This window comes from Macrotis lagotis, chromosome 8 (genome assembly GCF_037893015.1).
Source record: "Macrotis lagotis isolate mMagLag1 chromosome 8, bilby.v1.9.chrom.fasta, whole genome shotgun sequence".
NCBI classification, from domain to species: domain Eukaryota; kingdom Metazoa; phylum Chordata; class Mammalia; order Peramelemorphia; family Peramelidae; genus Macrotis; species Macrotis lagotis.
In genome coordinates, this window is record NC_133665.1 from 9672018 (window position 1) to 9732965 (window position 60948).

Sequence of the window (60948 nt, forward strand, 5' to 3'; positions counted from 1 at the left end):
GAAATTCTAATTTGGTATTTAATTGAGGATTTTTAATTTGTTCCTTCTCTAACTTTTTTAGTTGCATATTCAGTTCATTGATCTCTTTCTCTATTCTATTCATGTAAGCATTTAGAGATATAATAATATCCCCCCTGATAACTACTTTGACTTTATCCCATAAATATTGGTATGTTGTCTCATTATTGTCATTGTTTTGGATGAAATCATTAATTTTTTCTTATTCTTTAAAATTAGCTTATTTATTTTCCAATTTCCATAGCCCTTTATTGCGTCATGATCTGAAAATGATGTATTTAATATTTCTGTCTTTCTGTATTTGATTGTGAGGTTTTATGCCCTAATACATGGTCAAGTGTTGTGTTAGTGTCAAGTACTGCAGGTATCATTCAATTTTCTCCAGAGGTCTATCACATTTAATTTTGAAATATTCTATTCACCTTGTTAACTATCTTCTTGTTTATTTTATGTTGGATTTATCTAATTCTGAGTGAGAGAGTTCGAGGTCCCCTACCAAAATAGTTTTGCTATGTCTTCCTGTAACTCATTTAGGTTCTCCTCTAAGACTTTGGATGCTATACCACTTTGCTACTTACATGTTTAGTATTGAAATTACTTCATTTTCTATAGAACCTTTTAAGAGGTAGCTGTTTCCTTCCTCATCTCTTTTATTGAGATCTATTTTACAATTGATTTATCTGAGATAAGAATTGTTTCTTTCACTTCAACTGAAGCATAATATATTCTGTATCATCTTTTAACCTTTACTCTGTGGGTATCTCTCTGCTTCAAATGTATTTCTTTTTTTAATTAAAGATTTTATTTATTTTGAGTTTTACAATTTTCCCCCAATCTTACTTCCCTCCCCCACCCCCGCAGAAAGAAATTTGTCAGTCTTTACATTGTTTCCATGCTGTACATTGACCCAAATTGAGTGTGATGAGAGAGAAATCATATCCTTAAGGAAGAAACATAAAGTATAAGAGATAACAAGATCAGACAATAAGATATCAGGTTTTTTTCCTAAATTAAAGGGAATAGTCCTTGAACTTTGTTCAAACTCCACGGTTCTTTATCTGGATACAGATGGTATTGCAGACAACCCCAAATTGTCCCTGACTGTTGCACGATGGAATGAGCAAGGCCATCAAGGTTGATCATAACCCCCATGTTGCTGTTAGGGTGCACAGTGTTTTTCTGGTTCTGCTCATCTCACTCAGCATCAGTTCATGCAAATCCCTCCAGGCTTCCCTGAATTCCCATCCCTCCTGATTTCTAATAAAACAATAGTGTTCCATGACATACATATACTACAGTTTGCTAAACCATTACCCAATTGAAGGACATTTACTTGATTTCCAATTCTTTGCCATCACAAACAGGGATGCTATGAATATTTTTGTACAAGTGATGTTTTTACCCTTTTTCATCATCTCTTCAGGGTATAGACCCACTAATGGTATTTCTGGATCAAAGGGTACACATATTTTTGTTGCCCTTTGGGCGTAGATACAAATTTCTCTCCAGAAAGGTTGGATGAGTTCACAGCTCCTCCAACAGTGTAATAGTGTCCCAGATTTCCCACAACCCTTCCAACAATGATCATTATCCTTTATGGTCATATTGGCCAGTCTGAGAAGTGTGAGGTGGTACCTCAGAGAAGCTTTAATTTGCATTTCTCTAATAAGTAATGATTATAACTATGGATTGCTTTGTTCTCCTCATCTGTAAATTGCCTTTGCATATCCTTTGACCATTTGTCAAAAGGGAAATGGATTTTTTTATATGACTCAGTTCTCTGTATATTTTAGAAATAAGTCCTTTGTCAAAAACATTGGTTGTAAAGATTGTTTCCCAATTTACTACATTTCTTTTGATCTTGGTTACAGTAGTTTTATCTGTGAAAAAGCTTTTTAATTTATTTTTTTTAGGTTTTTGCTAGGCAAATGGGGTTAAGTGGCTTACCCAAGGCCACACAGCTAGGTAAATATTAAGTGTCTGAGACCCAATTTGAACCCAGGTATTCCTGACTCCAAGGCCAGTGCTTTATCCACTGTGCCACCTAGCTGCCCCCAAAAGCTTTTTAATTTAATGTAATCGAAACCATCTAGTTTGTTTTTAGTGATGTTCTCCATCTCTTCCTTAGTCACAAACTTCTCCCCTTTCCATAGATCTGACAGGTAAACTAGTCCTTGATCTTCTAATTTACTTATAGTATTGTTTTTTATGTCTAAATCCTGTATCCATCTGGATCTTATCTTGGAATAGGGTGTGGGGTGTTGGTCTAATCTAATTTTCTTCCATACTAACTTCAATTTTCCCAGCAGTTTTTATCAAAGAGAGAGTTTTTTTATCCCAATAGCTGGACTCTTTGGGTTTATCAAACAGCAAATTACTATAATCATTTCCTGCTATTGCACCTAGTCTATTCCACTGGTCCACCACTCTATTTCTTAGCTAATACTAGATAGTTTCAAATGTGTTTCTTGAAAGCAGAATATTATGGTGTTCTGGTTTTAAATCCACTCTGCTATCCACTTCCATTTTATGGGAGAGTTCATTCTATTCACATTCACAGTTATAATTACTAATTCTTTATTACCCCCCATGCTGTCTCCCTTCCATTTGTATTTTCCCCTCCTTTCATCTTATCCCTCCTCTCCATTGTTTTGCTTCTAAATACTGCCTCCCTCAATGAGTTTCCCTCTTCTATCTATGACCCCTCCCTTTTCTTTCCCCTTTCCCTTTTCCCCTTCTATCTTCCTTCCCTTCTATCAATCCCACCTTTCTTCCCCTCCCTTTCCCCTTCTAACACTTGAAAGTTAAGAAAAACTTCTATATTCAATTGAATATGTGTGTGTTAATCCCTCTTTAAGTAAAATCTGATGATAGTAAGATTCAGGAGGTTTTCACCTCCTCCCTTCTTTCCTTTTATTGCAATAGGTCCTTTGCATCTCTTCATATGAAGTAATTTTATCCATTCTACCTCCCCCCCTTACTTCTGTCTCTTTATGATCCCCCCTTTTTTAATGTCTTAATTTTTTAAATCAAAGCCATAGACATACCATGAATGTTCATACCTTCAGCTTGTGTATATTCTCTCTAATAGAGTTACAATTCTCAAGAGTTATAAGAATTTTCCTCCCAGGTAGGGATGTAACCAGTTTAATCTTATTGAATAGCAGTCTTTTTTTTTCCCCCCATTTACCTTTTCATGTATCTCTTGAATCTCTGGTTTAAAGATCATATTTTCTGTTCACCTCTGGTCTTTTCATCAAAATAGTTTAAAAGTCACTTATTTACTTATTTGGTTAAATGTTCATCTTTTCCCCTGAAAGAGAAGGCTCAGTTTTTCTGGATAGTTGATTCTTGGTTGTAGTTCAAGTTCCCTTGCTCTCCAGAATATAATATTCCAGGCCCTGTGATCCTTTAATGTTGATTCAGTCAAGTCCTGTCTAATCTTGTGGTTCCTTGGTATTTTAATTGCTTCTTTCTGGCCATTTGTAGGATCTTCTCCTTGCTATGATAATTTTGGAGTTTGGCCGAAATATCCCTTGATATCTTCATTTTGGGATCCTTTCAAGAGGTGGTAGATGAATTCTTTCATTGACTATTTTGCCCTCTGGTTCCAGCATATTGGGGCAGTTTTCTTTAACTATAGCTTGAAGAATGGAGCCCAGGTTCTTTTTTTGATCAAGGTTTTCAAGTAATGTTATGATTCTTAAATTGCCTTTCCTAGATCTATTTTATAGGTTAGTTGCTTTACCAATGAGGCATTTTACATTTTCTTCTATTTTTCCATTTTTTGTATTTTGTTTAACACATTCTTGGTGTCTCAAGAATTCACTAGCTTCCTGATACTAATAATACTCATATGAGCCTTCTTAGTTAGGAGGAGCATATATAGATAAGGCACAGGAGGGAGCTGAATTTGAAGGTATAATGTATTGTAAAAATGGAATCAATAGAAAAAGGAAATATACTGAGAGAAAGGGAAAGGAGAGGTAGCATAGACTAAGACATTTCCTATAAAAAAGTCAAGAAAAGCTTTTGCAATAGTATGGAAAGGGGGAAGGTAAGGAGGAATGAGGGAACCTTCATTCTCATAGAAATGTCTCAGAGAAGAAACAACATACATACTTAATAGAGTATGGAAATCTAGAAGAAAAAGGGGATGGGAGAAAGGGGAAAGGGGAAGGGGAGGAGGATCATGGGAGAGGTCAGATATAACACATTTTCTTTTTTATTTTTTGCAAGACTGGGATTGGGTGACCTGTCAAAGACCACAGAGATGGGTGGTTGCTGGGTCTCTGAGGTGGGATGTGGGCTTAGGACCTCCTGGCCCCAAAGTCAGTGCTCTGTCTGCTGCGCCACTTGGCTGCCCCATAGCACATATTTGAAGAGGGACAGAGTGAAAGGAGAGAGAAAATATAATAAATGGTAGTGGGGAGGAATGGATGGAGGGAATTACAATCAGCAAGAGTAACTGTGGAAACTTCTCTGATGGACTTATCATAAAGAATGCAATCCACCCCAGAGATAGAGCTGATGCTATTGGAACACAGGCCGAAGCACATTTTTTTTCTTTCTTTCATTCACTTTATTTCTCCTGAGGATTTTTATTTTTGTGGAGGGTGGGGAGATTAAGTTTACTCTTACAACAAGACTATTTTGGTAATGTGTAAATAAATAAAAATGTAAATTAAAAAAAATTAAAATTCACTAGTTTCTACTAATTCCAATCTATTTTTCAGGGAGATATTTTCTCCCTTTAGTTTTTTCATCTCCTTTTCCATTTGGTCAAATCTATTTTTAAAGGTGTTGTTATCTTTTTCCACTTGCCCAATTGTGTTTTTGAGGCAATTATTTCCTTTTTAGTATTTTTCCAATTGTATTTTTAAAGGATTTGTTTTCTTCTGTCATTTTTTTGTTGCAAGATGATAATTTTTTGCATGGCGTTAATTTTCTTTTGCATTTCTTTTCCCAATTTTTCCATTTGGTTTTTAAAGTCCTTTCTGATCTCTTCTAAGACATTTTTCTGGACTGGAGACCAATTCATATTTTCCTCTGAAGTTTCACACAGAGCTCTCTTCTGTCCTTGTCTGATCTAGTAAGCCTTACTTCCAAAGTACATTCAATAGACCCTGTTTTGTCCTGGCTTTTCTTCATTTGGGGATGTATCTATTTCTAGGGTCTTGTGTTGGGGGAGGGCTGGTTCACAGACCTTAGGTATCGTGAACCCTAGAGGTCTTGCCTAGTAGAATTAGGAACTCCAGGGGGGATTACTCATGGACTAACTAATAAAATAGCCAGTTTTCTCTGAATTATCTGAGTGGGGGATGTCAGTCACCCACTTCCTATGCCTGGGGCTGGATCTGAGCTGTCCTTTCACCAACCAGGCCCTGGACTAGGCTATCAGGGCTGGAATTGCCAGAGGGTCTCTCTGGATAGTCAGCCCTGGGGAAGTCTACAACCTACATTCAAATCTTTGGGAAAAGTGCAAACACCTGGGAGCTGTTTGTATTTGTACTGCAGAAAGGTCAGACCCTCCCACAGGAACTTGGAGGCTTACTGTTCCGGAAGTCCAGATCAGCTGCTCTGCTGATCCAATAGGTGTCCTGGGGGACCACAGTGGAGTTCTCCCAATGTGTCTACCACATGCATCTCAACGGCTTTCATTCCCACTTGCCAAAGTTCTCAGGTTAGTTCCCTTCCTCCTTCTACCAGCCTTGGGCTGGGTCTCTGCTCTCTGCCCTGGGCTCACCCCTGCTCCTCCATGTCAGACTTTGCTGGAAGATATTCCCCTTTGTTCTCTTGTGGGTTCTGTCATCCAAAATCTGTTGTAAGACCCTGAGTCTTGAAATCTGTGGACTTTAGCCTGAATGCCTGTAAGATCCTGAGTGTTGAAATCTGTGAACAATACCCTGAATGCCTGTAAGATCCTGAATGTCGAAACCTATGAACTGTTGCCTAAATTCTTCCCCTAAGTCCCTGCTTGGTCAGCTAGCTGGATTTCTGCCAGATCAGCTCCTGAAGATTCTGCCTGGTCAGCCCTCGGACCATACAGCAGGGGGGCACCTCCAAGGACCTGCATCCAATAAGAACACACCGCACCATCTCAAGACAATCTGCAGGCAGATGCTTGAAACTCCCCTACCAAACCATATATAAGGTCTCTACTCACTTTACTCTGGGTTTCAGGATCCTAGCCCTGACCTAGAACGGAACCCTAGCTCGAGCTAGTTTAATAAACCCTTGCTATTGCATCTCCATCCTGTCAAGTGCCTCTGTTCTGTAATTGGGGACTTTTCTCAGACCTTAACACTGTTAAGAGGTTTGATTTATATGGGTTCTGAAGGAAAGCCAGGAGAGCTTAAAACAGTGCCTGATTTTTCTTGGTCAGAAATCCAGAAAGTTAAATTTTAATAGATGTAATGAAGTTAAAAAAAAAAACAGAAAGAGAGGTGGAGTGGGGAGGGGGCAGGCATGAAGAAGAGGGAGTAAGTAAGCAACAGAAGAGTCAGGGAAGGGTTTGGGGAGGCACTGAGAGGCATTGAGGAGTAGCTTGACACATGAATTAAGGTGGTGTTCCTGAACATGTCTTGAGGAGTTAAGAATTATAGATTAGCCTTGAGAATCTATAGTTCTATGGTATCCTAACTAAAGAGGCTAATTTCAATCTTTGTTAACACAAGGTGACCACGAAAAAATTAAATTTTTAACTAGGAGGGTCTGGTAAGATAACCTAGAGACACTAGATAGAATTACTAGTATAGGGTCAATATGAAGAATAGTTTTATGAAGAATGAATTTTATAAAGAATCAGTTTTAAAAGATTAACTATTTTAACAGCATGTCTATCTGCTGAGTACATTTCTTGCTTATAGGAGTTTGCTTGTAAGGAAGCATTATAACAATACAGAAAAAGAAAAGCATTAAAATATTTGTCTCAACACAGAAAAAGGGAAAAGAAAAAAATATTTCTCTCTGCCCAGAGTTTCCCTGCTTCAATATCACATCTCTTTTATCCACTCACATGACCATTGTCCTAGAACAGGACCCTATCACCTCTTACCTGAGATACTACAATAGCCTCCTAATTGGTTTCCCAGCATCCATCCTCTCTGATCTCTAATGTACTCTCCACACAACTCCCAAAGTGATGTTTTCCTAGGGATAGGTCTGATCATGTCAAATCCTTTTACTCCTATGATTAGTGAACAAATGCCTTTGTTTGACTTTCAAAGCCTTCTACAATCTGGCTCCAGTATGCTTTTCTGGTTTGTTTGTATGTTTTTTACTTTCATTCATGCACACATTACTTTATTTCATGCACAAGTTAAGTATACTTCAGCCAAACCAATCCAGAAGCTGTTCTCTAAGTAAGGGAGCATCTTCATCTCTGTGCCTTTAACTAGATGGTGGTCATTGTCTATAATGCTTTCCTTTCTCACCTCTGCCTTTTAGAACATCCAGTTTTCTTCAAAGTTCAGTTCAAGTACCAACTCCAATAGTATTCCTATCAAGGTTTTACCAGATGCTAGAGTCTTCAATTTGGAAATTACACTGTCTCTTTTCCCATTTATTTTGGAAGGGGGGGGATAAAGGGAGTAGTAATAAAGTCATTAGTATAAGGAGTTCTCTAATGAGGAAACTTCCCTTATAAATGCAGATTGGCAACTATTCTGCAATTTTATACTTAGAGGATGAGTTTGCACATATATGAATTAAAAATCTATGTGCATGTTATTAATGCACATACATATATACACACACACAACACACACAGAGGATTACCTCTCTCTCTCTCTCTGTCTGTCTCTCAAAACTCACCTTGACCTTCTGTTATTCACTCCTGTATGCTTGCTGTTCCTCCAGGAGGAAAAAAGGATTTAATCTGTAAACTTTGCAGGCTTGTGAAAATAAATCCTAAATTTTCAACTCTAGGGTTATATGTGAATTCTTTCACATGTGAGAATCCTTAAATCTTAATTGGTGATCAATTTGTAGTAGAAGAAATATTGGACAGAGAAATATATACTTTAACTAATCTGCTCCCTCTACAATGAACATGTCAAATAGTTAACCTTGAGCTGGCTTTAACATTATCCAAGCTATAGAGAAGAAATCAATGAACTTTTTAGTTACCATATTTCCCCATGTATAAGATGCATCCTTTTTTGAAAAATTTGGGGTCTAAAAACTAGGAGCATTTTATGCCGTGGTTGTAGATTTTTTTCAACTTACATTTCCTGCTTTTTTCTGGGCTTGTTTTTGTGTTCATTGTTGTAGATATTTTTTACTTGCATTTCCTACTATTTCGAGCTTGTTTTCTTAGTACTAATTGTTTAGCATTTGTTACCGGTATATTACATTACATTTTGCAACTTTCTGCCCAGAAATGGCTCAGAAAAGATCTTCATCCAGTGCTAAATTCAAGTTCAAAGTGATCCAGTTTGCAAAGGGAATGGAAATCGTGCTGCTGAACCTCAGTTTGGTCCTCCTCCAACTGATAAACTCTACTGAAAACTCCAGGCAGAGGAAGGCCATGAGAGTTAAGTCAGCCAAATGACCTGATTTAGAGAGGGAATTGAAGAGATGAATGAAAGAGCAAAGGCCAGTGGAATTCCTGTGTCCACAAAGATGGTAGGAGACCAGAAGAATTTCTGATGAAATAGAAGTGACTGATTTCAAAGGACACAATTGGTTCTTCAGGTTCATGAAATGGAATGGACTAAGCATACACCAGACATGCCCAAAAGATGCCTGAAAGCTATGAGCTTAAGGTCCTTGAATTTCATGATGACTAAAACTTGAGTTCAATAACTTTATGTAATAAATTTTATTTTCAAATTTGGGGCCCCAAAATTAAGGTGAATCTTATTCATAGGGAAATACAGTAAGTACCTTTCCCCTTTCTAACAAGGACTCTAAATCCCTGCCCCCCCATAAGTCAAGTCCCTATCGATAAAGCAGTGGATCCCTTGCCCTAAGCAGAAAGAATGAAATCTTCCAACTACTGTCTTTCATCTACATGTCCTTAATTATCTCATCTCTGCTCTCCTGAGTTACTACTACTCTCTCATCTATATATACCCAATTACTTTATCTTCCTGCCCCTTTACAAGCTCAATTCTCTACTCATCTTTCCATGGGAAGTCAACTCCTTGGAGAATGTAATTCTTCAGATAAACTCTCATAACCCTCTACCCCTCTTTACTACTTAACCCTTTATGATGTGGTCTTCCTTAGGGAGACAGGGCTCTCTTGGGGAATGTGATGCCCCAAATAAATTCTCATGCTTCTATACCTTTTCTTATTGCTTATCTTTTCATGGCTGCTGCTATTGCTACTGCTGCTGCTGCTAATTTCCTATTCTCTCTCCTTTAACTTCTGCTAACTGCAGCAATACATAAATAAAACATTTTTTGTCCCTGAATTGTTCTGGGTCGAGTTGATCTTTTAAGTGAATTCTTTCACATTCAATTGAACCCCTGAAGCCTTTAGCCAGACAAATTTTCCAGGAACAAATTCATAGAGAAGACAGCGGGATACAATAGGAAGGCAAATATAGTGCAATAGAATAACACCTTGCTCTAGAACCTGAGTTAAAGAACAACCTCTACCATGCACTAGTTCTATGACCTTGAGTAAATCACCACTCTACTTTGACTTTAGTTTCTTTATTGTTAGATTCAAGCCTGGGTTTCATTCTTGCCCAGGCAAACCCTGTTGAGTACCCTATCCTGAGAAAACAAATTCTAATCTCCATAGGAACTATAAACAACTCTCAATATCCAGGGAGACCCCAAACAAATCACATCCTCCATGGAGATCCCAAATGACTCTCCATTCTTATGGAAACCATACCATTCTGCTTCTTATAGAACATACCCCATAAAATGTGTGCTCCCCAACTACCCACTGCTGGAGTCTGTTCTGACCCAGTTTGCCATTCCTTCCTTCCATATACAGCTTTACATTTCATTTGCCTCCATTGCTATCCTCCTTAAATCTCTGGCTCTGACTCACCTTTTGACATTTCACTTATCTATAATAATCACAAACTGAACAGAATTATTTTTGCTTATTTCCATAGCTCTATTAGTCTCTCTATCTATACTATCTTATAGGGTTTGAGCAAACGGACTCAGAGAGCTGACATGATTTGTAAAGGTCATTCAGATAGTTGCAGAGCTAGGAGGCAAACCAAGGTCATCTGAATGAAAATCCATAGCATCATGTTACTCTTCTATTATTTTAACTAAAAGTCTTCTGATTGCTCCTCTTACCTTACATTCCATCTCCCTACTCTTTGACTTTTTATTAGTCATTCACCTTCTGCAGGAGATCTTTTCTGATTCTTTTCCTACCAAAGCCTTTCTGAGATTATCTTCCTTGTATACTATGTATTGTCAACAATGAATTTTGCTGTTTAAATATATATATATATATGAATTATTTTTCTGAGTTTTTAAGAGCAGAGTTGATAGATGAAAGTCACCTTTCACATAAGTTCTAAAAGTTTCCATGTAATCAGGTTAATTAAAAATTGAAAATTATATATAGATCTAGCCTGCATTAGTTGCAATGTAGAGAAAACTCCTTCCATTATAAATAGAACAAAGGCTTCCTTCTCATCTTAATCCCATCAAAATAGCCCCAAAGCAGCTATCTGCATTGCTTTGAAAGGTCTTTTAGGATAGAACACTCCCTTTACTGGAATGTCTGATATTGTGCTCTTCCCTCTGTCACTCTTCCTGAATTGCCCTCATCCCATGTTGGGTTAGTGATTCATTCTTCTTTGATTTAGATTTTGACATCTTTGGTTAGACAAGTCAGAAGTGATATTTCAGATCCTCCTTTTTGATGGTCAAAGTGTAGTAAAGGAAAATTTGGACAGAGATATATGTTCTATAATTAATCTGTTTACTCTATGCTTACCATGTATCTCACATTTCATATTGACCTCCATCCCAGTGCTTAAGGCCATTAACCTATCCATACACCCCTATACTCATCCCATTGTTCTGGAGCTATCAAAACTAAATAATTCCTATATTCCCAGTCTATTCTCTAGGCTTTGGAAACCTCTTGAAAGGACCCTATACTTACATCCCATTCTATAACTTGCAGAAACCATTGCCCCTCATACCAGCCTCTAACTGCAAAACAGTAAGTCCTTGTCTGAGCCTGAAAGGACTAAGTCTTTTGGGATACCCAATTCTCATACAAACCTCTGCCCCTCATACAAGTGCCTATCAACAAAATAATGAATACCTGTCCTGGCTCAAAAGTCAACCTACATGTATTTAATTACATCTTTGTTTTTAGGGTTATCACCCCCTTTACTATATGTGAAAGTTCATTCTCCCTCTCTCTCTCTCTCTCTCTCTCTCTCTCTCTCTCTCCAGTTAAGTGACAGTCTCCCTTTGGGAAGCCAGACTGTTCTTGGGGAGCATGATTCCCAGATAAACTCTCATGTTCCTATGTTTTCATTGTGGTACAGATCCCCTAGAATCAGTCATTACACCACTTTGCAACTGCCCTCTACTTTCTTTCTTTACTGATTATCCCCTGCTGCTCCTGCTAACTGTCTTTACTTTCTTTCTTGCTCATCCCTTCAGGGGATCAATCCATTGCCTTATTTTCTCTCTCCCTTAGTATCTGCTAACCTCAGTAATACACAAATAGTCCTGTATTTTTGTCCCTAAATTCTTTTAGGTTATCAGTCTTTTAAGTGAATTCATTCACATTCACTTGAATCTCTAAAGTTTTTAATTGTTCACATTTTCTGGCAACAAAAACTATAAAAAATCAACTTTGGAGTTCTATTTGCAAGGGGGGTTCTCTCAGGTATCATTTGTCCCTGATTAGGTTAACATATATTTATTTCCAATAGGCCAAAACTCAGTGGGGACCCTTCTTCATTTTGGGGGACACTTTCATAGTACATTGTTGCAATTGGAATTAAGGTAAACCAAGACACAAAGTTTCATGCATTCAGTTTATTAATAGAGCAGGAATCTACTAATGAAGATTGTCAGTGGTTAACTCAGTAAAAGCCAAAGACCCCAAGTGAAAGATGACTCAGTATTTTATAGCAATTAACACGATAACAGAGCAAAATTTCAAGTAATATATATTATCTTCTTCGGATTGACTATCATTGATTTGTAAGATACAGCCAAAGCAGTTATTAGGGAAAATTTCATAACCATAAATGCTTCCATGAATAAAACAAAGAAAGAAGAGATGGATGAATTGGGCTTTCAAATGAAAAACTAGAAAAAAAGAACAAATTTAAAATCTCTAATTAAATATCAATTTGAAATTCTAAAAATCAAAGATTACATCATTTGGATTTCCCCTTGTGAAATCTCTTAACCACAGCCAAGACATGAGAGTCAAGTCACAAGATAAGGTTCTTGGGCATGGTGGATGATATTTGACCTTTTAGATTAAGCATTTTTTTTCTGAAAAATAGGTGATGAGTTACAAAGGTGGAGGTAATAACAAGACAAAAACTTCACCTTTAGGCATTTCCTTGGGATGATGGTGAGTAAAGTAGCAAGTTAGCATTCAAGAATTGTGAGAGAAATGACCAGTTGTTGTTGAGTCCCATACAACTGTATATTTTTAACAATTTATCTTTTTTCTTTTTATATATTTTTACCCCAGTTATATGCAAAAGTCTCAACATTCACCTCCAAAACCCTGAGTTCCAAATTCTCTCTCCCTTCTTCCCACCCCACTCCCCATATTAAGCAAGTCAATTACTTGATATAGGTTAAAAATGTACAACATGAAAAACATTACTACAATAGTCATAATGTAAAAGTTAACATAATCCCCCACCACGCACAAAGAAAGAGAAACCTCAAGAAAAATAAAGTGGGGGAAAATGGAGTATGCTTCAGTCTGTATTTAGAAATCATCAATTCTTTCTTTGGATAGCATTCTTTATCATACGTCCATTACAGAAATTGTTTCAATATTTTTCCCACAGTTGCTATTGCTAGCTATATTTCCCTCTATCCCATTAACCCCATCCCCCATTTATTCTATTCTCACCTTTCACCCCATCCCTCCTCAAAAATGTGTTGTATCTGACTACCCTCTCTTATGATCTTTGCTCTCCTCTATCACATACACCCCCCTTCCCTCCCCCATCCCCTTTCTCCATCCCTTTCCCCTCCTATTTTCCTCTAGGGAAATCCTCTAGATTTCTATACTCAATTGAGCGTGTATGTTATTTCCTCTCTGAGCCACTTTCAATGAGAGTAAAGGTTCACTTATTCCCCCTCATTTTCTCACTCTTCCACTCCATTGCAAAAGCTTTTCCTTGCCTCTTTAATGTGAAATAACTTACCCCATTCTATCTGTCCTTTCCCTGTCTCCCAGTACATACCTTTCTTGCTCATTAACCCTATCTTTTTAATATATTATACCTTTAAAATCAACTCCCTCCTATGCCATGTCTATATATGGTCCTTCTAACTGCCCTAATAAATAATAAACATCATGCCAGTTATCTGGATCGTCTTCCCATGCAGGAACACAAGCAATTCAAAATTATCAAGTCCTTCATCATGTACCCTTCCTGTTCATCCTTTCCATGCTTCCCCTGAGTCCTGTACTTGAAAATCAAACTTTCTGTTCAAGTCTGGTCATTTCATCAGGAAAGTTTGAAAGACCCCTATTTTGTTGAATATCCATCTTCCCCTGAAAGTGTATGTTCAGTTTTTCTGGTCAGTTGATTCTCAGTTGTAATCCAAGCTCTTTTGCCTTCCAGAATATCATATTCCAAGCCCTTTAAAGCCTTAATGTAGATGCTGCTAAATCGTGCATAATACTGACTGTAGCTCCACAATATTTGAATTGTTTCTTTTTTGGCTGCTTGCAAAATTCTCTCCTTGACTTGGGAGTTCCGAAATTTATCTATAATATTCCTAGCAGTTTTCATTTTGTGATCTCCTTTAGGATGGAATCAGTGGATTCTTTCCATTTCTGTTTTACTCTCTCCTTCTAGGATATCAGGGCAATTTTCCTGGATTATTTCTTAAACAATTGAAGTCTAGGCTTCTTATTTTTTCATGATTTTCATGAAGTCTAATAATTTTTAAATTATCTCTTATGGATCTGTTTTCCAGGTCAGTTGTTCTTCCAATGAGATATTTCACATTTTCTTCTAGTTTTTCATTTTGGGGGTTTTATTTTATTGTTTCTTGATTTCTCACAAAGTCATCAGCTTCTCTTAGCTCCATTCTACATTTAAAGTAATTATTTTCTTCAGAGGATTTTTTTTGTATCTCCTTTTCCATCTGGCCAATTCTGCTTTTTAAGGCATTCTTCTCCTCATTTGTCTTTTGGACTGTTTTCTTTTTCTTTTTTTGTACTTAAAGATTTTATTTATTTTGAGTTTTACAATTTTTCCCCTAATCTTTCTTCCCTCCCCCCACCCCCCCACAGAAGGCAATTTGCCAGTCTTTACATTGTTTCCATGGTATACATTGATCCAAATTGAATATGATGAGAGAGAAATCATATCCTTAAGGAAGAAACACAAAGTATAAGAAATAGCAAGATAAGACAATAATATATCAGGGTTTTTTCTAAATTAAAGTTAATATGGGCTGCTTTTTCCATTTGACCTAAACTGGTTTTTAAGATTATATTTTCTTCAGTATTTTTTTTGTAATTTCTTCACCAATCTTCTGACTGCTTTTCTGGATTTTATTTATCTTCCCAATTTTTCCCCTACTTCCCTTACTTGATTTACAAAATCTTTTTGAGCTCTTCCATAACCTGAGGCCAATTTATATTTTTCTTGAAGGCTTTGGATACAGAAGTTTTAATTTTTTATCTTCTGGGTGTGTATTTTGATCTTTCATGGGACCAAATTGTCTATGATTGAATTGTTTCTTCTGTTGTTTGCTAATTTTCCCAACCTATGATTTGATTTTAACTCTTTGTTAAGGTGGAGTTCTGTTTCCAGGGTGAAGGATTCACTGTCCCATACTTTTGACAGGTTTTTGCAGTTATTTTCAGGGCCACTTCTCAGGGACCTCAATTCTTGCAAGGTCTTATAAGATTGACTGCTCTCGTGGTCTGTGCTATGGTCTGTGGATGACAAGCATTCCCCTCTGAAATGGAATCATGAGAGTCCCTGCTCTGCTATGGCAGTAAAGCTCATTTTCCTGAGACTGGGGCTCCGGACTACAAATTAGACCTGAATATGGGTGAAGCCACAAAGTCCTGCCCCAGGGATAGCAAAGAGATGTCTGCAATCTCTCCTAACCCACTTACCATCTGTAGCCTGAGCCCTCTAGAGTCAGCTGTCAGGTGACTCCCCAGGCCTTCTCCTGGTTCCCAAGGCTGGGTCTATGCTAAGACCTGCCCTGGACTTGGCTCCACTCTCACTCTTGTGTAGCAGAGTTTTCCTGCTGAGCTTCCCAATTGTTCTTGGCAATCCTGGGCTGAGAGGTCTGAAAATCATCACCACTTCTTAGGACCCAGGTGCCCTCCTGAGACCCAGGCATCCCATGAACTGTTCTTGGAGGACTGGAATTGATTTGCTCTGTCACAGCCCTTTCTAACCCCGGTGTAACAGACCTTTTCCACAGATATTCCAAGTTGTCTTGAGCTGGAAAATTGTTGCACTCAGTCTTTTGTGGATTCTGCTACTCTAGAATATTGTTAGAGTCATTATTTAAAGGTATTTGGAGTGGTCTGGGGAAAGCTTATGGGAATTCCTTCACCTAACAATCATTTTCTTTATAAGATTTTGAGTTCCACATTTCTCTCCCTCTGTCCTCCCCTAGACAGAGAGTAATCTGATATAGATTACATATATATATATATATATATATATATATATGTATATATATGATTATATTCAACATATTTCCATATTAATCATATTGTGAAAGAAGAATCAGAATCAGAATAAAGAGAAAATTAACATAAGAGAAAAAACATAAATTAAAAATGGGATAAAGCACCATCCTGGAGTCAGGAAAATCTGAGTTCAAATCCAGCCTCAGTCACTTAATAATTGCCTAGCTGTGTGATCTTGGGCAAGTCACTTCACCCCATTGCCTTAAATAAATAAAAAAAAATTTAGAAAAAAAAAGAAAATGTATATTTTGCTCTGCATTAACACTCCATGGTTCTTTCTCTGGATATGGATGATATTTTCCATCACAAATCCTTTAGAATTGTCTTTAATAATTTTACTACTGAGAAGAGCAAATCTATCATAGTTAATCATCATACAATGTTGCTATTGATTTGTACAATGTTCTTCTGGATCTGCTCTATTCACTCAGCATCAGTTCATACAATTCTTCCCAAACCTTGCTGAATTCTAGCCACTCATGATTTCTTACAGCAAAATAGTACTCCATCACATTAATATACCACAATCTGTTCATTTAATCCCCATTAATGGGCATCCCCTTGTTATGCAATTCTTTGTCGCTAAAAAAGAGCTACTGTAAATATTTTTGTGCATGTGGTTTTTTTTACCCATACTTATTATAATCTCTTTGGAATATAGTGGTATTGTTGGATATACATAAAAGTTGTATCAACTCACAACTCCACCAACAATGCATTAGTATCCCAGTTTTCCCATGTCCCCTCCAACATTGATTTTTCTTTTTTTTTGGTCTTATTGACCAATCTGATAGATGAGAGATGGAACCTCAGCTTTGTCTTAATTTGCATTTCCCTAATCAATAAGAATTTAGAACATTTTTTCATATGACTACAGATAGCTTTAATTTCTCCATCTCAGAATTCCTTGTTCATATCCCTTTGAACATTTAGCAATTGGGGAATGACTTGAATTCTTAATACATTTGGTTCAGTTGTCTACATTTTTTAGAAATGAGTCCTTTATCTGAAATATTAATTATAAAAATTGTTTTCTACTTACTGCATCCCTTTTAATCTTGGTTGGATTGGTATTATTTGAGCAAAAACTTTACAATGTAATATAATCAAAATTATTCACTTTTCATTTCATAATATTCTCTAACATTTGTTTGGTCATAAACTCCTCCCCTTCCATAGATCTGATAGATTAACTATTTTGTGTTCTCCTGACTGGTTTATGATATCACATAATGAGTATTATGTACTCATTTTGACCCTCTCTTGGTGTAGGGTGTGAGATGTTAATCTACGTCTTGTTTGTGCTATATCATTTTCTAGTTTTCCCACCAGTCTTTTTCAAATACTGAGCTCTTATCCCAGAAGCTGGATTCTTTGGCTTTATCAAATAGCAGATTAATTTAGCGATTTAGCCATTTATACCTAATCTATTCTAATTGATACACTAATCTCTTTCTCAGCCAATATCAAACTTTATAATATAATATTGAGATCTGATATGGCTGGGCCACCTTCCTTTGCATTATTTTCATTAATTCTCTTGACATTCTTGACCTTTTGTTCTACCATATGAATTTTATTGATATTTTTCTAGCTCAATAAAATAATTTTTGGTAGATTGATATTTCACTGAATAAGTCATTTAATTTAGATAGAATTGTCATTTTTATTATTTTAGATTGGCCTACCCATGAGCTATTCAAATTTTTCCAAAGATATGATTTTATTTATGTAAAAACTATTTTATAATTGTTTTCATATAATTTCTGAGTTTATCTTAGCAGGTAGATGTCCATTATTTTAAATGGAATTTCTCTTTCTATCTATTGCTGCTCAGTTTTGTTGGTAATATGTAAAAATGTTGATGGTTTTTGTGGATGCATGGTCAATTTTTATGTCATTCTATTTACTATTCAGTTTCTTCCAGAAGTCTATTATATCTAATTTTTTTTTAGTTTTTGCAAGGCAACGGGGTTAAGTGGCTTGCCCAAGGCCACACAGCCAGGTAATTATTAAGTGTCTGAGGCTGGATTTGAACTCAGCTACTCCTGATTCCAGGGCCGGTGCTCTATCCACTGCGCCACCTAGCTGCTCCTATATCTATTTTTTTTTCTAAAACTCTATTCACCTCCTTATTTAGTTTGTGGTTAGATTTATCTAAATCTGTGAGAGGGAAGTTAAAGTTCCCCACTAGTAGTTTTGCTCCCTTTCTCTTTCTGTAACTCATTTAGCTTTTCTTCTATAAATCTGCATCTTATACCACTTGGTGCATCTATTTATTATTGATATTAGTTCATTATCTTTGGTACTTTTTTGAAAGATGTAGTTCACTTCCTTATTCCTTTTAATGAGATTATTTTTGCCTTTGCTTTATCTGCATAAGGATTACTACCCTTGCTTTTTTTTTTTCATTTCAACTGAAGCACAGTATATTCTGCTCCAGTCTTTTACCTTTACTCTGTGCATCTCTACATATTGTAGGATTCTGGTTTTTAATCTTTCTGTTATCTGCTTCTGTTTTTATGGGAGAGTTCATCCTATCCACATTCACAGTTATAATTACTCTTTATTAACTTCCGTCCTATCTCCCCTCTATTTGTACTATTGTTTTTCCTTTCACCCTATCTTTCCTCACTGGTGTTTAACTTATGAATACTGCCTCCCTCAGTCTGCCCCACTTCTATCTGCCCCTCTCCCCTTTCACTTTTACTTTTCCCTTTCTTTCTTCCCTCCCTGCTGCTGTCCCTCCTTTCCTTCCTCCTCTTTCCCCTCAATATTCTCTATAGGGTAAGATAAATTTCTAAACCTATGTGCTTATCTTATTCCCTCTTTGAGCCAAATCTGATAAGAATAAGAATCAAGCAATTCTTACCTCCTCCCTTCTTTCCCTCTGCTGTAATAGATGCTTTGTGCCCCTTGTGTATGATTTAATTTACCCCAATCTGCCTCCTCCTTCTTCCCATCCCTTTTATTAAATATTTTAATTTTTTGTAATCATCCCAACAAAATCAACTGATGCCTTACCTTCTAAGTATATTCCTCTAATAGAGATACAATTCTCAGAGTTATATGAAACTTCCTCCCACGTAAGGATGTAGCCAGTTTAATTTTATTTATTCTGTAGCAAACTTTTGCTTTTCCCTGTTTACCTTTTCATGTATCTCTTGAGTCTCCTGTTTGAAGATCAAATTTTCTATTTTTTAAATTATATAAATATTTTATTTGTTTTTGAATTATATACAATTTTAGCATCTACCAATCTTTTATTGCAGGGTTTTGAATTTCACAATTTTCTCTCTGACTCCCTTGCCTCCCCCATTCCCCCAACAGAAGGCAATCTGATATAGTCTCTACATCTGATTCTATGATGTGTATAGATCAAAACTGAATGCTAAGAGAAAAAATATCCATAAGGAAGACAGAAAATATTAGAGATAGAAAAATTATATAATACATAAAACAACTTTTTAATAATGAAGTTCATAATCTTTGGCCTTCATATAAACTTAATTGTTCCTTTTCTGGATCTTGATGGTGATTCTCCATCATGGATCCCCTAAAATTTTCCTTAATCATTGCACTGAGTGGAATATTCCCAATAAAACCTTCTTTGGTAAATTTAACTAGTGAAGTCCTCTCAGGGTTAAGAAATAATAAGAAAAACAAACCATCCTTCTTAGATTATTCTTAGAAGAAAGGCCTTGCATTCCAAATGAGACTTGTAATGCCACCTGTTTTCTCGATAAGGATATTTTTACTAACTGAGAGGATAGTAGACTACTCCTAGAAAGACCTTGTGTTCCAAGACAAGTTCATAACTTTATGATAAACCTATTTTTACTAGACTTAGACATTACTTCAGTAAGATAGTTATAATCCTAAAAGTTGTTCTCACTATCTGGATGGTGAAATGATATTTTATGAAAACCTTTCATTCTTTTCTTTGTTGCTGGAGTAGATTTTCACGAGTAGAATGTAACTCTGAAGACTAAGCAGTGAGTCAACAGAGAGGGATGATAGGGAGGAGGAGGAGGGGATCATGTAGGGCCATATAATCTTGCTTGACTGTCAATTCAGGGCAGCTTCTTGATCTTCACTACCTTTGTGAGATTTGGAGTGTGCCCTTCTCTCAAGAAAAGCAAATAAAAAGCTTTCTTTTGCTCAGACCAATGCTTGAAGATCTTATTTAGTGTATTTTTATCACACACAGCACTAACAAATTGAGCATGTCCATCAAGGTTGATCATTGCTGCATGTTGTTGTTAAGGTAGAAAATGTTTGAAGATCAAATTTTATGTTCAGTTTTTGGTCTTTCCATCAGGTAAGTTTGAAAGTCATCTATTTCATTAAATGTCCATCTTTTCCCCCTGAAAGAGAATGCTCAATTTTGTTGGGTTTGTTGATTCTTGATTGTAATCCAAGCTCCTTTGAGGTCCTTTGAGCCTTTAATGTTTATGCTGCCAAAGAGACTATCGGGGCAGTTTTCATTGATGATTTCCAGAAAGATGTTGTCCGAACTCATTTTTTTTAGTCATGGCTTTCAGCCAGTTCAATAATTTTTAAAATATCTCTTTTCCAATGAGGTATTTTAAATTTTTTTCTATTTTTTTATTTTTTTGGTTTTAGTTGACTGATATTGATGCCTTCTGGAGTCATTAGCCTCCACTTGCCCAAGTCTATTCTTCAAGGAATTATTTTCTTCACTTTGCTTTTGCATTTCTTTTTCCATTTGGTCAATTATATTTTTTCAGCCTGTTTTCTATTTTATTATTATTTTTTGAATTTACATTTTACATTTATTATTTTTTCAATTTTAATTTTTAATTATTTACACATTACTAAAATAGTCTTGGAAGAGTAAGTATAATCTCCCCCCTCCCAAAAAAATAAAGAACCCCACAAGAAATAAATTGAAAGAAAGAGGAAAAAAAATGTGCTTCAGTCTGTGTTCAGAAACCATCAGCTCTGTCACTGGGGTGGATTGTATTCTTTATCATAAGTCCATTAGAGAAATTACTTCCATATTTTTTTCCCCTGAACTGTGTTCTCCCCCTCCACTGTGACTAAAAATATCCTGCTGGCCCCCTCTCCACCCTGAATTGGTTTCAGCTTGCTGCTTTTGGCTATACTCTCTCCTTCACCCAAGACAGACATTGCTAAAAATGCTCCACCCTGTCTTTTGTGGGCTCTGTCGCTTTAGAATCAGTTTAGAGACTTGATTAATATTGTTTTGGAGGGAAGCTCAGGAAAGCTAAGGAAGTTGCTGGATTCTCTCTGACCCTCAGGTCTCTGTATAACCCCATTTGGCGTCTTTTGACAAAGATATTTGAGAGGTTTGTGATTTCCTTCTCCAGCTCATTTTACAAATGAGGAAACAGTTAAATAACTTGCACAGGGTCACCTAACTAATAAGTCTAAGATCATATTTGAACTCAGAAAGATAAACTTTCCAGACTACAGTATACATACCCTACCCATCCCAAGTGACCTGAAGTTAACCTGAATAAAACTTCCAGCAAAGGAAGATGTTAAATCTATCTTGACTAAGCCTTAAAAATAGAATTAAAAATGAGTTTTATGGTATGTTTTAAGACTTATATGTCCATAGTGGCCTTCATGTTGTCTCTCTCTTTAGAATGGGAGCTCCTTGAGGTCAAGGACTTTGTTCTGCACTTCCTTTGAATCCTCAGAGCTTATCACAAAACACTTCACATGGTAACTTCTTAATAAAAGCTTATTGATTGAGAGTAGACTTCAAATTCAGGAAGATCTAGTCTGAGTGAATTAGGAATAGCTCTAGGAAGATATATATCATGTGTATAGAGTAATAGATCAGCTTTAAGGATAGACAAAACATATAGAAGTCTACTAGAGAAGGGAAAAACAAATCATTCAAGTAGTTTTACCAAGAACCCCCTTTACCAGGTCATGAAGAGTAGGACACAACTGCACAACAAAAAGATATACAGACTTGGAGCCTATAAAGCAGAGGAAATTACTTTTGCAAACAGAAATTAAGGGGTAGTAAGGACATGATGTGCTGAAAGTAACAGAGAGGTGTTGTTAAGTTAATTAATACCTGTATTCTTCAAGGAAACTGAACATAAGCTAAAACAGAGGGAGTTCAAAAAAGTGTGAAAAAGGTCTGGGGCAACCCTAGGGCAGAAAGAAAAGCAGCAAATACTTAGAAATAGCAAACTGACACAATTAATAACAAAGTACCTAAAGTGAGCTTTTTGCTTTATTTTGTCAGAAACCAGAAATCCATTTCTCTTCCCACCACCATTTCTAAACCATACCCCACCCCCAGATATAGCCAGAAAGGGGTGATGGTATAGCATGAGCTCTTATTAAGGGGTTACTTTAAGACAAGGATTATTTTCCTTGTTTATATTTTAAAATATTTATCAGACCTTACTAAATGCTTTATCTGTCTATCAAGTGGTATATTTTCAATACTCTTATCATTTACTGAAATTGAGTATCCCTAGGTCAATAGATTGAGAACTAGAAAGCAGAAGTAAGTGCTGTAATATAATTTTTTTCTATTACAAATAAAAACATAGGTAAATTTTGTATGTGATGATATATCCCTGCCTACTATTAACACTTGATGTAAACCTAACTTCTCTGGCTATACCAACCTGAGTAGCAAGAAATAGAAGTTCTTTTTAAAAAATTATATAAATATTTTATTTGTTTTTCCAAATGCATACAATGGTAGTTTCTATCAATCATTTTTTTAAGGTTTTGAATTTTACAATTTTTCTCCCTCCCTCCCTTTCCTCCTCACTCCCAACAGAAAATAATCTGATATAAGCTTTACATTTGTAACCATGCTAAACATAAATTGTTATTAAATGTGTTGTGAGAGAAGAATTAGATCCAAAAGGAAGAAAAAATATTAGAGAGAATAAAATAACATAATATATAAGACAACTTTTAAAAATTGAAGATAATAAGCTTTGGTCTTCATTTAAACTCCACAGAGCCTTCTCTGGTTACAGATGTTATTTTCCATCACAAATCCCTTAAAATTATCTTTGATTATTGTACTGCTGAAATGAACAAGTCCATCATGGTTGACCATTATCCCAGGTTGTTAGTGTGCATAATGTTCTGTTTCTGCTCATTTCACTCAGCATCAATTCATGCAAGTCTTTCCAGGCTTTTCTGAAATCTGTCCCTCATGATTTCTTATAGAACAATAGTGTTCCATCACATGTATATGCCACAATTTGTTCAGCCATTCCCCAATTGATGTGCATCCCCTCAATTTCCAATTCTTTACCACTACAAAAAGAGTTGCTATGAAAATTTTTGTACATGTGGGATTTTTACCTTTTTTCATGATTTCTTCAGGGTACTAATCCAGTAGTGGTATTGCTGAATCAAAAGGTATAACATTTTTATTGCCTTCTGGGCATAATTCCAAATTGCTCTCCAGAAAGGTTGGATCAGTTCACAACTTCACCACATTAATATTCCAGATTTCACACATCCCCTCCAACATTGATCATTATTCTTTCTAGTCATGTCAAGCAATCTGAGAGGTGTAAAGTGGTACCTCAGAGATGCTTTAACTTGTATTTCTCTAATCATTAATGATTTAGAGCAATTTTTCATATGACTCTAGATAGCTTTGAATTCTTTGTCTGAGAATTGCCTTTCCATATCCTTTGACCATTTATCAACTGGGGAATAAAAAATATAAATTTCTTAGAGGAAATAGAATTGACCTTGGATCCCTCAGTACTATTGCACAGACATAAATGCTTCCTATTTCAACATAAATCCCTTTCAATCAAAAATCTATTAAATTATAGTTTCACAGATTTGGAGCTAGAAGGCACCATATAGAGGACCTTTAATCCAATTCCTTCATTTTACACTTTCAAAACCTAATGTACAGAGAGGTTAAAGGACTTGCCCAGTCATACAAAGTAAAATATTGCCTTCCTGAGCTATTATGCAATAGATAATAACCTATCATTATCAAATAATATAAATAAGTATTAAAAGATTTTTAAACTAGAAATGATGCCAAGAAAACATTCTCTAAATCACTAGTAGAAAAAAATGCAAATGAAAACATCTGAGATTTCATTTCACTCCATTTAAATTAGCAAAGATGGACATTGATGTTTGTTGTTCATCCTTTGTTCTCAAAGACATCATAAGTGTGACTATCTTGACTTTCAAGTGAATTGGAATTAAGAGAGCAGATCTGAACAAGTCATAAGCCTCTGATCTGAAAATATATGCATACCCCCACCCCAGTTGGCAAATTCAAGCTTTCTCCAAGCAAGGACTTAGGTTGATACCTGGAAGCTCCAAACTGATTATACAAATAGATTATCAAAGTGAGTTTCTTACATAAGGGGAATCTGGAACAAAATGTGAAGTCTCTATTGGTGAATGTCATAATATTAAAAATAAGGGAATTGTGACTAGTACATGGCCTTGCATGCCTGGGACTCAAGATCAGCATTTATAAAGAAACCAGATTTCTGGAATCTGAGCCCATTGCTGAGCAAAGTAAATACAAAAATATCAGAAAATTCACCCTAATATACTCTATAGCTCCTCCTTCCTTTGTCTATTTTCTATAACTGCCACAGAACTTTTTGGGGGGGTGGGTGTTTCTGTGAAGGGATACATCATCTGACTTCTGTCTCAGACTGCCCTAATGTAGTGACTCACTATTTTTATCAAACTATATAATCAATCTGGAACTCCTGGCCTCTTTCTTTGGTGCTGTGAACAGTAAATTTTGCCCTTTTAGTATATATGTTTGAATTATTTTTCTGGCTTTTAAGAGAAGTTGTAGGTGAGGTCAATTTTCACACAAATACTATAAAGGTCTCCTTTTAATCAGGTCAAATCAGTAATTGTAAAGGGTGCTTTGAGAAAGCCTCCTCTACTGTAAACAGATACAAAATCTTGCCTACTTAATTTCATTAAGATAGCCCCTACAGTAATCTCCATGCTTTAAAGGACTTTAGCATAATTGATAGGGCACTGCTTTTACTGGGATGTCTGATGTTTGCTCCCCCCCTCACCTCTTTCTGGCTTGCCCTCATCTCTTCTTAGGTTGCCTCTGCCCCATCATGGGTTGGAAGTCACACCTTTCTTTGACTGGACATGCCAGAGGTGATAAGATCTCACCTTCTAATAATCAAAACTATAAAAACCTCCATCATGGGGCTCCATTTGGGGAAGGGAGAGTTATTCTCTAGTAGATCGCATACCTCCTGCCCCCCCACTCCACCCCAACCCCTGCCCAGGCTTGCCTGCATAATTCCCTTACTCAGAGAAATATCAATAAATGTATTTGTTCACCTGATTTTGTTTTGCTCTTTCTTGAGGACAAAACTCTGGCAACATTTGTTCCTTATTATGACAAATTCTGGGAAGGTTAACACATTTATTTTTACAAGTTAAAATTTATTGAGGACTGCTCTTCATCTCTTGAGGATCCTCCTTAGTATTATCTTGAACCCCTAGTTTGGGTGAGTCTTGAATACTCCATTGCATCTCTTCTCCAGAAACATCCAAGTCCAGTGGCAGGACAAAAAAGTCATGACTACTGACAATAGCCTAGCATAGAGAAGGAAATCTTGGTCTTTTTAAGCTAAGGACCTTCCCAGGTCTCAGTTTTCTGAGGCAAAACTCATTCAGTGACTGGAGCTAAGTAAGAATTGAGACAAAAGATGACCTGAATTGCCATCAAGTTGTGAGGGGAAAGAACTTCAGAATTTCTGGTCCAAATGAAAACAATTGTTATTTACATTCAATCTCAACTATAAAAACCCAAACAATGAGCAAAAGAGGGTTGGACTAGAACCTATGGTCAACCATTCAGTGAAAGAGTGATTTGGACTGGGGGCAGCTAGGTGGCTCAGTGGATAAAGTCCTGGAGTCAGGAAGACCTGAGTTCAAATCCTGACCTCAGACACTTAAAATTACCTAGTTGTGTGACCTTGGGCAAGTCACTTAACCACACATATATATGTTTTTGACCCTAAAAATATTCTGGCCTCCAAGTTCATTAACTTACTCAATTCCTCTCACTTAATATTTTCTCTTCATCTTAACCATCCATGGGGTGATTTAAGTACAAGACAGGGGGATACAAATATAAGAAATAAAATTATACTCACAGCCATGGAGTAATACAAAGGACAGATGTTCAGTATTGAATGGAATACAGTCTAGTCAGAAGACTAGGGGAATTAGGACACCTGAATTCTCCCTCTGGGTCAGTTTCCTTATCCATATTTCAGATTCTGAATCTATTGAGAAAGGTTAAAACAATTAGTTTTTTAGAGATGTCAACTTTTCTTTAGCAATAATTTGGATTGCAGAAATGACAAGAAGGAATAAGAGATAATTAAGAGAAAAATGGGGGGGGGGGGGGGCTAGGCGGTACAGTGGATAGAGCACCGGCCCTATCTGGCCTCACACACTTAATAATTACCTAGCTGTGTGGCCTTGGGAAAGCCACTTAACCCCATTGTCTTGCAAAAAAAAATAAGGCAAAAGAAATAAAATAAAATAAAGATAACCTCCCTGTTTCTGCCCTAACCCTGCTTTAATTGCTTCTTTATCCTTCTTGCACAAAACCCATGCTTCCTCAAGGTGTATGCCTGACCTCAGTCTCACCTTGTCCCCTCCCCCTGACTCCTCCCAGAACAAAAAGTGAGCTAGGCCCTTCTTAAAAGCTCTGCCCATCCTCTGCCAGGTTGCAGATCTCAGCCCAGATGCCAATCTCTAAGCACTTACTCTTACCTCTTCTTCTTCCCCTCTTTCTTAACTTCATTATCTCTATTTTAAAAAAACAAACAAACATGTCACTTTCTTTACCCTGTTGCTTCCTTAAACTGTGGATTAATTTTTGTTCTGAATTGTAATTTATGTTTTGAATGTTAAGTTTTTTTTGCAGTAATCTGTGAATGAAAATTTATGGCCTTTTTTCCACTCCTGAGACAGAGAGCCTTGTGGTTTCTTCACTTACAAATAACTCCCAGTGCTCTTTGCAAGCCCCCACCCCCAGCCATAGCTACCTGCAAAAGACAGCCTAATGCCTCTAACTGCAATTTCTTGATTTTGAATAAAATGTCTCACTTATTTACTGACCACCTAGTTGGTAATAGTTTTTGCATACTTGATACAAGAAAGGGTTTGTTGATACCCCTCTGACTATGATATAAAGACAAAATACATCAATAATTTTTTAAACAAATGAAGAAAAAAAAAGGAAAGAAAAATTAAGAGGATAAAGAAGAAAAGAAGATAAAGGAAGAGGAATGAAGGAAGAAAGAATCATGGAATCATAGATTTAGTCTTAACTTTTTGTAATTTTAAATTTTTTTTCCAATTACATATAAAAGTTGTTTTCAACATTCATCCATTTTCAAGTTTAGGAGTTGCCATATTTTTCTACCACCCTCCCTTCCTCCCCCCACCCCCATGGCAGCAAATAATCTAATGTTTATCCTTCATTTTTTATGTTTTTTTTTTAAGTTTTTGCAAGGCAATGGAGTTAAGTGGCTTGCCCAAGGGCACACAGCTAGGTCATTATTAAGTGTCTGAGGCCGGATTTGAACCCAGGTACTCCTGACTCCAGGGCTGGTGCTCCATCCACAGCACCACCTAACTGCCCCCTTATCCTTCATTTTTGAAGAAGACCACAACATCTGGGAGGTGTTGCCATGACAAACACACAAAATGGATTTGAATGAGGGGATGCTGTGCTAAGTTACCAGTCCCACTTTCCCCTCTAGCGCCGATGCCCAGATATAAATCAGAAAGCCTGTTGTGAGGCAATCAGGATTGAGTGATTTGCCCAAGGTCAGACAGCTAGCAAGCTGGGATTTGAACTCCCATCTTCCTGAAGCTTAAAAAATAAAAAAGCAAACAATCTGCTAAAAGTTGATGTACTCTCACTCCTGTTTAACATATTTCCATATTATGTGAAAGGAAATAGAGCTAAGTGGTAAAAAAAAAACCATGAGAAAGAAAAAACATAAATTTTTAAAAGTGAATATAGTAGGCTTTGCTCTGAATTCTGAGGCTTCGGTGACTTTCACGGTCATCTAGTACAACTCCTCCATTTTGCACTTGAGAAAACAGAAGCTTAGAGAAGTTAAACTTGGTGACTGGGATTGGTCACAAAGCTAGTGTGGCAAAGAGATGTGTAATCAGATTTTTCTGATGTCAAGGTCAAAAAGGAAAGAAAGAAAAAGGATTTAAAGAGAGGGAAGTAAAAGAGAAGAGGAGGGGAGGAAAGGGAGGGAAGAGGAGGGGAAGAAGAAAGGGAAACTGAGGAAAAAAGAAAAGGAATGGTGAGAAAGGTAGAAGGTAGGAGAAAGAAAGAAAAGGAGAGAGAAAAGGAAGTGAAAAAATGAAAGGAATCATAAGGAGAAAGAAAAAAGGAAAAGAAAAGATGAGGCAAGCTGGGGGGAAGGGAAGGGAAGGGAAGGAAAGACACAGGAGGGCAAACAAGGGGAAGGGGAGGACTTCCGAGCCTTCCCGCGGCTGCGCCGCCCGCCTCTCCGCCAGGGGCGGGGCCGGGGCAGGCGCGTGGGGCGGGGCCGGGGCAGGCGCGTGGGGCGGGGCCGCGGTAAGGCCCAGGTTGGCGGCCCCGGGCCAGGGCTGCGGACGGCCCAGGGGGCCCAGGGCTTCCGCGCGCTCCCGCCCAGGCCGGCCACGCCCACAAGCCCTTCTCTGTTCGCACTCGGGCCTAGAGCGCGCCCCCGCTCAAAGCGCCCCCTAGCGGTCTTCGCAGGCGCGCCCCCGGGCTAGAGAGGGGAGGCCGCGCACGCGCGCCGAACATGGCGGCGGGGGAGGAGGCGGCCTAGGCTTCCCCTGACTGGTGGGCTTGCGGGTTGGCGGGTCCGCTCGGACTCAGCCTCGCCCCGGCAGCCGGGTAAGCCTTCCCCTCTCCAGTCGGTGCATAGGGCGGTACGGAACACAGGGGGGCACGCTGGGGGGAAGGCCGGGGCGGACCTTAGGGAGGCCCGGGACTGGGGGGGGGGGGGTCGGAGGGGAAACGTCGAAGGGGAGACGACGTGCCCCCGTGCGCGCGCGCGCGCGCACGCACGTCGAGTGCCGCCTCGGAGCCGCGGGTCCCGAGGGCGAGGCGAGCGCGTGCACGTGGCGGGGGCGGGGCCGCTCCGCGGCTGGGTTCAGAGGCCGCGGGGCCAGGCCTCAGACCCCGCGCCCCCGGCGCCGCCCCCAGTGCCGGCTGCCCGCATTCATGCCTTCGTGTATGTAATAAGGTCTGAGGAGGCCTGGGCCCTGCTGCTGAAGGCTCTCCGAAAAAGAGCCCCCTCCCCAAAGAAAGGGGCTCCCCCGGGAAACCGCCCCGAGACTGAGCCTGAGGCCCTCCCCCCGCCCGCGCCCGCCCGGAGGTCTCACCAAGCCCCCCCAGGCCTCCAGCCCCGGCCTTCCCGCAGCCCGAGGTGGGCGGTGTGCGCCCAGGGCTGGCCGCACCCTGCCGCTGCGTGTGTGGTGCACACGCGTGCACATGCACACATGCACACACGCGCGTGCGCGCACACATGCACACGCGCGCAGTCACACAGTCTGTCTCTCACATACACACAGTCTCTGTCACACATACACAGTCTCACAGTCTTTCTGTCTCACACACACAGTCTGTCTCTCTTCATACACACAGTCTCTCACACACAAACACACAGTCTCACACACAGTCTCACACATACAGTCTCTCACACATACAGTCTCTCACACACACACAGTCTGTCTCACACACAATCTGTCACACACAGTCTGTCTCACACAGTGTGTCTGTCTCTCTCACACAGTCTTTCTATCTCTCTCACACTCACACAATCTGTCTCTCTCACACAGTCTTTCTCACACACACACTGTCTACACACACACAGTCTCTGTCACACATACACAGTCTCTCACAGTCTTTCTGTCTCACACACACAGTCTGTCTCTCTGTCTCTCTCACACAGTCTTTCTATCTCTCTCTCACACTCACACAGTCTGTCTCTCTCACAGTCTTTCTCACACACACACTGTCGACACACACACAGTCTCTGTCACACATACACAGTCTCACAGTCTTTCTGTCTCACACACACAGTCTGTCTCTCTCCATACACACATACACAGTCTCACAGTCTTTCTGTCTCACACACACAGTCTGTCTCTCTGTCTCTCTCACACAGTCTTTCTATCTCTCACACTCACACAGTCTGTCTCTCTCACACAGTCTTTCTCACACACACACTGTCTACACACACACAGTCTCTGTCACACATACACAGTCTCTCACAGTCTTTCTGTCTCACACACACAGTCTGTCTCTGTCTCTCTCACACAGTCTTTCTATCTCTCTCTCACACTCACACAGTCTGTCTCTCTCACAGTCTTTCTCACACACACACTGTCGACACACACACAGTCTCTGTCACACATACACAGTCTCTCACAGTCTTTCTGTCTCACACACACAGTCTGTCTCTCTTCATACACACAGTCTCACACACAGTCTCACACATACAGTCTCTCACACATACAGTCTCACACACACACAGTCTGTCTCACACACAATCTGTCACACACAGTCTGTCTCACACAGTGTGTCTGTCTCTCTCACACAGTCTTTCTATCTCTCTCACACTCACACAATCTGTCTCTCTCACACAGTCTTTCTCACACACACACTGTCTACACACACACAGTCTCTGTCACACATACACAGTCTCTCACAGTCTTTCTGTCTCACACACACAGTCTGTCTCTCTGTCTCTCTCACACAGTCTTTCTATCTCTCTCTCACACTCACACAGTCTGTCTCTCTCACAGTCTTTCTCACACACACACTGTCGACACACACACAGTCTCTGTCACACATACACAGTCTCACAGTCTTTCTGTCTCACACACACAGTCTGTCTCTCTCCATACACACAGTCTCTCACACACAAACACACAGTCTCACACACAGTCTCTCACACATACAGTCTCTCACACATACAGTCTCTCACACACACAGTCTGTCTCACACACAATCTGTCACACACAGTCTGTCTCACACAGTGTGTCTGTCTCTCTCACACAGTCTTTCTATCTCTCACACTCACACAGTCTGTCTCTCTCACACAGTCTTTCTCACACACACACTGTCTACACACACACAGTCTCTGTCACACATACACAGTCTCTCACAGTCTTTCTGTCTCACACACACAGTCTGTCTCTCTGTCTCTCTCACACAGTCTTTCTATCTCTCTCTCACACTCACACAGTCTGTCTCTCTCACAGTCTTTCTCACACACACACTGTCGACACACACACAGTCTCTGTCACACATACACAGTCTCTCACAGTCTTTCTGTCTCACACACACAGTCTGTCTCTCTCCATACACACAGTCTCTCACACACAAACACACAGTCTCACACACAGTCTCTCACACATACAGTCTCTCACACACACAGTCTGTCTCACACACAATCTGTCACACACAGTCTGTCTCACACAGTGTGTCTGTCTCTCTCACACAGTCTTTCTATCTCTCACACTCACACAGTCTGTCTCTCTCACACAGTCTTTCTCACACACACACTGTCTACACACACACAGTCTCTGTCACACATACACAGTCTCTCACAGTCTTTCTGTCTCACACACACAGTCTGTCTCTGTCTCTCTCACATAGTCTTTCTATCTCTCTCTCACACTCACACAGTCTGTCTCTCTCACAGTCTTTCTCACACACACACTGTCGACACACACACAGTCTCTGTCACACATACAGTCTCTCACAGTCTTTCTGTCTCACACACACAGTCTGTCTCTCTCCATACACACAGTCTCTCACACACAAACACACAGTCTCACACACAGTCTCTCACACATACAGTCTCTCACACACACAGTCTGTCTCACACACAATCTGTCACACACAGTCTGTCTCACACAGTGTGTCTGTCTCTCTCACACAGTCTTTCTATCTCTCACACTCACACAGTCTGTCTCTCTCACAGTCTTTCTCACACACACACTGTCGACACACACACAGTCTCTGTCACACATACACAGTCTCACAGTCTTTCTGTCTCACACACACAGTCTGTCTCTCTTCATACACACAGTCTCACACACAGTCTCACACATACAGTCTCTCACACATACAGTCTCACACACACACAGTCTGTCTCACACACAATCTGTCACACACAGTCTGTCTCACACAGTGTGTCTGTCTCTCTCACACAGTCTTTCTATCTCTCTCACACTCACACAGTCTGTCTCTCTCACAGTCTTTCTCACACACACACTGTCGACACACACACAGTCTCTGTCACACATACACAGTCTCTCACAGTCTTTCTGTCTCACACACACAGTCTGTCTCTGTCTCTCTCACACAGTCTTTCTCTCTCACACTCACACAGTCTGTCTCTCTCACAGTCTTTCTCACACACACACTGTCGACACACACACAGTCTCTGTCACACATACACAGTCTCACAGTCTTTCTGTCTCACACACACAGTCTGTCTCTCTTCATACACACAGTCTCTCACACACAAACACACAGTCTCACACACAGTCTCACACACAGTCTCTCACACATACAGTCTCTCACACACACACAGTCTGTCTCACACACAATCTGTCACACACAGTCTGTCTCACACAGTGTGTCTGTCTCTCTCACACAGTCTTTCTATCTCTCACACTCACACAGTCTGTCTCTCTCACACAGTCTTTCTCACACACACACTGTCTACACACACACAGTCTCTGTCACACATACACAGTCTCTCACAGTCTTTCTGTCTCACACACACAGTCTGTCTCTGTCTCTCTCACACAGTCTTTCTATCTCTCTCTCACACTCACACAGTCTGTCTCTCTCACAGTCTTTCTCACACACACACTGTCGACACACACACAGTCTCTGTCACACATACACAGTCTCACAGTCTTTCTGTCTCACACACACAGTCTGTCTCTCTTCATACACACAGTCTCTCACACACAAACACACAGTCACACACAGTCTCACACATACAGTCTCTCACACATACAGTCTCTCACACACACAGTCTGTCTCACACACAATCTGTCACACACAGTCTGTCTCACACAGTGTGTCTGTCTCTCTCACACAGTCTTTCTATCTCTCACACTCACACAGTCTGTCTCTCTCACACAGTCTTTCTCACACACACACTGTCTACACACACACAGTCTCTGTCACACATACACAGTCTCTCACAGTCTTTCTGTCTCACACACACAGTCTGTCTCTCTGTCTCTCTCACACAGTCTTTCTATCTCTCTCTCACACTCACACAGTCTGTCTCTCTCACAGTCTTTCTCACACACACACTGTCGACACACACACAGTCTCTGTCACACATACACAGTCTCTCACAGTCTTTCTGTCTCACACACACAGTCTGTCTCTCTCCATACACACAGTCTCTCACACACAAACACACAGTCTCACACACAGTCTCACACATACAGTCTCTCACACATACAGTCTCTCACACACACACAGTCTGTCTCACACACAATCTGTCACACACAGTCTGTCTCACACAGTGTGTCTGTCTCTCTCACACAGTCTTTCTATCTCTCTCACACTCACACAATCTGTCTCTCTCACACAGTCTTTCTCACACACACACTGTCTACACACACACAGTCTCTGTCACACATACACAGTCTCTCACAGTCTTTCTGTCTCACACACACAGTCTGTCTCTGTCTCTCTCACACAGTCTTTCTATCTCTCTCTCACACTCACACAGTCTGTCTTTCTCACAGTCTTTCTCACACACACACTGTCGACACACACACAGTCTCTGTCACACATACACAGTCTCACAGTCTTTCTGTCTCACACACACAGTCTGTCTCTCTTCATACACACAGTCTCTCACACACAAACACACAGTCTCACACACAGTCTCACACATACAGTCTCTCACACATACAGTCTCTCACACACACACAGTCTGTCTCACACACAATCTGTCACACACAGTCTGTCTCACACAGTGTGTCTGTCTCTCTCACACAGTCTTTCTATCTCTCTCACACTCACACAATCTGTCTCTCTCACACAGTCTTTCTCACACACACACTGTCGACACACACACAGTCTCTGTCACACATACACAGTCTCACAGTCTCTGTCTCACACACAGTCTGTCTCTCTTCATACACACAGTCTCTCACACACAAACACACAGTCTCACACACAGTCTCTTACACATACAGTCTCTCACACACACAGTCTGTCTCACACACAATCTGTCACACACAGTCTGTCTCACACAGTGTGTCTCTCTGTCTCACACAGTCTTTCTATCTCTCTCTCACACTCACACAGTCTGTCTCTCTCACAGTCTTTCTCACACACACACTGTCTACACACACACAGTCTCTGTCACACATACACAGTCTCTCACAGTCTTTCTGTCTCACACACACAGTCTGTCTCTGTCTCTCTCACACAGTCTTTCTCTCTCTCTCTCACACTCACACAGTCTGTCTCTCTCACAGTCTTTCTCACACACACACTGTCGACACACACACAGTCTCTGTCACACATACACAGTCTCACAGTCTTTCTGTCTCACACACACAGTCTGTCTCTCTCCATACACACAGTCTCTCACACACAAACACACAGTCTCACACACAGTCTCTCACACATACAGTCTCTCACACACACAGTCTGTCTCACACACAATCTGTCACACACAGTCTGTCTCACACAGTGTGTCTGTCTCTCTCACACAGTCTTTCTATCTCTCACACTCACACAGTCTGTCTCTCTCACAGTCTTTCTCACACACACACTGTCGACACACACACAGTCTCTGTCACACATACACAGTCTCACAGTCTTTCTGTCTCACACACACAGTCTGTCTCTCTCCATACACAGTCTCTCATACACAAACACACAGTCTCACACACAGTCTCTCACACATACAGTCTCTCACACACACAGTCTGTCTCACACACAATCTGTCACACACAGTCTGTCTCACACAGTGTGTCTGTCTCTCTCACACAGTCTTTCTATCTCTCTCACACTCACACAATCTGTCTCTCTCACACAGTCTTTCTCACACACACACTGTCGACACACACACAGTCTCTGTCACACATACACAGTCTCACAGTCTCTGTCTCACACACAGTCTGTCTCTCTTCATACACACAGTCTCTCACACACAAACACACAGTCTCACACACAGTCTCACACATACAGTCTCTCACACATACAGTCTGTCTCACACACAATCTGTCACACACAGTCTGTCTCACACAGTGTGTCTCTCTGTCTCACACAGTCTTTCTATCTCTCTCTCACACTCACACAGTCTGTCTCTCTCACAGTCTTTCTCACACACACACTGTCTACACACACACAGTCTCTGTCACACATACACAGTCTCTCACAGTCTTTCTGTCTCACACACACAGTCTGTCTCTGTCTCTCTCACACAGTCTTTCTCTCTCTCTCTCACACTCACACAGTCTGTCTCTCTCACAGTCTTTCTCACACACACACTGTCGACACACACACAGTCTCTGTCACACATACACAGTCTCACAGTCTTTCTGTCTCACACACACAGTCTGTCTCTCTTCATACACACAGTCTCTCACACACAAACACACAGTCTCACACACAGTCTCACACATACAGTCTCTCACACACACACAGTCTGTCTCACACACAATCTGTCTCACACAGTGTGTCTCTGTCTGTCTCACACAGTCTTTCTATCTCTCTCTCACACTCACACAGTCTGTCTCTCTCACACAGTCTTTCTCACACACACAGTCTACACACACACAGTCTCTGTCACACATACACAGTCTCTCACAGTCTTTCTGTCTCACACACAGTCTGTCTCTCTTCATACACACAGTCTCTCACACACAAACACAGTCTCACACACAGTCTCTCACACATACAGTCTCTCTCACACACACACAGTCTGTCTCACACACAGTCTCTCACACACAATCTGTCACACACAGTCTCTCACACACACACAGTCTGTCTCACACAGTCTGTCTCTCTGTCTCTCTCACACAGTCTTTCTATCTCTCACACTCACACAGTCTGTCTCTCTCACACAGTCTTTCTCACACACAGAGTCTGTCTACACACACACAGTCTCTGTCACACACACAGTCTCACACAGTCTTTCTGTCTTTCACACACTCATACACTGTCTCTCACACACATACACACACTGTCTCTCTCTGTCTCTTACACACACACACACACACACACACACACACACACACACACAAGAGTTTAGGGAAGGCTGGGTAGCTCTCTCATTCTGTAGAAGGGATTCATATTTCCAGTGCATGTGGGTCTACAACCATGACTACCCCCCCCAGCCCCAGTCTCTTCCAATATTTGGCTCCATGATTTATGATAGAAATTTGGGTCCCCCCACTTGGGTGGGAAAGAGACTTGGAGGTGAGGAGGGCCATACCAAGTTCTGTAAAACAATAATGGCCAGAACAACCCTACCTTTGTGGAAGGTAGAAGTATTATTCTCATTTGACAAATGAGAACACAACTGGGGAAGAGGAGAAGTGACTTTCCCAAGGACACACACTTATTTAGTAAACTCTTAAACTTGAAGATGTGTCTTAGAGACAAATCACTTTGATCCTCTTGAGATGGGAAATTATAAGCATGGTGACATCTCCCTCCTTTCCCGACCCTTTAGAAGAATACTGGATATTTGCAGTTTCAGAGTTTTCACAAGCTTCTCTTAGGCTTCTACAACCCCAAATGTAGACATTTATAAGAAAAGGAGCTATGTGATCTGTCATCAGCTCTTGCTCACATGGGCTAAAGAAGTATAAAAGAAATCCACACATAACTCCCTCAGCTCTTCTTCCCTTCCACCTCCTTTAAAAAAAGGGGGGAGGGGCGGCTAGGTGGCCCAGTGGATAAAGCACTGGCCCTGGAGTCAGGTGTACCTGGGTTCAAATCCGGTCTCAGACACTTGATAATTACCTAGCCATGTGGCCTTGGGCAAGCCACTTAACCCCATTTGCCTTGCAAAAAAACTTTTAAAAAAAGGGGGGGAAAAAGATCATCTTATCAGAGTTGTTCAGGAGCCCTGGAACAGACTACAATTTTACCTCTTCCCTTTTTGCTGCTGGCAGGGGAAGAGGAGTAAAAGAAGGGTCTGAGTAATATCCTTAAACTGAATCATTGGTCTAGAGTGATTAGATTCTAAGAAACCAGATGGATCCCTGTCTGTGTTGTGTTTCTAATAATAACATTTCTTGCATATGGTTTGTATTATATACCCTTTCTATGATTAAGCACACTTATAAGACATACTATTCAGGCTTGTGTTGCACAAAATACATGATCTCTGTCAATTACCTCAAAATAGACTTGTATGTTCTTAGTCTAATTTGCTTCATATTTATTTATATAGCTATCTTATCATTATCATCTAATTGTAATATCTTTGAGGGTCAGAACCTTGTTTTAGTACACTTTGAAATTTTAGCGCCTACCATTGTGTGCTACACATTTTTTTTTCTTTTTTAGATGGGATCTTTGATTTCACTGGACTAGGGAGCACCTATTAAGTAATCTCCCTCTTCCAGGGCAGTTAAGCACCTGTTTTATAATTTATAATCTTAATATAGTAATCCAGGATGCTAAGGTTAAATTACTTACCCAGTATCAAAAAGAAAATGTGTCAAAGACAACTTTTTTAAAGCTGTTGTTTTTGGGGTTTTTTTGCAAGGCAGTGGGATTAAGTGGCTTGCCCAAGGCCACACAGGTAATTATTACATGTCTGAGGCCGGATTTGAACTCAGGTACTCCTGACTCTAGGGCCAGTGCTGTATCCACTGCACCACCTAGTTGCCCCCAAAGACAGCATTCTTGAACTTATATCTTCCTGGCTGAGGTTAATCACTATTCCTTGACTCCCTGTTTGTTACATATAATAGGCCCTTAATAACTGCTTGTGGAAGAAACACAAACCAACTCAAGGGTATATTTCTAAGTGTCTTTTGATAAGTATTAAGTGGATAATGAAACATTTTCATTTGTAACAGCCTTTCATTAAGGGTATCTTTTCATTCTAGATGCTCTTTTTACAAATTAATAGCAACACTGTACAATGGTGGATCCAGAAAAGGAGAAAGCTATGGAAGAAATTACATTTAAAAGTGATACTGTGCTATCTGATGTGCATCTAAACACCCCAAATAAAAGACACCTCATGGTACGCCTGAATACTGTTGGCCAACCTGGTAAGCACAAAAGGTTCATGGCAGAATTACTGATCTCATGAGTTTGTTTTCCATTTGTAGTTGATTTACCAACCCACCTACAAGAATAGAATCAGATTCTTTTTTTAACACTGTTTGGGGGGAAGGAAAGAATATTAATTAGCAACACAATGAGTTCTTCAGTTAGAAAAAGCCAAGTTTTTTCTTGCCGTGGTAAAAATATGGTACAATGGAAAAAAAACCAGCATTGAGTATCTGGGCTCAAATCCCAGCTCTTCTCCTTATGACTTGATTGATCTTGTCGCTTAAATCGTCCAGGCCGCAGCTTGGTTATCTGCAAAATCCTAGGGTGTAAATAACTTCTGAGATCCCTTATCATTTTATAAAGGACTACTGGCCATTGCCTTCTTTATAACTATCCTTCACTTAAATATAGAAACACTAGGATTAGGGTTTATTTAACCTTTTCTTCCAAATAGCACCTTTGAACTCAAAGAGTTTTAAGTGCCAACTGTAAACATCCATCCCATAGCTTTCATTCAGATTTCAGGAATTCTTAGCCGAGAATCTCCAGATCCTCTAGGAGTCCTAGGCTTCACCAGACCTCCATAGGTCCATGACACAAAAAAGGTTAAAAATCTCTGATCTAATACCTCTAATTTCCAGCCTTCTTTAGCTGTGGAGCTCTGAATTGGATATGGTCTTCATAAAGGTTTAATTAATGGAGAATATAATAAATTTCAAAGGTCATAGTCCATGTTAAACATATCTTCCAGGCTGTTCACCTCATCAGGTGAACCCTGTGGGCATGCATACTATTATTCCTGTCTTTCTATTTATTACTAGTAAACTAGACTTTTTTTTTTTTTTTTAGGTTTTTGCAAGGCAAATGGGGTTAAGTGGCTTGCCCAAGGCCACACAGCTAGGTAATTATTAAGTGTCTGAGACCGGATTTGAACCCAGGTACTCCTGACTCCAAGGCCAGTGCTTTATCCCTTACGCCACCTAGCTGCCCCTAAACTAGACTTTCAAATATCTCAGTAAGGAAGTTAGCACTTTCCAAGTGAGAGATCTTACTACCCCATATTTTTGTCTGTTTTATTTTTCAGTTTTTCTGTCACAGTTCAAACTTCTATGGAACAAAGTTTCTTGTAAAGATACTCATGTTAAAGATAAAAAACAAAAAGACATTCAAATAGAAAATACTGTGCTTGATGACAGAAGTATTCAGGAATCCTATGGCAAGAATAGCAATGGTATAGATTTTCTGAACAAGAATGAAACTCAAACTTGCTCTTCTATGAGAATAGAAGCTTTATTGGATAATGATGGTGACTTGGAAGTGGTAAGAAGACCAAGACTTTTCTCTGAGACAAAACAAAAAGAGCCATCAAGAAATAAAACACATCCTAAAGTTCTAAGCCAGGGAGCAGAAAATCGCAATGAAGAACAAGAAAATATCCATCATAATATGGTTAAAATAGGTAAATATGCAAGAATTATCCATTCAGAACCTATGTCTGTGTCTTCTGTAAGATTGTAAAGATTATCCTCTATATGTTACCCACCTCCCCTTTATGCAAGGACCCATTTGATAAATTAATTCTAACTGGTTATGTGACTTTAGGCAAATCACTTGACTTTCTTGAGCCTTGATGCCTGGAGAACCATTGTTACAAATAGGATTGTTAGCTGACTTGAGGGAAAAGATGATGTTGCTTTTGGGATCATGGCAAGATATATTGATGGTAATGTCCAATACACAATTAGATGAAATTGAAGATTCTGAGAGAAGTCAAGGCTGTAGTTAAAGATTTAGAAGATCTCTGAATAAAGAGAACATAAAGCAGGGAAGTGTACTCGATAATCCTTCAGTTAAGCCTGCTGACTCAAAGTCTCAAAAATCTAGTGTGCTTCAAGTTGGTGAAGGAGAAATAAAATCTGCCTCTGTAGTGTTGTGGTTGATATGCTTCCGAATTAACCATTAGTCTAGGTGGCTAAATTTTGATAGTTTGGGTTATAAAATTTTTAAGTCCCCCTAAAGGAGTGTTAGTTATTAAGAATAAATGTATACTTAGTTGCTTTACCTATCAGTCACAAATTCATCCAACCTAATTTGCTGGTGGCCATCAGTTTAGAGGTATAGGATGAGGGGAAGAGTGCTATTTGGTTTTAAAAATATCCTTTTGTCAGATACTAATTGCCACTTTTATAAGCATAACAATAAGCTCAGAATATGTCCACTTTTAAAATTCAGAGCTGTTCTTCTTACCTGTTGGGTACTTATCTTGTGAAGAAAGAGCAAAAACCCAACTTTTAAAAATCAAGTCTATCTTTCTTCTTAGAATTAGATTTGTTCACTTATTCTAGAATATATGACCATTGCTTTAAAATTGCAATTTAAATCTAATTCTAAGATCTCCTATGCCCTTTTGGTTTTGTTCAGTCCTCATTTCACTGTGGGTATTTTTGTTTTGGTTTTCCATTCTGCCAGAGCACACCATGGCCACCCCTCTGGAAGATGTTGGCAAACAGGTAGGTGTGTTCTTTTGTTCTTTGCTTTTAACATCTTAGATCTTTCCTTAAAGCTTGACCCCATGCTTTACTTGTGCCCTGAAGGTGTGGCGAGGAGCTTTCCTTCTAGCTGACTACATCCTGTTCCAATGTGACCTATTCAAAAATTGTACTGTACTTGAGCTTGGGGCAGGCACTGGGATTGCCAGCATCATCACAGCAACAATTGCCAAGACTGTTTACTGCACAGGTACTTTGTGTCTTCATTATTTGAGCTAAAATAGCAATATTAAAATATGTACACAAACTGAAAATTGAAAACAAGCAGCTATTGATTTTTCTTCTTTATTACCTTGGCTTTATCTCTTCCTTTCCCCCAACTTGATTCTGATCTCTATTGTCAAAGTGACCCTGAAGCTTTAGAGAAAAACCAGACAGGAACAAGACTTTTAACACTGTGGGGAGCCTGTGTTCCTATCACACTCTTACCAGCTGTGAAAGGAGAGAAGTGTCAGAGAAATGGAGGGGGGGTGGGGGGAGGAAGGAGAAAGAAGACAAAAAAAAAGAAATATGGGAAAAGATCTTAAAAATCTTGTGCAACCCATTTACTAGCAAATCCTGTAACAAAATTTGGGTTAATCATAGTTGTAAGTCTATGATGAACAGTTATTATACTAACCTCTCCTTCCCAGTTTTCTATAAATAACAAATGTTCACTTCTCAAAGAGGTAAACAAAATGAAAACATTATCTTGAGACAGCTATTCAGGATGATTGTCTTTAACTTCTCTTTTTACCATATATTTAACATTAAATTGAGAAGACAGAATTTTCAAGAGTGTTTCTTTGTCTCTTCCAGACGATTCATAGCATTTTTGAACTGGAAGGGACATAGAGGTCATCTAATTAAATCTCATTTTACAAAAGGAAGGGGGAACTGGGGTTTCCTCCCAGAAGAAGAAATGGCTTACCTAAGTTTACACAGTTATTTAATGACTGTGCTGGGTTTAGGACCCTGTTCTCTTTCCTCTTAGTCAAAGCCTCAAAGCTTTTAACTTTAGAAAGGACTGACTATTTTCTTCTAAATTTGGGGGTTTGGGATATCTTTAGTAATAGAAGAGTATTGTTTGGATCACTTTCTATCTTGGATTTTTCTAGCATACAGTAGGATGAGTGGATTAATATTAATAAAAGGAGTAATTTGGCTGCCTAAACTCTTTCTCCCTCATCTACTCCTTACTACAAATAATAAGCCAGAACAGACCTCTCTTCAACATCTTGGAAGAATATTCTCTTTCTTGTTTATATTTGGGAACCAAACTATTTTATCTTTTCCTAAGGTCATTTGAATTAAAATTTAAGTAATTTACTGTTTTGTAAAGAATCATTTAGGAAATATGTCACTTAAAATTTCAATAGCAGATATTATTTTGGCAAAACATTTTTAAAATCTTGAAAACATATTCTATGAACCTATATTAATTTCAAGTTTATTAATTTTGGTTTTGGTTTTCTGAAATTAGATCCTATGATTATTTAATATTTATTACCAAATTCAAAATTTTAAATAGGTCAAATTTTTTATAATTCAAAATAGTAGTCTTTGAAATTCCTGACTCAACAAATCTTTACCAGAGAGAGACTCAACATCCACAGTAAACAATGTGTTAAGAAAATTCTGTACATTATTTAGGAAAGATGATTCATTTCCAAGTTAAACTCTTCCTTGTTCCAGTCTTTTCATAGCAAACTTTGTTGTGAAAACCAGAAATCTAACTTGAGTCTACTACAGACAACTTTTTTACTCATAGTATTATAAGATATATCAGATCACATGATTTCTTTATCAAAAACAGAACTATAAAAATAACATTGATTTCTTGTACACATATTATTAAAAGCATTGAAATGTATTTTTCTGCATGCATAGAAAAATATTCATTTTCCTTATGCACCAAATGCAATATAATCTCAACTGAAAATTACTTTAATATATTCTCAACTGAAATCACTTTAAAAATAACAAAACCATAACTTCTTTGGTTCAGTATGATTGCAGTAGAACTAAGTTCTTACTGAAGCAAATAAGAAAGACCCTGTCAGAGAAATGACTTAGACACTTCCAGGTTTGAATGATGGGAAAGGCTAATGGTGAGATATGTAAAATTTTAAATGAATATTTTAACATGATCTGTGACTAAATTATAACTATTCTCACTTCTGATTAGCTCTCTTTTAAGCACATGCTTTAATATAAGTGTCATGACAGTACTTCATTACCCTCATGAAAAACAAAAATCATAATTGACATCATTGAGTTACCTCTTCTGATTTCAGAGATGAGATAGACTGAAGAACTTTTTCTGTACCTTTCCCTATATAAGCATAAGATAGTCTTCTCTTACAGTTTTATTTTATTCTTATCCTTAATATTAAGACTCTCTGAAAATTAAAACATTAAAATGCAAAATGTTATTATACTGAAAAATGCTTACAGATGTGGGTGAAGATCTTCTGACTATGTGTGAACGGAATGTTGCCCTAAACAGAAACTTGACAGCTACAAGAGGTAAAGTTCATTTGATATTTTGCATTTGCATGAGATTTTTTAAAATATGGGTTTTGTGGGGTTTTTTGGTTAAAAAAATCACAACATTCATATTGTTTTTAATAGTGGAAAAAACCTTTATATTGTGACTATAGATAATTGATTTTCAACTTTCTTTATATCCTCTCAGCTTAGTGGAAAAGAGACATTTTACTAGTTATTAGATTCAAATTTCTTCAGCTCATGGTGTTTCAGGAAGACTTTGCCCCCCCACCTGTATTGTATTCCCCCTCTTCCAACTTTTAATATGTGATTTTGGTTGTTGGGGTTTTTTTTGTTTTGTCCTATAGGAGGTGCAGTTAAGGTTAAAGAATTAGATTGGCTGAAAGATGACTTGTGCACTGGTAAGTTTGCTTCCTTATTATTTTAAATATTTGCTTCAGACTTTTGAACTGAGAGCTCTTCTCTAATAGAATACCCAAATCATTTACTTTGAAATTATTCCTAAGTTGTTTTTTTCTCTATTTTTATCCTTTGTTAATAGGGAGGGCTGTTTTAGATAAAGGGTGAAGAAATACATTGAGTATAATATAAAACTAAGATTTAAATAAAAGAAACATTTGGGAAAAAATTATTCCTAAATAAGTAATTACAGACTCTGCTATAGTTTAAAATAATTCTCATCTTTACTAGATTTACTAAAGTCAAATATGAGCAAAGGGTGACTGAGAGAGAAAAGTGATTGCCCATATCTACAATTTGGAGATGAACAATAGCAAGAGCTGAAAAAGAGATCATAGTGCTCTTCACATCGTAGCTGATTAATGAATGAACCTTGCCCAGTCATTATATTTTACAGATGAGAAAGCTGAGAGCCAAAGTTGTATAGATATTTAAGAGAAGAACCAGGACTAGAATCCAATTCTCCTGACTTCTGAATTAGAGCTATTTGGTACCTTCAGGGATGATTTCACATCTAAACTCTTCAATCTCACTTCAAAATAAACACGTTCTTTTTTGGGTCCTTGCTGTTACTTTTTTTTTCCTTTTGTCTTACTAGAGAATCTGATTTGTTTTTTTGATGAAGTATAAGGATGTTAAAAATCACAATATGCTCTTCCTTTTTTTGTTGGGTGTGGGGTAGATCCTCAAGTTCCTTTCAGTTGGTCTGAAGAAGAAATTTCTGACTTGTATGCTCATACTACTATCCTAATGGCAGCTGATGGTAAGGAAACATTATTTTATATAGATCACTTTTTATATGCTTAGTACAGTATGACTCCTTGTACTTGTTTTTATAAATTATAAAGATTTTCCAGAATTGATCATTAAAGAATCATGTAGTTCTCTAGCTCAATGTCAGCTCAATTCTAAAAACCTATTGTTTCCTATGAAAAAGTGCTCTAAATCACTTTTTATTAGAGAAATGCAAAGTAAAACAATTCTGAGGTATCACCTCACATTTATCAGATTGATAACTACAACACAAAAGGGAAATGATCAATGTTAAAGAGGATATGGGAAAATTGGAACATTGATGAACTCTTGTTGGAGTTGTGAATTGATCTAACCACTCTGTAGAGCAATTTGGAACTCTGCTCAAAGGGCAACCAAGTTGCATACCCTTTCCAGCAATGTCACTCCTAGGTTCGCATCCTAAGGAGATCATTTAAAAAAAGGGAAAAGGAGTTACGCATGCAAAAATATTTATAGATATTCTTTTTGAATACTGAAAATTGGATTTGAAATATTGAAAATTGAGAAAATACCCATCAATTGGGGAATGACTTTTCACAAGTTGTGGTATATGAATGTAATGAAATACTATTGTGCAATAAGAAATGATGAACAGGCAGATTTCAGAAAAACCTGGAAAGACTTGTATGAACTGATACAAAGTGAAATGAACAAAACAAGGAAATCATTATATATAGTAACAGCAACATAATGTTATGCTCAAACCTGAATGACTTAGCTCTTCTCAGCAACACAATAATCCAAGACAATTACAAAGGACTCGTGATGGAAAATACTATCCACATCCAAATAAAGAACTGATAGACTCTGAATGCAAATCAAAGCATACTATTTTTCACTTATATTTTTTTCATTTTTTTCTTTTGGTTTGTTTCTCCTTTCACAACTATGACTAATGGAAATATATTTTACATAACTATACAGATATAACCTATACTAAATTACCATTTTAGGAAGAGGGGAGAAAATTTGGAACTCAAAATATTGTAAAAATGAATGCTAAAAAGTGTCTTCACATATAATTGGAAAAAAGAAAATACTATAATAAAAAGAAAAAACTATTTAATACATTCTACATGTTATTTTCAAACTAAAAATATTAGTTTCCTTTTTATGGAAACTATTTCCATACACTATTTGTAGGTACTCTAAGAAGCATGAGAATTTTCAAGTGGTAATGTACTGGTTTTTATTTTTATTTTTTGCAGTCTTTTATGATGATGACCTCACAGATGCTTTATTTAAAACACTGTACAGAATTACTCACAATTTGAAAAATGCTTGTACAATCTATTTATCAATAGAGAAAAGGTATGTTGGGTCTCACATTTTGTCTATATTACAATAATGACATGTAAGGTTTTTCATGGGCCAGCCAAAATTTGCCTCTTAAATTTATCTCTCTCTCTCTCTTTCCCTCTCTCATATGTATATGTGTGTATATATGTGTATATATATATATATATATATATATGTTTTATATATGCAAATGTATGCGTGTCTGTGTGACTATATATGGATTCTATGAGAGAGATTATATAAATCTGTGTGTATATTTACATACGCATGTACATGCATAGAAATGTATATATATATATATATATATATTCTTCCCCATAAGCATGACTTTAACCATTACCCCTAATGCTAGTGATTCAAAAATCAGCCTCCTGTCCCCTTACTCAAACTCTAGTCTTATATCTCCAACTATCTTCTAAACATTTCTACCATATCTACTACCATCACTTCAAATTCATCATTTTCAAAAGTGAATTTATCTTTTTCACAAACAAGTTCTATCTTAATATTTGTCATCAGTACCACTTCCCCAGTCTTGCAGCTTAAGAACTTTGTCTTAAACATCTTTCCTTCATCTGCTTATCTAACTCCTTGACATTTTTCAAGGTTTAGCTTTCTTCCCTCTTCTACAAAGTCGTCTCTGACTATAACTAGTAGAGATCTTAAGTCAAGGAGGCTCAAATTCTGTGGAGTTCCCTTCTCTGATTTCCTAATGCTTAGCATAGGAAAGAACAAATAAATAAGGTATGTATATCAGAGATACAAGTAAAAGACTTCAGAAATAAATATATACAACTCTGGCAGCAATTTTTCTTCATCTGTCAAGTGAACTTTAAAATGTTAGTCTTTACTCCTTAGCATCATTTCGTTTTCTCCCTGGGCATTTGAAGTACTATATTACTTCAGTTTTCAGACTAAATTGTACCTGCAAGATCTCTTCTGTTTGAGGCCTAGCACCTGAGAAAATAGGCTCCTTTGTCATGATTTTCATTGGTGTTTATATACATGGTGTTCAGGCTACATATACAGAACATTTGCTTTTTTGTATTTTCAAATGATAGGACAAAATGACCCAAGGTTTGGTTTCAGATCTGTATATTAGAGACAAGCAGAAAGAATTGCACTTACAATGGTTCTAATATAATATACACATTTTTTTCTTTTTCTTCCATTTTTTGCTTGTTGTGTACTCTGTCACTTTTGAATTCCTCTCACAGCTCTTCCCCTAATAGATATTTTAATAAAGGTTGATGAATTTGGATTTTACTAAGCAAAGAGAATCAGCAGTTGACATTTGAACTACTTAATTTTACTGAGATAACAATAAAATTATTAAGTCAGAATTGAAGTCTACTGTGACCCAGCCCAGAAATCAGAAAGAAAGAAAGAGAATCCAAGGAATAATGAAATTCAAACTATCCTGAAACAGGTTTTAACTGCCCATCTAAATTGGATGCTTTGATTTCAGCCTATCAATTTTGTTTATTTCCAAAAATATTGAGCTCTAGCCTGACTTGCCTCTAATTCCAAAATAATCAAGGAAAAAAGGATATAGAGGTATATAAAGACATAGATATTTATGCCGATATGTATTTGGGTTAGTGTCAGATAAAGAAGTGAAGTTGGCAATATCTCTTAAGTATTATAGAAGAAAAGCATATCTTGAGAAATTTCTCAATGTAACACATGGCTCTTTGTTTTTTTCCAGACTAAACTTCACGCTTAGGCATTTGGACATTACATGTGAAGCTTACAATCATTTTCGATTTTCTCTAAATGATCTAGAGAAATTCAGAGATGGCAAAATGAAGTTTATTGTAGAGCCAATTGAAGCTACTTTCCCCCAGTTCCTTGTTTATGAACGTATAGAGCAGTTGGTAAGTGCCATTCATTTAGTAAACTAGCAGTAATGTGCTGAGTTAATTGCTTTGCCACTAAGCTGTTTAGTCAGCAGAAAAAAAAAACTTGAATGTGCCAAAAAACTCCAAACTGAAACTTCTTAATTACTGTACTTTAAGATAAGTTTTTTGTTTTTTTTCCTATGCATTGATAGTAGCACCCAAGGACTAGGGTGTAAAAACTGTAAAGTATGAAAATACTATGCTTGACATTTCCTCCTCCTTTCTTTCCCTTTCAATTTTGTTCTCTTTTTTTTTGGGGGGGGGCAGTTTCCCTTCCATCTTCCCAGGTTCCCAATACCAGTCTGTTTACTCTTCAAGGCTCCCCACTGTAGTTCCTCACAAGTTCCAGATATCTTTTAATATTCTTCCAATGAAAAGTAATATGTATGTCAGTACCCCTTCTCTAAAACCTTGCTGGCTTTAAAGGCCTAATCTGATTAATTAACCTAAAATATTTTTTGACGTAATAATACTACTGAGCTTTAACCTAAAAGAGTAACTAATAGTTTGAATTTTAATTATCTAGGAAGGCTGGTAATTGAAATTGTTCTTTCCAGAGTTAGCAATGATCTCTTAACTACCAAATCTGATAATTTTTTTTTCAATCCTTAATCTTCCTGACCTCTCTTAAATATTTAATACCATTTACTGTCCTTTCTTCCTAGATACTGTCATCTCTCTGGAATTTCATGACATTAATCTATCCTGGTTTTTCCCCCATGTGTCTGACTTTGCTAGTTCATCATATATATCCTGTCTCCTAAATGTAAATGTTTCCCAAGGCCCTATCTTAGACCCTTCTTACTCTTTACTCTCCACCCTCTCAGTGATCTTATCAGCTCACATGGATTTGACTATCATTTCCAAGCATATTGCTTCCAGATCTATGTATCCAACCCCATTCTCCTCTCAATATCAAATCTACATCACTAGTTGCCTATTGAATATATCACACAGGGCATACTGGGGAATAGGTAGATGGCACAGTGAATAGAGTGCCATGACTGGAGTCAGGAAGATCTGTGTTCTAATATGGCCAGTTTCAGACATTTACTTGCAAGTCACTTAACCCTGTTTGTCTCACTTTCCTAATCTTTTTTTTTTATTTCTTTTTTTAAATTTAATATTTATTCTCATTTTGTACAATTAATGTTATTTTTACATTAGTAAAATATTCTTGTTTAAGAGTGAATGAGATACCCCCTCCCCCCATAAATATAGACTTGCTTCAGCAATAAAGTAAAGGGGAGGGGAAAAATTAAAATTAAAAAAAATAATAGTAATAATTGTAGGTATGGCCAGGTGGAGCAATGGACAGAGCACCAGCCCTGGAGCCACGAGCACCCGAGCCCACATCTGGCCCAGTACACCCAACAATCACCCAGCCATGTGATATGCAAACCACCTGAACCCCACTGCCCTGCAAAAACCAAAAACAAAGAAAAAAAAGACCCAAAATAAAATGAAATAGTAATAATAGTAGGGGTGGCTGGGTGGTGGACAGAGCATTGGCCCTTGAGCCAGGAGCACCTGGGGCCAAATCCGGCCTCAGACACCCAAGGATCACCCTGCTATGTGGCCCCAGGCAGGCCACCCAGCCCCATTTGCCCTGCACCCCCCAAAAAATAATAATAATAATAAAAGATGTGCTTGAGTCTTTGTTCCAACACCAACAACTCTGTCGTGGGTGGATCACATTCTTTATGATAAGTCCATCACAAAAGTTACTTCCATATTTTTCCAGCTTTGCCATTGCTGATTGCAACGCCCTCCTTTCGTATTTCACCACTACCGTGTACTATGTTTTCTCTCTCCTTTCACTCTGACTCTGCTGTAGGGTAGCTGAGTGGCGCAGCAGACAGATCCCTGGTCCTAGGGCCAAGAGGCCCCAAGCCCCCATACCACCCCTTAGGCCCAGCGTCCACCTGGCCCTATGGTCCCGGACAGGCCATCCAATCTCAGTCCCTTGCAATAAGTAAAAAAGAAAATGTGTTATATCTGACCACTCTCCCCCCATGGTCCATCCTCTCCTCCATCACTCACATCCCCCACTTCCCCCTGTCCCCACCTCTCTTCTTCTTACTCCAAATGCCTATACCCCATTGAGTATATATGCTGTTTCCTCTCCTAGCCACCTCTGATAAGAGCGAAGATTCCCTTGTTCCCCCTTGCCTTCCCCCCCTTCCATATCATTGCAATAGCTCATTATAATAAAGAAAAATCTTATTATATGAAATATCTTGGCCTATTCCCCCTCTCCTTTTTCTTTCTCCCATTACATTTCCCTTTTTTTCCTATTGACTCCATTTTTACACCATATTTTATCTTCAAATTCAGCTTTCTCCTGTGCTTCAGCTATAAAAGCTCCCTCTACCTGCTCTATTAACTGAGAAGGTTCGTATGAGTATTATCAGTGACACTTTTCTATACAGGAATACATGCAGTTCATCATCATTAAGTCCCTCATATTTTCCCCTTCTCCTCCAATCTCCATGCTTCACCTGAGTCCTGTATCTGAAGATCAAACCTTCCATTCAGCTCTGGCCATTCCAACAGGAATATTTGAAATTGCCCTGGTTCATTGAAAGTCCATATTTTTCCCTGGAAGAGGACATTCAATTTTGTTGGGTAGTTGATTCTCAGTTGCATTCTAAGCTCTTTTGCCTTCTGGTATATTATATTCCAAGCCCTATGAGAGCTTTTAATGTAGTTGCTGCTAAGTCTTGTGAGATCCTGATTGCAGCTCCATGGTATTTGAATTGTGTCCTCCAGCTGCTTGTAATATTTTCTCTTTGACTTGGGAGTTCTGGAACTTGGCTATAATATTCCTTGGGGTTGTTTTTTTTGGATCTCTTTCTTGGGGAGATTGGTAGATTCTCTCCATTTCTGTTTTGCCCTCTGCTTCTAGGATATCAGGACAATTTTCCTGTAGTAATCTTTTAAAATGATGTCAAGGCTCTTTTCCTGATCATGACTTTCAAGTATTCCAATAATTTTTAAAGTATCTTTCCTAAATCTGTTTTCCGTATCAGTGCTTTTTCAATGAGATGTTTCACATTTTCTTCTAATTTTTCATTCTTTTGGTTTTGAAGTATTGAGTCCTGATTTCCTGTAAATTCAGCAATCTCCCTGAGTTCTATTCTTTGTCTGAAGGATTTGTTTTCCTCAGAGAGCCTTCTTATCTCTTTTTCCGTCTGGCCAATTCTGCTTTTTAAAGCATTCTTCTCCTCAATAACTTTTTAAACTGTTTTATCCATTTGACCTAAGCTGGGTTTTAGCATGCTATTTTCTTCAGCATTTTTTTGGGATTTCCTTGACTAGGCTGCTGACTTCATTTTCATGTTTTTCCTGCATCTCTCTCATTTCTTTTCCTAGTTTTTCTTCTAACTCTCTCATTTGATTTTCAAAGTCTTTTTTAATCTCTGTCATAGCCTGAGCCCAATTTCTGTTTTTCTTGGAGTCTTTAGATATAGGAGCTTGTGCTTCCTCATCTTCAGACTGAGTGTTTTGATCCTTCTTGGGCTCATTTGCAAAATATTTCTCAATTGTGTTCCTCTTTTTTCTCTGCTTGCTCATTTTTCCCAGCCTGCGACCTGTTTTGGGGTGCTTCCTGAGCTTTTGGGACACTCCCACAAGGGTCTCAGTGTGTGAGGCTCTGTCCTCCCTCCTGGTCTGTGAATGACCATAAGCTCCCCCCTCTGCCACGGGGCTGAGGTGGGCGGGGGCCTGCTGCTCTTTTGGGTGGGTGGGGGGAGCCTAGACTGCGATCAGGATCTGAATGTGGTCGGAGCCCCAGAGTCCTGTTCCAGGGGCAGAGGACAGAGCTCGGCAGTCTCTCTCTTTTCACTCCCCTCCCTCAGTTCAATGCACTCATGTCCTGCTTCTGTTTCCTGGATCTGGAATGCAGTGGCCAGGCAGCTTGCTGTGTGCCCTGAGGGCTGGGCTCCATGTGCTCGCTCTGGCAGAGGTCCCCCTCTGGTCCCCCACTTTGTGCCCCGTGCTCCCCAGGGTGCGCAGGTCAGGAAACTCCTGGGGGGCTGGGAGCAGCGGCTCCCAGCACCCTGGGGCTGCCTCCGGGAAGCTGAAGTTCTTTTGCTCTAGCCAGCCACCCCTCCAGCGGCCGCCCCTCCAACCCCGGGGAGCAGAGCCTTTCTGCCCTTTTCCAGGTTACCTTGAGTAGGAGCACTGCCTCATTGGGTCCCTCTGTGGGTTCTGTCTCTCAAAAATTTAGTTAAAGTCCTTAGTTTCAAAGATTTATGAGAGAGCTCCTAGGACACCCTCCACTCTTGTCGCCATCTTGGCTCTGCCCTTCAGTTTCCTAATCTTTAAATTGAAATGGAAAAGGTCATGGCAAACCATTCCAATTGCTTTACCAAGAAAACACCAAATGGTGTCACAATGAAGCCAACAGTACCAGCAACAGCTTAAACTTAACATGTGTAAAGTAGAATTCATTTTCATTCCCCCATCCCCAAATCATCTCTCTTCCAAACATTCCTATTTCTTTTGAAGGAAGCACCTTCTTCCATTCTTAGATTTATCAACTTCTCTCTCCTCACCTAATATATCCAGTAAGCTAACCAATCTTTCCATTTCTTTGTCCACAATATTTCTTATGTCTGACTCCTAGTCACACAACACCTAAGGTTGGCCCTCATAACCTATCACCTAGGTTATTTACATTGGTTTCCTCTACTCAAACTGCCAAAGTTATTTTCCTTAAACTTGAATCTGACCATATCACTAACTCTATTCATTCATCTCCAGTGGTTCTCTGTTGCCTCTTAGAATCAAATATAAACAAATACAATCTTTATCTCCTATGCCTGCCCTTATACTATCTATTCCCATGCCTGAATTGTATTCCCTCCTCACTTCATAGAATCCTTGTTTTCCTTCAAGATGTATCCCCAATATCATCTTCTATACAAAGCCTTTCCTGATTACCCTCCCCAAAACTAGTGTTTTCCTTTCAAATCATCTTGTATTTAACTACTTTCATCTATTTGCATGTATTTTCTTTATGTCCATTCATTCTATGAAGATAGATTTCTACCAACCTATACTGAGCTTAGCCCAAGTGACTCACTTGCAAATACAAATGAAATATTGACAAGGTACATTTTTACAAGGTACATTTGTTCATTCATTGAAAAATATGTATTGAACTTTCATTATGTATTTATTGCTATTATATGAAACAGAAACAGTTGCTAAATTTTACTATTGTCTTAAAGGGGAAAAGTTTTTCTTGCACCAAAAAAGTTCAGTCCCCTTAATAAGAGTATTTCTACTGGCAATCTTTTTCTCTTTAAAAAAAAAATCTAACCCAGGGGTAGCTAGGTGGTATAGTGGATAGAGCACTGGCCTTGGAGTCAGGAGAATCTGAGTTCAAATCCAGCCTCAGACACTTAATAATTACCTAGCTGTGTGGCCTAGGGCAAGCCACTTAGTCCCATTTGCCCTGCAAATATCTTAAAAAAAAAAAAAACTAACCTTTCAACTGTTATCAGCTTTTAAAGGTATTATATGTTTGAATAATATATCTGGGTAACATCTGAATCAAAACTTGTTTGGCATGAAATTTTTTTTTGCTGAACCTTCCCTGTTTTAAAAATTATTACTTTTCTGAAGAGTAACTTTCATTATGCACCCTTATAAATGAATAACCTGCCCAAATTCTACGTGAATTTAGAGTAAAACAAATATGTATTTATTTTATGATAAGCACACCTTCCTGTTTATAAGCTCTGCTGTAAAAGTTGATCTTATTTGAGTGTTTCTACTTTTCAGTGTTTCTCTAAATTAAAAAAGTTTGATATTTGGATACACTAAGTATATCCCTAGCAAATGAGATTTTTTTAACAGAGAAAATGGTGTACTGTTTTACATTCTTCACCTGAAGGCTGTAAGGGTAATGACATAACAACAATAACAATGGCATAACAACAAGTAACAACAACACAACCTCAGATTTATCAGCCACAGTATATTGTGCTTAAGACCCCTTAAAACGGAGAAATTGTGATGGCACCCATTTTGGCATTTTTAATTGTCTGAATCTCAAATATCTTTTTATATTGCAATAGTATTATAAATTCAACTTTTCTTACTACAATTAGATGAGAGTATCTCAGAATAACAAAGAAATTCCCCAATTCCTCAAGCAATATTTATGGTACTAGTAAATATGATGGTTTACATAAGGTTTAAAAATCTCTTTTGCTAATGACTTCCCTTTATTAAACTGACATTTTCATTATAGTGACCAGGATTCAATTTTAAAATATGCTTTTCCCTTGCAGGAACTCTGGAAGATTGTAGCTACACCAATAAGTTGAAATCTCATGTGAACAAGACTGAAAATATTCACTTAAGTCGGTTTACTACAGTTTAGAAACTGTATTTGGAATAAAATCAAAAGTTACCAAACTACTTTGCTTTACTTTTTATAATTTAAAATAATTAATGTACTTGATGCAGTCTAATCATTTAATTTTTATGTTGTTTTTCTGCTGTTTAACAATGTTCCATTCAGTCTTGAGAACAATATCTGTTGTGTAAGTTGAAAAAGAATTACTTAATTGTTACCATCTTACTAGTCCCTTGTGAAGTTTCCTGATGATAGTAAATCCTATCTTTATCCAGTTGAGAAAATTCACTTACCTCTTTTTAGCTCAGGTAATATTACTGTTTATTCAGTGATGGCTAGATTAAATATAGGTTTATACCAGTATTTTTTCAGTGTTGCAGTTTTTTGCCATGTTCACAGCTTGTGTGTTTGCCATAATCAACAATAATCATTTGCTCCTGTAATTTTATATTCTCTCTGTCATAAATCCTTACTACATCCAGGATTTGGGGCATATAAGTCTTGACTTCATGACACTGAATCCCTGCTTCTGGCAAAAGAAGCAAAAGCCATTGTCAGAATTTCTCTTTCTTTTTTTTAAAAAAAACCTTAGGATGATTTGTGAACAAAATCAGGTAAATATTCTTCATCCTTTGAAGCAGACACCAAAGCTGCTCATTCCTTTGTACTCTATCTGATCTTTACTCTCTCAATCTCTAAATTTCATGGTTTGTTTCCTATTACTTCAGCCTAATTCTTTTTTCATCTCTGTATGTGTAATGTGATATATAGATATATTTACTTATGTGTATGGACTTAAGTGTTATTAGTATATGGGGCTATATTTTCTGATGACTGGGTAATTTTTTTTCTCTTTTTTGAAATAGGACTAAATTTTGAATATGAAGGTATCTCTGAGTCAAGAAAGAATTGCTAATTGATTGGTATTCAGTTTGGTAGATTATCACAGAAGTTAGATAACTGGATTCCCATATTTTTTATTGCAGTAACTCTTGTTATAGATCTCTAGATGGTCTTTATCCCTGAACCTGTCATCATTTCTCACTAAATGACAAGAGAATAGCAGATGATGGCCATGCTACCTTCTCTTCCACATTCAACATATTCTTTACACAGCTTTACTCACAAACTAAACATATATACCTAGCAAATCTCTAAATTTATTTTGTATGTATTGTATATGTATCTGTCTATGTGTGTCTCTGTGAAATAATACACCTTTTTTTTGCTCACCTATCTATATCCTTATCAAATTTTTTTCCTAAAATTTTCACATTCATTTTTCTGCTACAAATCCATAATAGGTATTCTAGCCTAAATTTTAAATTTCTGCCAAGTGAGCAGAACATGATAGGTCACAGGCAGTTCATACATCACAAGTGTTCCTTTAAGAGATCACTTACTGAAATACTTATCTTTAAGGAAGGTGGCAGATCACAACACAGTAGCTGTGGATGATACTGAGAATTAATGTTCAAAATGGCAATCTGAGTTTCAACTAGATATGCCACCTTGTTGTATTTCAGTGCTAACACTGACATTTTCACAGCCTTGCTAGGTACATGCCTATAAATGTAATTTACATAGAGCAATAGAATTGTCAAGGCATTCACCTGATGCATTAGTGTAGACTCAGGTTTTATGCGTAAACAACTCAGATTGAATGTTTCTTTTAAATGGGGCCAGGAATTAATCTTGATACTACTGTAATTCAAAACATCATCAGATTCCCATTCCTTGGAATCAAAATGTGATGTTATCACTCTGTTTTACAACTTAATTTTGGATTCCTCCATTTAATGGAGCTTAAGCTGCTTTGCACCAATATTTTAAAATATCCAGACCCTCTGAATGTTGTGATAGTTAATTAATTGTACCAGAGGCTCATTTTATAGTATATTCTAACATTTCAGAATGTTATATGTGAAAGGATGTTGTTTTATAAATCTTCTATAGAATGTTTTGAAGAAGGTTTATACTGGAATAGTGAAGCTTTGATCTAAAGATATTAGTTTTTAGAATCTGTGAGTTTGAAATGTCTTATCAAGAATCAAGGTAGAAAATGCAGCTCTGGGAAGGTAAGGTCATGTATAATTTACTGAGAATTCACTATGTGGCATTAATCCATAGAAGTTCTTTCTTGAAAACAGCTTTCAAAACAAGGAATAAATTTGACCAGATTGTTAATGATACATGAAATGTTGCACTTGCTTTTTTTCCTCAGTGCAAACTGGTAAAATAGCCTTAATTACATTAAAATTTCAGTTTTGCATAAAGATTACCAAGTCTAATGCTTCCCTTGTAAATCAAGAACACAAGTTGAAGTTTGGGCCTTACTGAATTAACTTTCAGATAACAGTGTGTTTTTATTTGAGCCTGCAGATTTACAAGGCTTAATATCTTACTTCAGTTTTGGTTTTGTCATATAGCAAAACTTTGATTGATCAGATTTCAGCTACCTGATTATTCTTTTTTCACTGATACCCTTTACCAAACCCCTAGAGTATGTTTTTAGCATAGAGATTCAAATTACAAGGAGGATAAACTTTGTATCAGGGATTTTTCCAAAAAAAAAACTTTCAAATTTCCCTGTGCCTTATCTTGGCATGAAGATGGTCTTGTGTATGTGTAGCCTTTGAGCTCAAATTCTGACAGGTAGTCCTACCAAACTGGAAGGGACCTAAGTATGAAACCAGCAGCATGCTACCATCAAAGAATGAACCTCAACACATAGTCACGACCTAAGATGAGGACAAGTTGTGCTATATATTGATAAAGGAAGTTATTGAGAGAAATCACAGTTCTCTTGAAGCATTGTTGCTTTCATATATATAATATTCTCATTTTTCCTTATAGAACCCTGTGAAGAAGATTGTCAAGTATGAATTCAATTAAAACAATCCTCTCTTTCTCCATCCTTCTACCCTTTTTCCTTCTCCATTCCTTAAACTTTATAATTCATTCCAGTTCAACAAATATATTAAATTACAAAGTGTTCCTTAAAGAAATAAAAAACTACTTAAGCAACTTGAAGGATATATCATACTTATGTCTAGACCTTGATAATAATAATAAAAATGATATTACCTAAATTAATTTGTAGATTTAATGCTATATCAAACAATCAATAGAATATTTCACAGAGCTTGACTAATAATAATTATATGGAAGGACAAAAGATCTAGAATCACAAGAGAAACAATGAAAAAGAACTAGGATTGCAGGGTAGATAGCACTTCCATACTTGAAATTATACTATAAAGCAGAAATAAAAAAAACTATGGCGGTACATTTTTTAAAGCATGACCTAGGTGGCAATCTGTTTTGCTTGACTCTGCAGAAGTTTTTGTTTTTCCCTTTCAATGTGGGGTAGGGAGGTGCTTGTTAGTTGAAAAATATATTTAAAAAAAAACTATGCTGAACTGATTTTTGACATCATTTAAACAGACCAGATATGGAAGAATCAGAAACATTGAACTAAAGTCAGCAAACATTAAGTTCCTACTACACGTCAGACTGAGGTTTTTGTATTTTATCCTGAGAGTTAAGAGAGCAACTGAAAATTTTTGAATGAAGGACTAACATGATCAGATTTGTATTGTAAGACTACTAGTTGAGTAGATATATGAAGGATAGATTGGAAGAGAAATGACTAGAAGGAGGGAGGACAATTTGAAAGCTATTGCAATAGTCCAGGTAAGAGTTAATGCAGGCCCAAGATAATTTGGTAGAGTTTATACAAGCAGAGACAAGAAGATGAATATAAGAAATATTTTGGAAGTAAAGTTAGTAAGATTTGGTGACAGATTGGATATAATTGATAGAGAGGAAAGAATTAAGTATGACTTCAAGGTTGTAAACTTGTAAATGGAAGAGTAGTGATCCCTTTATAGAAATGAGAAATTTAAAGATGGAATGGCCCATAATAATTATAATTAATAAAGGTTTTCTGTATCATGACACAACCTTATAAAAAAAATTGAATTTACATTTTCTACCCCCATCTCCCCAAAACTACCACAAAACATTTAAAGACTTTAAGTTTAGTTTGGGTATACAAATAATTTTGAAAACTATCAGATTTCTGTCTCTTTAGACTGGCATGGGGAAGAAATTTTCTAAAGATTTTTGTTGTTATTAATAAAAATTTGCATCTATTAATTTTGATCACAAAACAGATTTGGGACAAATCTAGAAGATGGAGAACTGGCACTTCATTCACGGCTTCTAGTATTAGAAAATTCTACTTAGTTCTGATTGAAATCTAATTGTAGCATAAAATAGGATTCTAGAACTATATGTAAGTCTTTGTATATGTACACACATAGGATCACACACTTGTGTATGTAGGTATGTACATGGTGTATAGGTCCATAAATTAGGAATTATGGGAAGTTAAACTAGAGAGAATATTTTAAAGCCTTATAATAGTTAATAGTTACATATAGTACTTTATAATAGTTACATATAGTACTTTACCCTGTGAGGCAGGGATTATCATTTTCTCCATTTTATAGGTTTAAAAGAAAAAGCTGACCACTGGACCACCTAACTGCCTTCTATTTCAATTTGTTTTGACTTTGCCTGAAAATAGATGAAAACACCCCAGCAAATTTGGCCTTCACCCGTAATACATTAAACAAGTTTATAGAGTACCAGCCTGTAATTAATAGAACCACTCTGCTGCTGACTCTCAGCACCACCACTGTTAGAAGTAAAATGTTACATGGAGGCAGAGCAGTGCTGTGAGAAGAGAACTGGACTTGGGGTCAGAGAATCTGGGTTCAAATTTCAACTTGACATACTAATTGAGTGATTCTCAGATTTTTACAGTGAGTGGGTTGAATTTGATGACCTTTGTAGTCCCCTCCAGTTCTAAATCTTAGGATTCTTATATTAAATTATAACCCTTTTATCCTGTAACAAATACCTCCTAGAGAATCACCCAGGAGAAAATTCAATTCCCTTAAACCATAGACTTTTTATCCAATTGTTTCCCCTACCATCATGAGTTATATTCCTGTCCAAGTAAGAGTAGACTAAAGAAGGACTGAATAATCATCTCCCAGAGGGAAATCTGGCTTCAAAGGTGAATGACTCCTAAGTAGTTGGGAATTAGCAGGAGTTTGCTTGAGTCTACTCTCACCATTATTTAATTTTTAATGTGATCATTTACATCTTAGAAATCAGCAAAGGCTACTCATCTAGGCTAGATTTATTGTTTTGTTGATTGTATAGATTTAAGAAACTGTTGGAGAAAATGTTACAATAGATTCAACTTAAAATTGTATCCTGCAAACAATTGTCTAGAACTGATTGATACATATTTACCATCACATCCTTGGGAATTATACAGGAACAATGAAATAAAATCTCTCTGAACAAGATTTTTAAGGAATGGTTGTCAACACTTTTGTAAACACTCTATCCCTTCCCCACCTCCAACCTCTCTTTGAAATTCCATTTTTCAGAGGCGGCTAGGTGGCTAGGTGGCGCAGTGGATAGAGCACAGTCCTGGAGTCAAGAGTACTTGAGTTCAAATCTGGCCTCAGACACTTAATAATTACCTACCTGTGTGGCCTTGGGCAAGCCACGTAATCCCATTTGCCTTGCAAAAGCCTAAAAAAAAAATGAAATTCTTTTTTTCCCTAACATAATAGCATTGCTTATAAAGAACAAATTTTATTTTTTTAACTCAACCAATAAACATTTACTAAGTCCTTAGTATACACTAGTTCTTTTCTCTTCTCTCTCCCCTCCCTTCCTCTTTCTGCTACATTTTTCTATTAAGGGCCATACCTTAAACCTAGATCACTGTTTCTCATTGATTGGCCAGCAGTAGGTTCCAGGTCAAGCTTATTTGGTCATTTTTGGGGCCCTGATGTTTCAGAGTAAATGTAAATAAATGTGTTTCTATTTTGGTCAGAAACCCAGAGAGTCTTCCCTCCCAGATTGATTTTTTTTTGACTAGGTAAAACAGGCTATTTTTTGCCTCGTTTCTTAACCTAATTTTAATCACCAAATGGGCATTACCTCAAACGGAAACCTGAGAAAAACAGCTTAAAAAAGACCAAGGTCTTCCACTGCATCCAGGGCCATCTCTAGTCATCCTGATCTATATCTTGCCACTGGACCCAGATGTCTCCTGAGGAAAAAAAAGTGAAAGTGATGACTTTGCATATATCTCTCCCTTAAATTCAATTCATTTGCAAGTCTTGGCATCACCTTCCTGACATCTTGGTCCCCTTCAAGAATGAAGGACAAACAACAACAGTCTAATTAGATAAGAAACTTTCTTTGTGAAATTGATTCTCAAGTGCCTAAAATTAGTTCCTTTAGCCCGATTTTGGTCAAGGAACTAAGGCTGAGAGGTAAACAAAATTAGAAAGCCTAAATCTTGTTAGCAACTTAGATTATCTAGTCCAACTAGCTCTATTTCAAAACTGAAGAAACTGAGGTCAGAGATACCAGACATCTTGAAAAGAAGCAATTTGGAAACATCCATTAGGAAGTGAATAATTTATTTTTGGGTAGCACTTAATAACCTGCAAATGTATGGTTGTTTGGTGTGCTTGGATGTTTTCAGGATGGAAAGAAAATCCAGACATATCATTGCCTCCAAAGATATAATTGGAATGAACTCCCAAGGGTAGGAAGACAAAACTGAGATTAATTAACTAAATAGGGGATCAAAAGCAAAGGGATTACTCCTGAAAGACAGTATTAAAAAAAAACAAGATGTAGGATCCAAGAAGCATCTTTCAAGGTTCTAAGGCTAGGGTCCTCATGCCTGGTGTTCTTGCCCAGCCTTCAAAGAATCTGGCTCTAGAGACCTCTATCAAT

General features: G+C 37.9%; 1 protein-coding gene across 2 annotated transcripts; it reads left to right on the forward strand.

The window, feature by feature from the left end:
- The first annotated feature begins 28563 nt into the window (after nucleotides 1–28563).
- METTL22 (methyltransferase 22, Kin17 lysine) lies at nucleotides 28564–60606 on the forward strand. Of its 2 annotated transcripts, XM_074196344.1 has the most exons (11): nucleotides 28567–28831; nucleotides 38068–38235; nucleotides 39324–39698; nucleotides 40709–40749; nucleotides 40834–40978; nucleotides 43225–43296; nucleotides 43626–43679; nucleotides 44420–44500; nucleotides 45741–45843; nucleotides 47540–47708; nucleotides 54038–60603. In XM_074196344.1, the coding sequence occupies exons 2-11, from the start codon at nucleotides 38103–38105 to the stop codon at nucleotides 54071–54073; spliced, it is 1209 nt and encodes a 402-aa protein (XP_074052445.1). In that variant the 5' UTR covers nucleotides 28567–28831; nucleotides 38068–38102; the 3' UTR covers nucleotides 54074–60603. The 2 variants fall into 2 exon arrangements, with proteins under 2 accessions (XP_074052446.1, XP_074052445.1); XM_074196345.1 differs by lacking the exon at nucleotides 47540–47708 and having other exon boundaries at nucleotides 28564–28831; nucleotides 54038–60606.
- The last annotated feature ends 342 nt before the right edge of the window (nucleotides 60607–60948 follow it).

Excerpts from the sequence above, each read along its gene's own strand:
- METTL22 (XM_074196344.1), top strand. The coding sequence starts at position 38,103 with ATGGTGGATCCAGAAAAGGAGAAAGCTATGGAAGAAATTACATTTAAA. Across the intron at positions 40,750-40,833 it reads TGGAAGATGTTGGCAAACAG|GTGTGGCGAGGAGCTTTCCT; the intron begins GTAGGTGTGTTC and ends TGTGCCCTGAAG. Across the intron at positions 40,979-43,224 it reads CAAGACTGTTTACTGCACAG|ATGTGGGTGAAGATCTTCTG; the intron begins GTACTTTGTGTC and ends AAATGCTTACAG.